A 72,089-nucleotide genomic window follows, 5' to 3' on the forward strand; every position below is an offset into this window, starting at 1 on the left:
AGGGTCCAATAATGTCAAGTGCTACCTTTTCGAAGGGTTCTAACGGTGTATCCGTAATAAGCATTGGAGCCCTTTTTACTCCCCCTGTTTTGTTCCTTTGGCATTTGTCGCATTTTGCGATGTATTCCTGTAAATCTTTTTTCATGTTGGGCCAGGTATGTCGGAGTTTAATTCTTTTTAATGTTCTGTGTATACCTTCATGACCTCCAAAGGGTGTGTCATGGTATTCGTACAGTATGCGAGCTATTTTTTCAGCGGAATATGTCTCCTCTTTTTCCAATATTTCTGACTCGCTTTCTTCCTCTGATTCGCTTTCTTCTGGCCTTGACGAGTCAGCTGTGTCGGCGTCAACGTTCGGCGTCTCCTGTTCTGGGTCCACGTTCGGTGTCGCTAGTGATGTAACAGTTTCAGCTGTCGTCTTCTCTTTGCGGGTTTTTTGTTTCTTCTGTAACAACTTAGGATCTGCTATTGGAGATTTTGCCTTATCATTTGTTAGCGGATCTGAGGGTACCGTTTTCGCTGTGGCCCTTGTGACAACATGTATTCTACTAAGAGCATCTGCGTTGGTGTTTTGTTTTCCTGGCTTGTACTTTATTTCGTAATCGTATTCTTCAAGTTTCAGTCTCCATCTCATAAGTCTTGATCCTGGATCTTGAATATTGAATAACCATGTCAAAGGTTGATGGTCTGTAACTATAGTGAATTTTGTTCCATATAAGTATGGTCTGAAATTTTGAACTGCCCAGACTATGGCTGCTAGTTCTTTTTCGGTTGTACTATAGTTTATTTCTGTTTTGTTTAATGTTCTACTGGCATATGCCACTGGCAGATCTTCTCCCAGAATTCCTTGTGACAACACGGCTCCTACTGCTAGTTCAGATGCGTCCGTAGTTAAAATGAAAGGTTGTTTAAAATCTAGGTATTGCAATATTGGTGCGCTTACGAGTTTCCTTTTCAGTGTGTTGAAAGCGGTTTCTTCCGCCGTAGTCCAATGAAAATTTTTTCCTTTTTTTAAGAGTTCTGTTAGCGGTTTGGCTAGGTCAGCAAATTGGTCTATAAAACGTCTATAATAGCCTGCTAATCCTAGGAATGATTGAATGTCTTTTACATTTTTGGGTCGTGGATATTTTTCCAAAGCTGTTGTTTTGCTCGGATCAGGGTAGATTCCTTTATCCGATATTATATGTCCCAGATAACATGTTTCTTTTCGTAGAAAACGACATTTTTCTGGTTGTAATTTTAACGTATTTTCCCTTAATCTGGTAAACACTTCTTGTAGCCTCTTATTATGTTCTGTTAAAGTTGGTGCATGGATTACTATATCATCCAGATACACGTAACATTTGATTCCATGCAGTCCTGACAACACTGAGTTCATCATACGCTGGAATGTTGCGGGTGCATTTTTCAAACCGAATGGCATACGATTATATTCGTAGTGTCCCATTGGCGTAGAGAATGCTGTTTTCTCCTTGTCCTTCTCTGCCATTTCTATCTGATGGAAGCCTGATGCCAAATCTAATGTTGTGAAATATTTAGAATATCCTAATTGATCCAGTATTTCTGTTATATTTGGTAAAGGAAATGCATCTCCTACCGTTACTTCGTTTAATTTACGGAAGTCTACGACTATGCGCATCTTCACATTTCCCTGGGCATCAGGTTTCTTAGGAACCACCAGGAGTGGTGCATTCCATTGACTTTTACTCGTACGTACTATACCTTCTTCTTCCATCTGATTTATCTGTTTATTTATTTCGTTCTTATGTTTTTCTGGCAGACGATAAGGTTTCTTGAAAATTGGGGTGGTCCCTTCTTTTAGGGTGAGTGTGTGTTTTACTGCTTTTGTAGTCAAAAGACGATCTTCTTCTATTTGAAATATATCGCTGAAGCTTTTACAAATCATGTATAATTTCCGTTTTTCTTCTTCATTGAGATGGGCTACATCTATGAGATTGATCAGTTTATCAATTCTATCTTCATTGTAATTGTTTATGTGATAAATTGCTGGAGGTTGAGAGTGCTCGATGTTTTCTTCGGGTGGGTCGGGAATTTTTTCTAGTTCCACTATTGGGGTATCTATCTCCTGCTCGTCTTCTGTAACATTAATTATGCTGACGCAGCAGGTAGACTCAGACGGCCTGGTGACACAGTTTCCCATGTATACGCCTGGTCTAATCTCTTGAGCTGTCGCTAGCCCCTCACTCGTGCTATGTGTTATCGCCGCCACTAAAGTTTCGGTTCTCGGTTTCAGGGTCACTGTCCGGGGAACTGAGTAGTGCATTTAGCAGCTGTGTCCTAGCATTGTAATTGAATGATCTCGGTTTACCGTGTAAACATTTTTCTCCCAGAAATCTACACCTAAGATTCCGTCTGCAATTAATGGGAATGAACTAGGTATTACCTGGAATGGATGCAAAATTACGTGTTTCCCTATTTTCACATGTAGTTCCACTGTTCCTGCAGTAGTGAATGGGTAGTTTCCTAATCCAGTAACGGTGTTTTCCTTTTGGTTGATCATAGTTTTTCCTTGGAGAACTCCTGCCTTTATGATAGAAATATCAGCTCCTGTGTCAAAAAGTAACATAGCTGTTCGGTTTTTGAATTCATCAGCTTGAACTTCAATTAAATTTCTATGTGACGAGTTCTGTAATACGTTTAGTCTCGTAGTGTCGAGTCGTACTCGTTCCTCTGCTTGCGACTCTGCGGCACTTGTTTGCTGAGTGGATTCCCTTTGTTTTTTCCTTTTTAAGGTTCGGCACTCTTGGACTGTGTGTCCAGGTTTTTTGCAATAATTGCATACATCAGATATTTTATTTATTGATACTCTCTTATCTTGAGGTTTTTTAGCGTTAGATAATCGTGCGTAGCAATTTTTTGCGAGGTGTCCCTTTCTATCGCACCTTTCGCAATGTAGGTTATCATTTTTCTTATTATTACCTGTATGAGAGCCTTGTTGAACTCCTCTCTTATTATGATTAGGTTCATGATAGGATGGGTAGGTGCTATCTTCTTCTATAGTTATAGAGATAGCTTCTTGTAGAGTGAGGCATTTAGAAGCCTTCACTATCGTTGCAATACGCGAATTTAAACCGTGATTAAATTGAATCAATGCTTGTTTTCTCAGCAATCCTTCTATTGCGGCATTACTGTCTGCTGAGTTTCCTGGGTCTAAGCTTAATTGTAATAGCTCGGTTAGCAATCCTTCTATTCGGTTAGCGTATGCTTTTACTGGCTCGTCCTTCCTTTGTCGGCTAGTATATAGGTCGTTTTGTACGACTGCTACTGATCGTTTAGGCCTGAATATTGCTTCTAATTCTACGACTAAATCGTCGATGGTATCAATGGCCCTATGATTAAGTTCATGGAACGCTCTGCCTTTTAAACTTGAGAATCTAATGAATTGTAATAGGTCGCTTCGATCTTTAGGGGCTATACCATCGTGAATAAGGTACGCTGTACTTATAAATGGGTCTAATCCATCTGGATTCCCTGAGAAAGTGGGTAACATTTTCATAGCGGTTTCGAACGAGAATCGGGGTTTAGGTTCGTCTTCGTTATGAGTTAATTCTTCCCGTTCATGATTTGAACCATGGTTTAATGGTTTAGAGAAGGTCCTCCGTGAAGGTTTCCTTATTGTGGAACTTCCGCAAGGTCGCGGTTCGTTTTCTGTTGCATAATATATCGCATCCTGCCGGAAACGTAGTTGTCTAAGTTCTTCTCTTAGCCTAGCATTCTCTTCTTCGAGAGGATTAGTCTCTCGTCGTAAGGTTTCAGTTAGTCTGTTTATTTCAGTCGTTACTGGCGACTGAGACACCCTTGGGACAGGTGTTACGGGTAGTCTGGTATCCAGAGTTCTATCTGTATTTTGTTCAGGAACCAAGTTTGGGTCATGAAAAACAACACGATCGCGATTTGCCAAAATGGAGCTTCCGCGCCTACGAATAGTAACGTTGCGTCTAAGAGCACTGCGGTCTACGCTCCCAACTAATGGATTTCGGTTTGTGTTTGTATTTGATGTGCTAGGAAATGCAACGGTATCGGTCACTTCTGGGCTTTCCGAATCGAATAGTGCACATTCGGTATTTTCCTGCACTTCATGCAAGAAGGAAGTTACTTCGTCACTGATAGAGACTTGATTAAATAAGCGCCTAGAAGTTGCTGTAAGATTTGGAACCGATTGAGTCCGGTCAAGGTTTCCGTCGTCTTGACTCATGAGAAAATTTTTCCTCTAAAATTTAATTTCGCTCGCGGGGCTCGCGTTTACAATGATTCGCAAAGTAAATAGTTTTGCTACTGATTTTTTACAAGTTGGAACCGTACTCACCAAAGATCCATTCTTCTTCAGTTGAGTCCTGATGTCGTAGGTCCTCTTGTAGATTCCTTGAGTAAGCTGGTCGGTGATGTTGAATCCTCTAGGATAGGCAGTGATCTTCCGAATGAACGAGGTCGAAATGTTGAGACTGCGATAATGATCGATGAGTCCCTTGAGGACTGGAGTACTGAGGGGTTGATTTGAAGTGAGAATTCCTCCAGTTGTTGCCGTCGTAGTAGTTGATGAGCGTAAGGAAATCTCCTTTCTTTTTCCTGCTGCTTCACCAGTCGATAGATCTTTCAGCCTATCCCACCGCTGCCACCACTTTTGTTATGGGTTCACACCGTGACAAAGTAATTCAAGTACTTTTGGTACAACTAAATTTATTCAGTCCTTGTAGAGTTGTTTTACAATGTTGAGTTATAAAAATAAATTATAGTTATACAGGTTTTTAGAGGTTTTAAATAAAAAGATTATCTAATTGAAGTTAGATTGAAATTAGAGTAACTTGGGAGCTAATGCTCGGTTAAAGTCAGATGACTTGTTCTAGTTACTGCTGGGCCTGGACTGATCGGTCAGGAACCGAGCAGTCAAGTCGTTGCCTCAAAATGCATCGATTCTCATGACCATATATGGTATGGTTTTAGGGAATCGATCGTGCGTCAGTGGTTACTAAGTCAACCGTGCGTCAATAAGACGATTGTTCTAATAGCTGACTAAGATTTTTAGCCACGCGCGCTCTGAGGCCCTGGCAACAGAGAAGTACTGTTGCCTAAGAAAGAGGTTCAGGTTGCATACGAATGACGCCACACGGCTCTTGGTTAGAATGCAACCGGAGCCTTTTTGAATTAAACTAACTTTTATGAATTAAATGTTTTAGTTCTAGTTATTGGCTAGTTAATAGAGAAAAGTAGTATAAGTAGTTATATGTATATAACAAATAAATTAAAGAAATGCAGATTTTACGGAAATAAGCGAAATATAACGATGAAATTAAAGTTAAAATATTTATTATATATCTAATAGGCATTTCCTTAATTTATTATTGATTTAAATAAGTCAATGCTCATAAATAAATATGCTGAAAAAATCATGTATAAAGGCATTGGGCTGCAGATGTAAATGACATCGAATATTGGTAGATTTTCGGCAAAGCAAAACGGAAAGATTTTGCCTCGACTCTTCTGCTAGACGCTAACAGCGAGAAAGACAGAGAGGTCCGAGAAAATATCACCACTCTCTCTTTAATCCGAGGATAGCCGAGAGCGAGCGAAGCCGGTCGACACATGTACGGACGCTTCTACTTGTGTTCGTGACCATCGAGCAGCGAGGATGGCTCACGCAAACGAGCCTGCATCTGTGGTTGTAAGTGGAGGGGGAAATTCTGCAGACCGACGGTCCGCTTTCTGGCAACAATGCATATCTGTTTTACCCTATTCTAAGCTTAACGCTCGTGCTTTGTGGTCTCTTTCGATAGATGGCGTTAGGGGTTAGATGGACCTGAGACGCGTTTGCCATCACCAGTGCCGCCTACCGGTAGGGATTGCCTCGGGACCTCGCATTAGCAATCTCCCGTTTCATCTCTGGTGGCGGTAATTGTACAATGACCGGCAGAAATGGCGTCCCTTGATGCGTTTAGGAACCGCGTTTTAGGATCCTTCACTGTATACTCTATTCTGCTAGGTGGAGATAGGGGAATGGAACGCTATAACTATAGTAGTTCGTCTATCTCGCTCTAAATGCGTGAGTGCGAGAGAGAGAGAGCTTTATACGGCATAGCAGGGCAAGCCAGGCGTCCCAATGCTTATTTCTATCTGTGCCATTGCCTATGGCTATCTCTCTCGCTCGGTAAGAATCATGCGTCCGTCCTTATTTAGGTCAGTTCTACGCCAATGAATACTCTCTAAAGAAGATTTTCTCAAGCGACACCATTGAAGATTGCGATTACAGCGGAGATTTTGAAATAATGTGGACCTGTCACTGTCAAACGTCAATATGAAAATTTATTGTCACTTACACCGTTTAGTGCATTTAACATTATAAGTCTGGATTATTATATATTCTGTAATTCATATATATATATATATATATATATGTTAATTTACTTTTAATTTTTTAAACAAATAAGTTATTGTCATTATAGAAGAAACTCATTTAAATATAAGAATAAACTAGTTTCCATTTATGTAACTTTTCTTGTGAATATAACATAATTTTAATTAATAAAATTCACTCATTTATTAATCAGACTAAGAAGAGTTATTTCTTTCAAATTTTGACATATATAAAATAATATCCTAAACTTTCACAACAAATTATTGTTATGGAAATATTTTTATAATCGTTACACATTGATAATAATATATCTGAATATCCTGCAATTTAAAATGTCATTTACATTGAAGAAATCTTGATCAATGGTCATGAAGAGTTGTGGCTCAGTGGCTAGGTCGCTTGCCTCGAAGATTAAATCAAGCCTTTTTGTCGGTGGTTCAAATCCCGCGGGAGAACTTTTTTTTTCGTTTTACAAGCATTACTATTTTTTTGTAATTTTTTGGAAACATTGCTACATCTTCCAAAGAATCCAAAGAATAACAAAAAAAAGATAGTAATGCTTGTAAAACGAAAAAAAGTGATCTCCCGCGGGATTTGAACCACTGACAAAAGGGCTTGATCTAATCTTCGAGGCAAGCGACCTAGCCACTGAGCCATGAACTCTTCATGACCATTGATCAAGATTTTTTCAATATAAATGTTATTTTAAATTGAAGGATATTCAGATATATTATTATCAATGTGTAACGATTATAAAAATATTTCCATAATAATAATTTGTTGTGTGAGTTTAGGATATTATTTTATTTATGTCAAAATTTGAAAGAAATAACTCTTCTTAGTCTGATTAATAAATGAGTGAATTTTATTAATTAAAATTATGTTATATTTACAAGAAAAGTTACATAAGTGGAAACCAGTATATTCTTATATTTAAATGAGGTTCCTCTATAATGACAATAACTTATTGGTTTAAAAAATTAAAAGTTAAATAACATATAAATATATATGTGAATTACAGAATATCATATAATAATCCAGACTTATAATGTTAATTGCTCCAAACGGTGTAGTGACAATAATTTTTCATACTGACGTTTGACAGTGACAGGTGCACATTATTTTAAAATCCCTGCTGTAATCGCAGTCTTCAACAGGGCCGTGCCTGACGGGCGTTCATTGCGTGCACCGCACGCAGGCGGCCGAAATTAAGAGGCGGCCAAATCGTTACAAGTTGTTTACTGGGCAAAAATACAATCGGTTTGTTTTCATTAAGATACGAAGTAAAAACAGTTTCTCTAATCTAATCTATCTAAAAAGAGTTTCTCAGAAATAAGAAATGTATAAAAACTGATTAGGTCGTTGTAGTATTTATATACCTAGTCATGCAGCGAATCCGAATTTTTTCGAACATTGCACGAGCGACGAGCCGAAATAGTTTTTTCAATTGACCGGCGTCGCGTAAGCGGTCTTATTCGTCTTATTAGTCGTATTAGTCTATAGACTAGCGAGGATAAATCGTTATTTGTGTCCTGTGTGTGATCCGATATTATTAAAGTCTTTAATATAACGAATAAAAATAAATTGCTTAATTCCTGAAAACTTTTAGTTGTGTGTTCGTGTGGTGAAATTTAATAAAAAGTTTATTTACTCGACAAAGACTGAAAAAGGTAATACACAAAAAATGTAAAATTTGGGTAGACTTTCACTTTTTGGGCCCGGGAAATTTTGGCGGGTCTTTTTGGAGGGAAAAGGCCTTTTGATATGAAATTCTTAAATAAATATTAAAAAATATTTAATAATATTAAAAAAAATTAAAAAAAAAATTAAATAATAATTAAAATAAATAATAAAATAGTGCAATTTAATATTAAATTACTTAAAATCTTCCTTAATTTATACTAAAAAATGAATATCTTTCTCATTTTGAATGCATTTATATAATAATTAAAAGTTGTTTGTTTGCATACGAGATTCTCTGTTTAAATCGCTCACAACCCGCCGATGGAAAATCAAGCATTTGAACTTGTGTAGCCGAAAGCAACTCTTTAAATTAAGCTTATGATTCCTTTTTATAATAGCAATGTTATTGTTATTAAATGGAAGAAATTTACCTGACATTGAACTAGAAAACAGTTATATGTGGTTGAATTTTTCTCTCCGTTTTCATTTTCAAAATAAATCTTGACATATTTATGTTTAAAAATATGTTTTACTTAAAAAGCTTATAAATGATTTTCTTATCGTGTCATCCTATGCGCATTAAAATATACATTAATTATAGATTTTAAGTAATTTAATATTAAATTGCGCTATTTTATTATTTATTTTAATTATTATTTAATTTTTTTTTTTAATTTTTTTTAATATTATTAAATATTTTTTAATATTTATTTAAGAATTTCATATCAAAAGGCCTTTTCCCTCCAAAAAGACCCGCCAAAATTTCCCGGGCCCAAAATTGAAAGTCTACCCTAAAATTTAATATCACTGCTCATTTACATTTTTAAAGGCCTACGAATGTCTGAAAGGAAAACGAAAAGATTGTCTGGAGCGCAATATAAAAGAAAGCGAGAGGAAAAGCAAAATGAAGCTAAAAAAATGTTTGGCTCATTAACAAAGTTTTTAGTAAAATCGCCAGAACCGGAAAGTAGTTGTAGTAGCCAATTAAATCCAATTGATGATTTGTTTTGCGATAAAAATGAAAATGAATTATCTGTCGAAAATGAAAAGGCTAATGACAATACTAGTAGTACCGACGAAATGGAAACAGAAGATAATAAGGATATCGATCTATACAATACCGATACCGCTGAAATTGATAAAGCATATTTTGCTATGTGTATGGATTTAAATGATCCAGCTTGCTGGCCTTTAACAATTACCACTAAAATATTGGATATATTAATCGAAAAAGGACCCATACAAAATAAACAATCTACATATCCAATTAATGAATTGGGAAGATCATTTTCATCAACTTATTTCTATAGAAAAATGCCAAATGGTGAAAAATTTAATCGTGAATGGTTAATCTATTCTCCAAAAACGGATTCCATATTTTGCTTCTGTTGTAAATTATTTGGCAAACAAGAAATAAAATTAGTTAATGAAGGCTTCAATGATTGGCAACACACATCTGATAATTTATCTCGTCATGAAAAAACATCGCTGCATATCGGAAATTGCACCAATTGGAAAAATTTGGAATTAAATTTAAAAAACAAAGCTACAATTGATAAAAATTTGCAACGGTATTATGACGCAGAGAAAAAACGATGGTATCAAATTGTCGTACGCATGATATCTGTGGTACAATTTCTGGCAGTACAGGGTTTAGCATTTAGAGGTAGCTCGAGCAGATTGTATGAAAACAATAATGGAAATTTTCTAAAAGCAATTGAAATGATAGGAAAATTTGATGATGTTATGGCAGATCACATAAATCGCATTCAACAATCAGTTGCTTTAAAGAACCATATGCCACATTATGCGGGAAATCGCTTCCAAAATGAAATAATTAGTATCCTTGCAGCGCAAATTCAAAAATATATTTTGTCAGCAATAAAAGACGCCAAATATTTTTCAGTAATTTTGGATTGTACGCCGGACATGGGACATGTCGAGCAAATTACAATAATTTTGAGATATGTGCATATTCAAAATGACGAAGTAGAAGTGAGAGAAAATTTCGTTGGTTTTTCTCCAGCTCAAAAAAGTACTGGAGAAGCTTTTTACGACTTTTTAATTGAAAAATTAAGCTCTCTTAAATTAAATGTTAACGATATGAGAGGCCAGGGGTATGATAATGGATCAAATATGGCTGGAAAACATATTGGATTGCAGAAACGAATTTTGGACAATTATCCACGAGCTTTGTTTATGCCATGCAACGCGCATACATTAAATTTGGTCGTCAATGATGCAGCGAAAGTTTCTTTTTCAACTGTGGATTTTTTTAGTAATGTGTCAGCAATATACAATTACTTTTCCGGATCACCTTTTCGATGGCAAATTTTAAAAAAACATGTAAAATCGTTAACAGTAAAACAAGTTAGCGTAACCCGGTGGGAATCAAGGATTAAGGCGATTAGACCACTGCGTCATGAATTAGGTGAAATTTATGACAGCCTAATAGAACTAGCGGAAGAATGTTCAACACCAATAGGTCAACATGAAGCTAAATGTTTGGCAATGAAAATTAAATCGTACAAATTTATTTGTTCCACAGTAATATGGTACGAAATCTTAGAAAAAGTAAATATTATTAGTAAAATGATGCAGACCGTTTCTTGGAATCTTACTTCATGTGCTGAATCTATTAATAATATTTTAATTTTTTTCCAAAGTATTAGAAATGATGAAAATTTCGAAAAGTATTTGAAAATTGCTGATGAATTATGTGAATCACTTGAAATACAACCGGAATTTCCTGTTGAAATTAATCTACGTCGACGCCATAAGCGAAAACAATTTGACTATGAAGGAGATGAGGATATTCAGTTAACTGCTAAAGAAAATTTCAAAATTAATTTTTTCTATGTAATATTCGATACAGCCATTTCATCTGTTACTACCCGATTTGAAACATTATCCAATTTCGAACAGTCTTTCGGATTTTTATATAAATTTGTTGAAAAAGGAGAGGACGACATAAAAAAAAGTTGCTTCGACTTTCATAATAAATTCAAGGATGGCGAATCGTGTGACATAAACGGAGCAGAATTATAGGAAGAGTTAATTTCATTGAAAATAATTATAAAAGATAGGAAACAACCCGAAGAACTCCTAAAGTATTTGTACAAACACAATTTACAAAATTCATTTCCAAATGTATCTACAAGCTTAAAACTATTATTGACCATGCCTGTATCAGTTGCGTCTGGAGAACGTAGTTTTTCTAAATTGAAAATCATAAAAAATTACCTACGTACTTCCATGACGCAAGAACGTATGAGCAATCTTTCAATTATGGCGATTGAAAGTGAAATTACTGAATCTTTAAATATTCACGAAGCAATTGACGATTTTGTCAGTAAAAAATCCCGTAGGATTAACTTTTAATATGTACTTTATTTAATAATTGCTTCGTGAAGATTCAGCAATTTCACTTTCAATCGCGATAATTGAAAGATTGAAAGATTTCCCTAATTAACCGGTAACCTAACCGAAATAATTTTATGAAATCGGTTAATTAACCAAAAACCTTTACTATTTTCAATATCAATAAATAATACGTAAGATTTGATTTTTTAAAATCAAATAATTTTAAATTGTCACTGAGCGACACCTAGGATTTTAAATTATCGTATTCCTATGTTCTTTATGTTTGATAATTTTGTCTGTGATTATAATACCAATACCATAATTACTTTTTTTCATGTTATTATTAAAGTAAGTAAATTAATTCTATTTTGTATACCTCCCAAGTTGCAAGTCAGCCCAGATCTGCCATTGGCCACTGAGCTTTGTTATCCTAATATGTTAGTATAGATTTAAGGGTTATTCCTTGTTCTTTATGTTTGATCATTTTGTCTGTGATTATAAAACCAATACCATAATTTTTTTCATGTTATTATTTTTGTTTAAATTTTAAATAAAAAAATGTTTATTTTGTGCATTTTTTTTTTCTTAAATTTCATCCAAACATATAAATCTCATAAAACCGGTTTTTAGCCGGTTTTTCTTTTCAGAAACCGGTTTTGGGAACAAAACCAATATTTTTTTTCGTTCTCGATTTCGGTTAACCAAAAACTGATTTTTTCCCCGGTTTGCTGCCCTGTGTATAATAATAAACATTAAAAATTAAAGTAGTTTTTTTTAATGTTATCCTGGGGGCGGCCATACAGACTGGCACGCAGGCGGCCATATACCCAGGCACGGCCCTGGTCTTCAATGGTGTCGCCTGAGAAAATCTTCTTTAGAGAGTATCCATTGGCGTAGAACTGACCTAAACAAGGACGGACGAATGATTCTTACCGAGCGAGAGAGATAGCCATAGGCAATGGCACAGATAGAAATAAGCCTTGGGACGCCTGGCTTGCCCTGCTATGCCGTATAAAGCTCTCTCTCTCTCGCACTCACACATTTAGAGCGAGATAGACGAACTACTATAGTTATCGCGTTCAATTCCCCTCTCTCCGCCTAGCAGAATAGAATATACAGTGAAGGATCCTAAAACGCAGTTCCTAAACGCATCAAGGGACGCCATTTCTGCTGGTCATTGTACCCTGAGGACGTTTAGGTTCAGTTACTCGGGTCATGGATCCAGATTAACTCACGCAGTCGGGTAACTTGTTAAAAAATATCACCAGATTAATCCGAATCTAGTTCCGAGCTTCACGCCAAGAACAATCGGGTTGATTTAATGAGATTTAAATGGAGTTGTGTCAGACCGCAATGACAATTATTTTTGTTTAATAATAGGCCGTTCGTTTTAGCAGAAAGTAATTCTTTTTAATTTATATAATATGGATGTTTCAAATATACTGAGCATATTAATAGAATGCGACGAGGACGAGTTTGATTTGACACAAATAACATTTAGAGAGGAGCATGTTAGAATTAATAGATATTATGAAAATGTTTTATGCCGTTACTCTATATCAGGTAAATAACTCCTATGTTTATGCATAGTTCCTTAATGGACTCATTAACAGCTATAGATGTCTTTAATATTAACATTTACTTATAATTATTTTTAAATTAGATAGTTTTTACCAAAAAATATAGGCCTACTCTTGTTTCCTATGTTTTTTATACTTTATATCATTTGTACAATTCCAACTTATTATTAAAGGGATGAAAACAGAAATATGAAAAAGTATATAAAGTGTATATTGTCAACGAGGACAAAGAACTGTTGATTTTTAATTACCTAAGATTTTTTCATTTTTTTTTTTAATAATAGTGTATAATATATACTATTTTTTTCAGATTTCAAATCACATTTCCGCCTTTCAAAACTTACATTCGAAATGCTAGTACAAAGAATTGGCCCGTGTCTGTTGCGAACTATTGATGTCCTAAAGTAGACCCATCGAAACAATTAGCTGTGACACTTGGTGTATTAGGAAACCAAGAGGTGTATAGGTACACACGATATGCATAAACATTTATATAATATATAGGGTGATTCTCTAACGGCGGGACATAGGAGATTGGTGTTAGTTGATTATAGCACTCGGAATGATGAAATCCAAAAACCCTGATTGGTCAATATCGTATAGTGCCAACTTAAAATAGGCCATTACCAATAGTTTGATACAAAAAATGAGACCTATCCGCCATTTTGGTGTAAAAGTGTTTACACACTTTTCGTAAATAGAAGCAGAAGGAAATGAATGAGCTGTCAAAAGTAGTGATGATTCGGATTAATTTGCGATAAGTGTAACTTTGGCAAATAAAAGTGATGATTATAATAAAAAGAGGAGATAGGGAAGAACTTGGTTTTCATAAAATTTGATATTTAATGTATTAACCATGACTGACTCAATCAGTTCAGTCAAAGCCTTACATTACAGCGTTTCCATCTTCTTTAATAATCAAGTGTATTTTTGTAACAACAAACTCAAAGTTCTTGTTATACCAGTGCACACAATGACCTATCAGATGTTATCCATTTCCATCAAAGAAAAACATATTTAAGTTCTCATTGAGTCAGTCGTGGTTAATACATTAAATAACAAATTTTATGAAAACCAAGTTCTTCCCTATCTCCTCTTTTTATTACAATCATCACTTTTATTTGCCAAAGTTACACTTATCACAAATTAATCTGAATCACTACTTTTGACAGCTTATTCATTTCCTTCTGCTTCTATTTACGAAAAGTGTGTAAACACTTTCACACCAAAATGGCGGAAGGGTCTCATTTTTTGTATCAAACTATTGGTAATGGCCTATTTTAAGTTGGCACTATACGATATTGACCAATCAGAGTTCTTGGATTTCATCATTGCGGGTGCTATAATCAACTAACACCAATCTCCTGTCCCGCCGTTAGAGAATCACCCTGTATGTATTATGAGTTTATTGTTTCGTTTTCATTATTTTATTATTATTGAAATTGTTAAGGCCGGTTGTTCCACCTTTTGGCAAACGTTTGGATAAATTTATCCGTTTGGTAAAGCTTGAAATTGAATAGAATTTACTACAGTTTGTAAATTTTACCAAGCAGATAAATTTTACCAATAGGTGGAAAAACCGGCCCTTAAAATTTTTATGAGCATGTAATGCTCAATGCAGTATAGCATCGATGATATATATATATATATATATATATATTGTAACGTGGTAGAATACACGTTACAGAAATGCATAGGTCTTTTAGTTTCTCCCGTCCCCCTTAGCGCCTTCTGCGATCCCCCCGGTATGAATGTGTATGTGTGTGTGTAGCCTGATGAACCTTCCGTGGAGCGACGATGTAGTTTTCCGATGTAGGAATATTGTAAGTGTCGACCACGGAAGGAGAGTAGATGTTTTTAGGAAATGGTATGATTGGGAATTGGGCGAATGTTTGTAGGATTAGGTGTAAATAGTATTATAGAAATTAAGAATATTTTATTTCAGGCTAAAACTAGTATTCATAAGTCTCCTCTGCTCCAACAGGAGCTTGAAATCTGTTGTTCTCCTATCCTCTACTCTCCTATGCCCGAATGCCTATATTGCCCTCTCACTCTCACCTTCCCGCTGAGCGCGACTGTTTAAGCGACGCTACTACCGTCCCCTCACCGCAAGTCCCCGCCGAGCGCTCCACCCATTCCTTTCCTCTACCGCGCCTCGCCGCTAGCGCGCCGAGCCGCGATCTCCCTTGCCCGCGCTATCCCCGCGGCACGGCTACCGCTTCCCCGACCGCCCGATTCCCCAACCACTACTCGCCGACCCCGCGCCGCAGAGCCCCGCCCGGACATCACCAAGCTACGAAGCAGACGACACGGATAGCCGAGACGCTACGAAACCCAGGGAACAGTGCGAATGCGGATCCCAGTCAATTTGATAGGTGATAATTGACTGATAGATCGAGAGCATGCGCTGTTGCCCTGAAGAATAATGAAATCCTAGGAATTAGGAAAAGGACCCGGGACCCAGGACGAACGAGGAAACTGAGGACCGGGCCACTTCTGTTCTACAGTTAGAACTGCCCGCCGTGCCGAGCTTTCTCGCACACATTGTGTAAGAGAAACAGCAGGGTTGTCGCCATACTTTAAAAGGAGCTTCGTCTTTTAAATACGGGCCCCTTCTTCGGAGTATTAAGTGGTCCCGACGTGGGATTTGTGGGGTTCGGAAATCGTGGTCGAAGTGGTCGCTGCCGTGTTTTTCCCCCCCCCGAGTTTTCCCTGTCCCAGTTCTCCCTCACGTTCTTCCACGTCTACCCCCGCTCACCCTTTCCCCCTTTGTAGTCCGCCCCCGAGTAAATCCCTCCCCGTATTAAAAGTGAGAACCCGACAAATAGTGTACGCGCTTATAATAAGTGTGCGTGAGCATCGCGGGAGGCCCCCCTCCTTGAGTTTAGTGGAATAAAGACAGATTCCAGGACAAAATTTTAGTGTTTTTTTTTTGTTATTTGCAACCTCCAGGTTACAATATATATATATATATATATATGATTATATTAATTTGCACATGGATTAATGTTGTGTTTAAATTTATACGTAATGGATAAAAATAAAGAGTTTATAAATTGCATACATTTAAGATAATTAATATTTACTAAACTTACATAATCTTTTGTCTCAGATCCGTTGGTGACAGATTTAATCTCTGTAAACCTACCGTCTGGAAATGTGTTTTTAATACATCATATGTATTACAAAATCATGTTAATGACTATATAAAATGGCCGCAGTATCGAGAATTAATGCAAAATCAAAATAATTTTCAAGAAGTAAGTAATTTTCCTGGTATAATAGGTGTTATAGATGGATGTCATATTCGGATAAGTGCCCCTATCAACTACCCCAACAGTTACATTAATCGAAAAGGCTATCATTCGATAATATTACAAGGAATTTGTGACTATAAAAGAAAGTTTATTGATGTTTTTATTGGGTATTGCGGCAGCGTACATGACGCTAGAGTTTGGCAATACAGCCATATAAAAGAACTTATCGATAATGATAATGAGAGGTACTGTCCAAAAAACAGACATCTAATAGGAGATTCGGCATACCCATTAACAAAAGTTCTTCTCACACCTTATAAAGATAACGGACATCTTACAGTTGTTCAAATCAATTACAACAGGAAGCTATCTTCTACCAGAATGGTAATTGAACGAACATTTGGTCTGTTAAAGTGTAGATGGAGGAAACTGAATTATATTTATATGTTCAATGTAGAAATGATTCCGCTTATCATATTAGCGTCTTGTATACTACATAATATTTGTTTGGAGCACGAACTTGAACCTTTTGAACTAGATGTTAATGAGAATGAATATAATGGAGATGAAAATGAAAATGTATTTCAAAGTGCAGAAGAAAAACGAGAAATTATTGCCAATTTAATATACTAAATGTTTAGTTAACAAAAAATAACCGCATAATTATATTCAATAAGTTTATGTTTATTTTATAAAAATATATTTGTAATCTTTTGACATTGTAATTACTTACTGAAAATATATTGTTAACTATTTATTAAATAAACCTTACTTGGGTATTCGACACCCATTATTAAAATGTTTCATAACATAAATTCTTTTTCACATTGTATGTTCTCTAACAATTAAATTTCTAACTTATACATATATAGGGGGTCTCTATAAATCATACATTAAATACATAAGCATATTAAACAAGATAGGACGTTGACCATTAACAAAAATTGTAAACTACTAATGCATGAATCTTATGTATATTTATTTAACATGACGACGACAAAACGTAGTAAAAAAATTCTTTAAAAGGTACCAAATATATACCAAAGCTTCCATTATATGTAGACCAAATGAGCAACAACCATTTCTCGCTATAGATATATATTTGCTTAATATTAAATTGATAAGTGAATTTCAATTCTAGCGATTCTCCCTTTAGATCGTTGTTCAATAAAAAACTTCAAATTTTTAATGAAAATAACCCGCTTGACGAGACAAAACCGGCTAATCAATACTGTAATGTGAAATTAATAAAATACATGATGGTACACCTATTTCCATATTTCCCCTTATGGTCTGCCGTGATTTGCAACACACTTAATATTACCAGAGATTCGAACGCTCCCATCGAAAGCTGGTTCAAAATAATCAAAAAAGACATGTTTTTGGGCAAAAAAAATTTCGCTACCGAGATTTGTACAAAAAGAAGGTGAATTGCTAAATGCCAGATTAAATGAACAAAGTTTAAGCTACATAGAACGAGAAAATCAAAGAAAGATATTTTAGATAATAAAAATAATATGGACTTAGCAGAAGAGACATGGAGTAGAACAGGCAGGTGGAAAAATAGGAGAAATAAATATTTAACCACAAACAAAATTATCAATGAGACGGAAAAAGGGTTAAAAATTATTTCTTCCTTACTTTCGTCCGAAGAAGAGGATGACCCTTTGAAGATGGAAACTGAGTCTAAGAATACAACCCCTTTCAAGAATGTTCCAGTATATTCATCAATTTAAAGCGAGAACAAAAATTTGATATCATCAAGACAAATGTACCCTATTGGGTTTTCGAATATTTTAAAAAATATCTGTAACATAATTGTAGATCACAACAGCTTTCAAAGACTGTTCCCTAATACATACATTGACGACGCTGTAATAAATGCTTTTGCCATAGTATGCCAGGATCTAATGAATGTTGGAAGGGACATGGTAATAATTTTTGAAACGTTTTTGGTTTCAAAAATTATAGGAGGCCACATCTCAGAAGGATATAATAGGTGGATTTATAGTAAAAATCTCCATGAGATATCTTTGTGTTTAGCATTTATATTTCATGAAAAAAAAAGTCATTGGTCCCTGTTACTAGTCAATTTTAAAGACAAAATTTTCGTCCACTTAGACTCCTTACATTCGTTGCCTCCAAATTATTTAATAAATAATATGAATGTTTTCATAAAAAAAATTTTTTAACCAATTAATGTATACATCGACCTTTAAGAGTGGACATTTTACAATCCCACCGATATCCCCATACAACATAGAAAAAATGGAGAAATGAGTGTAAATTGTGGAGCTCATTTATGTTTCTGGTTGTACATAATGTGTTCTGGTGCCAACATTTCTTTCGTAGATGACGATATGGACCAGTTTTGGAAAGGCATAGCCAATTTACTCTTTGCAACTGAAAATTTACCCACACGAGAAAGTCGATGGAAAAAAGCTGCAGAAGTATTGGATTTAGAGGGAAAAGTTGTAAACAAATTATCGGAAAAAATTGTAGGAATTAAGAAACCTCCGTGTAATTATAAAAGTACACTAGACTATTGTTCTGCGCTAAAAAACCGAATTTGCAAGGGTGAAGCAGCGCTTCCTTGAAAAATGACCTTGTAAAATTCTCTATTCAGCTGTACAATAAATGTAAAAGTAAAATTGGATAAAATTGAAGTCGATTATAAATAAAATTGACAATTTTATTGAAGCCCAACTGTCTTATGAATATTTGTTTTCACGTTTCAAGATAGCCGATAAGTTCTGTAGACAATTTAAAAATGCAAGCTTTCTATATGAAGGTCCTTTACTTATTTTAATGAGATGTATCACGGGAAAACCACGTTTTGTAAGCAGAGGCAAACATTTTCAAATGTCAGGAAACTTCATGATTTTTTCAACAACACAACCGTTTATAATATAAAATTTTGAACAGAACGGCATTTTTTCATCATAAATCAGTACCCTCTTAATGCGTTATAAAGGAAATAACCGATTATATCTCATGAATACGACGTTTTCTAATATTGGGCAAAAATGCTATAATATCAAGAAATTTTATCCACTTTTTCAACTAAACAGTCATTTAGATAAAAAAATTCAAATGAAAATGGTGCTACTTTCTTGAGGGATCGCGTCCTCTTTATATTATATTATTAACATAGGAAGTAGAGAAACACAAGAAAACATACGTTTTCAACTTTCGGCTAAGATTTTCAGGTAGCAGGAAATTTTTTTAATTTTTTCCAGTCATACAGTCTTATAGCTGCTGAAATTCTGAAGAGAATGGTGCTAGTTTCGTGAAGGATCGCGTCCTCCTTAATGTGTTTCTTTTTTTACCTATGAAGATAGGACTCTGAATCAGAAAATCACGTTTTCAAGCAGTCGGCTGTTTTTTGCCTAGCAGGATATTTTTAAAATTTTTTAGAACTATACAGCCTTGTAGCCTATTAAATTCTGAAGAGGCCGATATAAATTTCATTAAGGATCGCGATTACCTTAATGTTCTTTCTTTAGAATAGGCAGTAAAGATACATGTGGGTACATAGCTTCCACAATGGATTGATGAAATATTGGTTGAATTATAATCTAGGTTCGGCAGCTTTCTCTGTTATAAAAAAAAAAATAAAAAGTAGCAATACCTACTAAAATTTGTAATGGTCTACTTTTAATTTAATGAGCTATAAGCCTGAATAGTTTAACAAATTTAGAAAAACTTTCAGCGGGTTGAAAAACTCAGCCGACAGTTTGAAAACGTGTTTGTGTGATTCACGAATTCTATCTTCATTGTTAAAATATGACAATAAGGAGAGCGCAATCCCTTACGAAAGTGCCACCATTCTCTTCAGAATTTGATAAAATAAAAGACAGTATGGTTGAAAAAAATTTTTTAAATTTCTAGCTACCTGAAAATCTTGGCCGAAAGTTCAAAATCATGTGTTTTCTGGTGTTTCTCTACTTTCTAAGTTAATAAAATATAATAAGGAAGGCGCGATCCCTAATGCAATTTGTACTGGCTTATTTAGAATTTAATAGGCTACAAGGCTGTATACTTGTAAAAATTTAAAAAAATTTCCTGCTAGGCAAAAAACAGCCGACTGCTTGAATACGTGATTTTCTGATTCAGAGTCCTATCTTCATAGGTAAAAAAAGAAAGACATTAAAAAGGGCGCGATCCTTCGCGAAATTTGCAACATTCTCTTCAGAATTTCATAAGCTTAAAGACTGTATGACTGAAAAAAATTAAAAAATATTCCTCCTTTCAGAAAAAAAAATAGCCGTGAAATGCTCATTGATGACAATTTTCCTTGACAGCAAAAATCAATGAACAAAGTCGATTTTGTCAATAAATATCATATGGGTATTGTCTTTTTTCATTAATTTAAGCTTCTGCTTCATTTATATCTCGAAATATTACGTTTTTTGGCAATATTAAGCATGAGCAGTGGTTCTCAACTCGTGCCCGTAACTGTCGACTGAAACTGTCGGCTATCTTCAGCGTCATATATCATCTGAATCATAGGAAATTTCAAGAATGCAAAAAACATTTTATAAAAACACATACTTAGTCTCTTTTCACAAAATGTTTGAAGATTACCTGAGTCTAAATAATGTGATATGTACATTGATGTTTCTGCATCTTTACAGATCAGCAGAGCAGAGGATACACTCAACTGGTAGTAACTTAATAGATGAGGGTAAATGCTTTTGTGGTATATACATCGCAATCGTTAAATCTGATGATTTGTCATCCCAGCCATTATGTGCTTGCTAAGAAGTACCTAATCTGCTTGCCACTAAATTTTTTTTGCATGTATTCTTGAAATTGACTTTGCGCACCAACCAAATTTAACCAAAGTATCTGTAACAAATGATATTATTCACAAAGCATCGCGTTCCAAATGTATTTTATACATAAACATAAATTTTTACTTATCTCAAACAGATTTGAACATAACCATCGAGCTGGCCTGTCAAATTTGTGTTTATACATAAATATTGTAATACATAATCGCACAAGTCAGCCGTAATCCGCAAGCAGGACTTGCAGCGTGGCTACTTCGCAAGGCTGCCAACTCAAAATGACCATTTCCAGCAATTTCCAGGTTTTTTCTTTTTTTGTTTGGAATGCTGCTTTCCACTTACAACGGTCCTTACAATAGAGTTGCCAAGTGTAGTGCTTTCGGTACTACCGTAGTACCCAAAAGCGACGTATCCTATAGCGTCGTACTATTTTGGGTACTACGCTATAGCCGCTGCTGATACTACTGGTCGGTGGAAATACGTAAGAGGGTAGAGACTGTAGAGGGGCCGCAATATAGATATTTTTAATTACTATATGAAAAATGGCAGCATATAATATGTCAAAAAACATAATCCATGGTCCGTGAGCCAAGACAAATGTTAGTATTAATGTATCCTACAGTTCGGTTTAATAATCTTGCACCAGGCGAGGGGAAGCAGAAATCAGGGGGGCAAGGGGATATCTAGGGAGATTGCCCGTAGCTGTCAAATGGCGCGATTAACCCTCAATTTTGGGTCGTAAACAAAAATAATATTTTCGGAAAACGATTGCGGAAAAGAAGGAAGGATTTAAAATATAACAGAGAAGACAAAATATATCAGATGAGTATAAATTAATAACAAAAAATGAAAATTATTGTGAATTTATAAGGATATATACTTTGTGCTTATTTAATCTCTGTTACAGGCTAAATCCTATTCTTTATGAGTTTAAGTCGCAGGAAAGAAATACTTAAAGACCAATGAATGAAAAAGGACTGATTTATAAAGCATTTCTGTGTGGCCCAGTCATTTCTATAATTGTGACCTAATGTTGTAATAGTGAATGTGTAAGCGATTACTGTGTATAAAAAGAAATTTTATTACAAAATAATAATAATGTATGATAATGTTTTGATTCCTATTATTATAAATTAAAGCTAGTTCAAATAAAATTTATTATTTTAATTTCTTCCTTTACCATTCACAAATTCTATACGTACATTATAATTCCATATTCTTGTAGAATCTATCTTTAAGCTACCCTAACAAAATTGTAAATATTTTAAATCTGTAGGTCATAACTATTTGCTTCAATGATTTTTATTATTCAACGTGAGACAAATTGCGTAGAGGTTCTGCAAATTTCTTATGAGTCTGTCACATCCTTCGATATATTACCTCGTATGATATTTATATGCCTCCTATGCACTATTTTCTTCTAGTCTATAACCTATAACAATAATTTTATAATCATTTTTAAATACACGCAGATAAGATGATTATGCTATTTGTAATTAATTTCATAAATATATATTGGAATGATTGTTAAACCATTGTCTTATTAAATTTGGAAAATGGGCATTTGAATGATGCTATTTAAATTAGGCCTCTCTTCTGTGAGATATGTTCTCATAATACTTAGATAGGTAAATTTCCTTAAAAGTTATGTGTATAATACTGAGTTCATCTTATTTTTTAGCTTCAAGTAGTTTTCCAGCAACGTGTTTGAATATACATTATGAATATAGAATACTCTTATTTCCTTACTCTTATTAGAATGTTGTCAGGATTGATAGAAAGATATGTCAATCATCTGAAAATGATAGGATATACACATTGCGACTGGATAAATTAAGGTTATATAACAGATAAGTTTCATGAACAAATAGGAATAATAAAATAAGTATTGCATATTGGGAATGGATATCCAAATATGTAGCTGGAAAATATAATTTGAAGATGAAAACAAGATGAACTCTGCAGTATACATAAACGTATTGGTCGACAATAACCTCTCAAATGGTAGTAAAAGATATCATGTGGATGAGGTGCCAAACATATTCAAGTACAATCAGTCCAGTGTCCATTTTCCAAATTTAATACACCAATAGCTTACCAATCATCCTAATTATTATAGAAACAATTAGACAGCAGAATAAACATATCTGAGCATACTTGAAAATATCTAGAGAATTATTGGTATATGTGTTGAAAACTAGAAGAAGGAACAATCAAGGCAAATAAATGTCATACAAGGTAATATGTCAAAGGATGTGTCAGACTCATAAGAAATTTGCAGAACCTCTACGCAATTTGTCTCACGTTGAATAATAAAAATCATTGAAGCAAATAGTTATGACCTACAGATTTAAAATAGCTGCAATTTAGTTAGGGTAGCTTAAAGATAGATTCTACAAGAATATGTAATTACAATGAACGTATAGAATTTGTGTATCGTAAAGGAAGAAATTAAAATAATAAATTTTATTTTAACTAGCTTTAGTTTATAATAATAGAAATCAAAACATTATCATACATTATTATTTTTTTGTAATAAAATTTCTTTGTATACACAGTAATCGCTTACACATTCACTATTACAACATTATGTCACAATTATAGAAATGACTGGGCCACACAGAAATGCTTTATAAATCAGTCCTTTTTCATTCATTGGTCTTTAAGTATTTCTTTCCTGCGACTTAAACTCATAAAGAATAGGATTTAGCCTGTAACAGAAATAAAATAACCGCAAAGTATATTTCCTTATAAATTCACAATAATTTTCATTTTTTGTTATTAATTTATACTCATCTGATATATTTTGTCTTCTCTGTTATGTATTAAATCCTTCCTTCTTTTCCGCAATCGTTTTCCGAAAATATTATTTTTGTTTACGATCCAAAATTGAGGGTTAATCGAGCCATTTGACAGCTACGGACAAACTCCCTAGATATCCCCTCGCCCCCCTGATTTCTGCTTCCCCTCGCCTGGTGCAAGATTATTGAACCGAACTGTACCATAAGTTATAAAGTATTGTAAAGAAATAAAGAGTAAGTGACAGTTTTAATCTTACTGACAGCTGATGTACTGATGGTATAAGTGAATAAATAAATTGACGGGATTTGTAAAATGTATATAAAAATAATTTTTAAAAGTATATAAAGGACTTAACATTTTAGATAAGTATAACAATAAATTTTATAATATAAAATGTAAAATATATATATATTGTGGTATTTTATTTCAGATTAAATTATAGTAATGTGTTTACTATGTCACTACTGAGGATGGAGCTATGTGGATTGAACATTAAAACAAAAGAAATAGATTCACCATAATGTTGTTACTGTGTCATTGCTGAGGATCAAACTGTGTTAATTAATATGAATGTTAAAATGAACAAGTCAACAGATTGGGTAAATACAATAATAAATAAAGGAGCCGACAGATTACATATATAATATAACATGTAAGATATTTTATAGTACTTTGTGGGATTTTATTTAAAATTATTAAATGAAAAATATTTTTTTTTCTTTTTACAATTGTATCTATATTAATTACTATATGTTGCAATATATTAAAATTAAGCCTCTGCTTTTATTAGCAAACTAATAGCTCCACACGGCAGTGATGCCAGAATCAAGCTTTTAGCAACAAAAATGAAGATTAGCGCTAGCCAGCAGCAGTATAGAAAATTTGGAGGAAAGCGGTACAAACACAGCTATACCAGTGCTGGAATTCTGTAACTTCCCAGCGACGATTGTCGGTATCGCTAACTACCGATAGTTGTCGCTTGCAGTAACGAAAAGAGCGATTCTGTAACTTCTGTCTATATGGATTCAGTAACTAGTTACCGACAACTTTCGGTAATTGAATCGAGTTACCGAGAGATATCGCTAAGAGCGATTCTGTAACACAAAGTTTTCGATAATTGTCGTTAAAAATGTCGGTCGCTACTGAATTCTATTGTTAACTTAACGACGACCGTGATAGGCGTCGGTAGAAGTTTACCGAGAAAGTAAATATAATAAATGTCACAAATATTTCTTAAATTAAAATTTAGAAATTACAAAAAAGTACTTACAATAAATTTTCTTTATAAATTAAAGCTTACAGTAAAAATCGTAGGAAATAAAATTTAATATTTTTCCAATTTTTATATTTAAAAATAACTATATATACAGGGTCTTTTCCTAACAGCGGAGCATAGAAGATTCGTGTTAGCACTCGGAATGATCGAATCTGAGAGCGCTGATTGGTCAATATTACGTAGTACCAACAGATAATAGGCCGTTACCAATAGTTGGATACGAAAAATGAGATTCATCCGCCATTTTGGTGTGGAGAAATGTTTACATGCTGATCGTAGCAGAAAGAGGTGTAAAATGGAAAAATGTCAAATGTTGTCGTTACAAAAGTAAAAATTGAATGCTTTGAATGAAAATGAAGATTATTCGTACTGTCCATTCATTATTTTCAATTTTTACTTTAGTAACCTTACCATTTGACATTTCTCCATTTTACACCTCTTTCTGCAAGGATTAGCATGTAAACATTCTCCACACCAATATGGCGGATGAATCTCATTTTTTGTATCCAACTATTGGTAACGGCCTATTATCTGTTGGTACTACGTAATATTGACCAATCAGCGCTCTGAGATTCGATCATTCCGAGTGCTATAGTCAACTAACACGAATCTCCTATGCTCCGCTGTTAGGAAAAGACCTTGTATATGCGGAGGTTTTCTCTAAAATATAGAATTAATTGTGTTATTTAACTATAGCATACAGGCACTAACTGTACATTGCCTGACTCAAAAAAATGTTAAAACATTAATTTTTAATACTTATTTTAATTAAAATATACTTACGTTTTAATACTTCTTTTACAGAAAATATGATAATTTTGCTATAGTAAGAATTGCTATAGTCAAAATTGATATAGTCAAGTAACAAAAATTCCTATTTCGGTTGGTATTAAATACACCAACATTACCAACTTCCCTAGAACCTTAACGAATTTTATCGTTACCTTACAAACATGAGTTGCACCGACTATTGTCGTAAAGCTAAAGTTACAGAATCGCTCATTCGTGAGCACAAGCGATAACTGTAGGTAGTTAGCGATACCGACAGCTGTCGCTAAGGGAACGACATACTTGAGGCCAAATACACTCACAATAAAACAGTTGTTGTGATATATATTATTTATTATGAGCATTGTGAGTTTTTGGTGGAATGCGTCCAAGGAAAAGCAAAGGTTTATTAAAGTTATTCTTCGGATAAATTTTATATTAGTACCGTAAGTACCATTGAACCTCTAGCGACATCTATCTCGGTTGTTGTTAAGTTATAACGTTATTATTAGTTTTCCTTTCAATAAAATCTCAGTGAAGTATCAATTCTCAGCTAAATGATTCGGTTTAGTACAATTTATATTAACTTCAATTGTTCGTAACTCCGTCGCTTAACTAAGATTGAACTGAGAGTTTTCTTAAAAAGGAAAGGTACGTTTATTCGGTAGGATTCGGTAGGTTACCGACAGTACCGATATTACAAGCGACAATCATCGCTGACTCTGAGTTACAGAATCGCACTTAGCGATTTCTGTCGGTAACTGGACTTAATGATACCGAAAGTTGTCGCTAACAGTTACAGAATCCCACTACTGGTCAGCATAGGTGTGATTTGAACTTCAGGCAACTTTGGCTTTAGAAGAAGAGCGACTACCGCTAACCATGACATTTTCACGTGTCATCAGTGTAAAGTGATGCTACGTTTACCCAAACACTCAAAGCAAATAAAGATGCTTTTCCTAAATTATATAGTTTTTAATTTTTTATCAAATGCTCATATGTAGCCATTAATTACCGGGAAGGTCTACACCAACATTACAGAGCGGTTCCACCTCAAATCTTAGTTTTCAAATAACAGCGTTGTTTATGAACCGATTTTCAAATTTGCGGTAGTTTTGTATCCGATAAAATAGCAGCTTTGGGATAAAATAAAGAAATATTGAAAAATAACAAAAAAAAATATATATATTGTAACCGGGGTCACAAATAATCCAAAAAAAACTCAATTATTGTCTGTGGAAACCACTTTATTCCACGAACTCTCAAGGAGGGGGGCCTCTCGCGATGCTCACGCACACTTATCATACGCGTATACAGTGTTTTTTCGGGTTCTCACTCGGGGTATGCGGGGAGGGAACTATTCGGGGGCGGATGAAAAAGAAAGGGGGAAAAGGGGTGAGCAGGGGTATACGGGGGACAGACTTTGGGGGGAACACGGCAGCGACCACTCCGACCACGATCTCTTAACTCCACAAATCCCACGTCGGGACCACTCAATAATTCGAAGAAGGGGCCCGTATTTAAAAGACGAAGCTCCTTTCAAAATACGGCGACGACCCTTCTGTTTCTCTTACACAGTAATTGCGAGAGAGCTCGGCGCGGCGAACGGTCCTAATGCTAGAACAGAAGTGGCCCGGTCCTTGGTTCTTCGTTCGTCCTGGGCCCCGGGTCCTTTTCCTAATTCCTAGGATTTCATTATTCTTCAGGGCAACAGCGCATGCTCTCGATCTATCCGTCAATTATCACCTATCAAATTGACTGGGATCCGCATTCGCACTGTTCCCTGGGTTTCGTAGCGTCTCGGCTATCCGTGTCGTCTGCTTCGTAGCTTGGTGAGGTCCGGGCGGGGCTCTGCGGTGCGGGGTCGGCGAGTAGTGGTCGGGGAGTCGGGCGGTCGGGGAAGCGGTAGCCGTGGCGCGGGGATGGCGCGGGCACGGGAGATCGCAGCTCGGCACGCTAGCGGCGCGGCGCGGTAGAGGAAAGGAATGGGTGGGGCGCTCAGCGGGGACTTGCGGTGAGGGGACGGTAGGAGCGTCGCGTAAACAGTCGCGCTCAGCGGGAAGGTTAGAGTGAGAGGGAATCATAAGCGTTTGGGCATGGGAGCGTAGAGGATAGGAGAACAACAGTTTTCAAGCTCATGTTGGAGCAGAGGAGACTTATGAATATTAGTTTTAGCCTGAAATAAAATATTCTTAATTTCTATCATCCTATTTACACCTAATCCTACAAACATTCGCCCAATTCCCAATCATACCATTTCCTAAAAACATCTACTCTCCTTCCGTGGTCGACACTTACAATATTCCTACATCGGAAAACTACATCGTCGCTCCACGGAAGGTTCATCAGGCTACACACACACGTACACATTCATACCGGGGGGGGGGGATCGCAGGAGGCGCTAAGGGGGACAGGAGAAACTAAAAAAACCTGTGCATTTCTGTAACGTGTATTCTACCACGTTACAACTCCTCCCCACTTAGCTCGGACCTCGGGGGGGGGCAATCGGCTTGACACTTATCTAAGTTATACTTAACTATTCTTATTCTAGTGAGGCATCGACGAGAGGGATCCCCTTAGACAATTTTCTTAATTTTCTATAAAGACCCCTACTATAGGGTGCGAACGGGGGGGGACAATGTACAGGGGGCAATATACTTAGAACTACTATATACAAGGTGATTTTCTGGAGGCCGTAGCCTCTGATTCTATACAATCTTATTTTTATGGCGTCTTACGCCTTTACTTGTTCTTGGACTCTAGCGCCGCTGCGCTAGGCCCAGGCTGCCGAGACCGAGTAGCCAATTACATAAATTTTTTAAGTGTCCTATTTGACAGAAGGGAGACTCAGGGGGGTCGTCCACCGATCCAATACTTAAAGATAGTATCCTGTGATACTAAAGAATAAAATGAATACCGGGGCCACGACCTAGGGGACGGGAGGGCGAATCCATGCGCGGCGCGGGAACCGACGAGTGCTAGTTCGCGAAAGAGACAAAACCGATTGCTGCAACCCAGACGCTGGTCGCGCAACTCCAACCACCGCACGCTCACTCACAACAAGAAAATGAAGAAAGAATTAAATGTTTGGATCTTACCTGGACGGCGTGGCCGGCGATGAGCTTCTGGATGGAGGAGTGGGAGGCATGCATGGAACCGGGGGGCGTTGCCCCAACCGGGATATCACTCCTATTAATTAATTGGCTTGTCCAAAGCCGCAACAGCTCGAATAGGGGAAAAAAAAGGGGGGTGGACATTCGCGAACTAGATTCTATATACGGATGGGACAGGCGCTAATTTCCGGAAGTTATTGCGACGGACGGTACGAGAATTCTAGCCTCCGGAGGAGGTTACTAAGCCGCGGCTCGATGCTTCTTTTCCCGGGCGGCCTTCGAGGCCGATCATACACGATACCTCCCGCTATAGGTGCCTTATTGTCCTCATCCTCATCTGGAATTTACTACTGATCCTGGTTCTAACGCCGGTGGCGTAATCTGGGCCGATTGGCGGGGTCGGCGGGGGGGGGGCCTGGGTTTGGGGCAGACGGGGTAGACGTGGCAGGGAGGGCGAGGACGTTACGGGGCTATCGGGGCAACTAGGGGCAGCGGGGAATAACGGGGAGTGCAGGGGGACAGACACAGATAGGACAGACAACACTTAAGGTGGGGGTTGGCTAGCGGGGACAACAATGAGGGCAGGTGTGGGTGGACACCCCCTCCCAGCCACACCGGCGGCAGAAGAGGATGCGGTTGGGGAGCGGGCACTCTTGGAAGGTATGCCCGCTTCCCCCGCAAGCCCAACACCCCGGCTGATGTGGCCGGCGGGAAGGGGTGCGTCCAGCCACCACGCTGCTATAGGACGGGGAGGGACGGGGGGCGGGAGCGGGAAGGGAATGGACGGCTTGAAGGGACAGGAGGGGAGTCATGGGACCACGGGGAGGGCTTGGTTGGGACAGTGGGGAAGGAACGGGGATGTTAAGGGACATGAGGGGAGGGATCAGGGAAGGGACAGGGACAAGGCGGCGAGGGGAAGCTCGGAGAGGCATGGGAGGACGGACGGGGGCGGTAGTCGGAAGGAATAGGGGACGGGGAGACATGGAGGCAGCGGGCGGGCGGAGGAGAGAACCCGTGGGGACGGGGGGAGAAAGGGGGGTCGAGGGACGGAACGGGAGAATGGGCGGACGGGAAGACGGGGGGCCAGCATGACGGGGAAGAGAGGATGGGATATGACGGGGTGACGGGGGCAATTCGGGGAACAGGGCACGGCGGGAGGGACGGTGGGAACTGGTGGAGGGTGTAGGGGGAGGGGGATCCAGGGAGGCGACGGGGGCAATCGGGGCGACAGGAGCGACGAGGTCGGCGGCCCCCAATTCTAGATGTCGGGGTCGGCGCGGAGGGGCCAGCGCCCCCAGGGATTTTTCAATCTCCCGGACTGCGGTCCGGGCCTCCCTCCATTCCTCCGCGGTGGGGCGCCGGTAACTCCGCGGCTTAGCCGCCTCCCGCATCGACTGGTGGAGCTTCCGGCGAAGCTCCTCCGTGATCGGCGGGAGGGGCTGGAGACCGCCGGCCTCGACACAGGAGTCCGCGGGGGGGCTGAAAATATCGGGGGTGGGCTCGAAGGGGGCGTAGGGGCTAAAGGGGGTCGGGGGCGATGCGGTCGGGGACTTGGGTGGGCTCCCGGGCGGAGCTCGACCCTCCCGGCCCAGCATCCTCCTGGGTCCAGCTCGTTGGTGCGGTAACATCCTGAAACGGGGCAAAAGACAAATTAGTATTAGTTTCCTCCGGGGGGGGGGGGGGGGTGATAGACGGGGCAGGTCGTTCGTGGCTGGGGGCATCGTGGCAGGGCGATCAGGGGTGCGTTCAGTACGGGTTCATCGGGGTTTACCGGGCGGCGGGGCGGTTACGGTAGTTCTAGTGGTACGAGCGACAATACTAGAAAAGAGAATAATTGCTGCTGCCAGTTGGATGATCATCGACGTTTCGGACCAGCCTGGGTGAGTCGGAGTCGGGGGTTTCTTAAGGATGGCTGGGAAGGGACTCGGGGTCGTAAATGAATCGGTGATCGGGGAGGAATAGGAGGTAGCGGGGGAGAAGATCGGGGCGGTATAGGCGGGGGACTTCGCGGCGGTATGGGGGGAGGACGTTGAGGCGGTTCGGGCACCGGCGAGGGCTCCCTACTGGAGCGCAGTCCTGCCGGTCTCGTTCTTTTCCTGCGCTGAATCTTCGGTCCGGTGGTTGGTACTGGGGGAGAGACGGAGGTGGGCGATTCGGTCGGGGGGGGGGGGTGAGTCGGGGGAAGCTGCGTGGTAAGGCTTCAAATCCTTGACATGGACTCGCGGGACTAGAGTACCATCTTCACCCTTAAGTTGGTACACGGCGGGGGATAGGACTGTCTCCACGGTATAGGGACCGATAAATTTAGGGGCGAGTTTGGAGGTGAAACCCTGGGTGCCGGACGAGAGTACATAGTACTTCCGCAATACTTGGTCGCCCACCTGGAATGTGACGTCCCGTCGTCCTTCGTTGTATCGGGCAGCTTGGCGTAGAGTGGCCTCACCGAGGTTTTTCTTGACCAAGTCCCGCAAGTGTCCTAAATTACGCACTCTGTCGGCCCAGGTTACCGTGTCTCGGGGCTCGTACGTGGTCGGGGAGGGCTCTTTCATTAGGGTCTTAATCGGGAGGGGGTGGCGGCCGAAATTGAGGAAAGCGGGGGAGAATTGGGTGGAGCTCTGGGTGGACGTGTTTAACGCGAACTGGAGGGCTTCTAATTTTTTGTCCCATTCCCTGTGATCTCCGTCGACGTACATCGCGAGCATGGTTTTAAGGGTACGGTTAACGCGCTCGACGGGGTTGGATTGGGCATGGTAGGGGGGGGTGGTTATCTGGGTTATTCCGTACGCTTCCGTTAGGGCCTTGATGTCCTTGTTCACGAATTCCGTGCCGTTATCGGTAAGGAAAAATGTCGGACAACCCCAGCGATGAACGATAAGAGAGGAGAGGGCCGAGGCAATGGATTTCCCGTCCGCCTTCCGCAGAGCTTTCAATTCGACGTACTTTGTGAAATTGTCCTGAAAGACCAACAGATATTTGTTTTGATTCTTACTCTGCGGAAGGGGCCCCATTATATCGGCAGCCACCAACGTCCATGGTTCCTCCACTACTCGTTCCCGCATCAATCCCGGAGGGCCTTGGGTGGAATGTTTGTGGGTTTGGCAAGGGCGGCAGGTCCGAATATACTTCACGACTGAGTGGTATATTCCGGGCCAGTAAAAACTTTGCGCAAGGCGGGCATAGGTCTTCTCTATTCCTAGGTGGCCTGACTGGGGAGGATCGTGTGCATCGCTGAGGGCTCGGGGGCGGCTTTCGGGGGGCAAAACTAATTTCCACGCATTCGTGTCTTCTAAGGCGGGTTCGATTAGGGGGTTAGGCCGATGATAATATAGTTTGTCTTCATGGACTCGCCAATCGGGGTATTTCCAAGGGGCTTCGCGGACGTTTGTCAATCGGGTGAGGTACCAATTGTTTTGGGAGGATCCGATAGTGGCAAGGGCAGTGGTCAGGGAGGGGTACATACGGGACAGGGCATCGGGGACGACGTTAGCTGAGCCTTTGCGGTGTTCAATGGTCATGTCAAAGGATTGCAAAGCCAGCGCCCAGCGGGCGAGCCTTCCGGTGGGATCGCGCAGCCTCTGCAACCACCGCAGACTACTGTGATCAGTTATTACGCGGAAAGCCGTACCCTCGATGTATGGACGGAACTTTTTTACGGCCCACAAGACCGCCAAACACTCTTTTTCCGTGGTCGAATAGTTCCTTTCTGCGGGGGTTAGCACTCGGCTCGCGAACACCACCGGAAGCTCCGCTCCCTGGCTTACTTGGGTTAGAACCGCACCGATCGCAGAGTTGCTGGCATCGGTCTGGAGGATGAAGGGTTGGGAAAAGTCGGGGCGAAGGAGAACGGGGGTGGAGGACAGGGCGGACTTCAGGGACTCAAAGGCAGTCTGTTGGTCATTCTCCCACTGCCAAGGGGCATCCTTCTTCAATAATTGGGTCAGGGGGACCTTGAATTCGGAGAATTTGTCGATAAATCGGGCGTACCAGCCCACCATTCCTAGGAAGCGTTGCAATTCTTTGACCGTTCTCGGGGCAGGGTACTTAAGAATCGGGGCAGTCTTTTCCGGGTCCACTCTCAAGCCGTCTTTGTCGATTATATATCCCAGGTAGCATACTTGCTGGCAGCACAATTCGCTCTTCTCTGGGTTTACTGTGAGATTTGCGGCCTTCAATGCCTTCAACACGGCTTCCACGTATTTTGCGTGGTCTTCAAAATTCTCATTTACGACGATGATGTCGTCTAAATACGCAAAAACGTGGGTAGACCATTCCGGGCGTATTAATCGGTCCATCAGGCGTTGAAAAGTGGCGGGGGCGTTGGTGAGACCGAAGGGCATGCGGGTGAATTGGAATAGGCCAGCTCCGGGGACGGTAAAAGCGGTAATTTCGCGGGAATCGGGGTCAACGGGGACTTGAAAGTAGGCCTGGCTCAGGTCGAATTTGGTGATATACCGGGCGGTGCGTAGTCCATCTAAAATGGCATCTATGTTGGGGAGGGGGTAAGCGTCCTTTTTCGTCACTCGGTTTACGTCTCGGTAATCGATGCAGAAGCGGAATTTTCCATTGTTCTTCTTAATAATCACGGGACAGCTACTCCATGCGCTACTGGACGGTTCTATTATTCCAGCGGCCAGCATGTCCTGGATTTCCGAGTGAGCGACTTTGAGCATAGCGGGGGAGAGACGACGGGGACGTTGTTTGATGGGAGGATGGCCTTGGACGTCAATTCGGTGGGATGTAAGGGGAGTAGGGGGGAGGGCTTGGTCGGGGGTGGGCATGAAGGTTCGGCACAGGGATTGCAAGGTCTCTTTTTCGGACGGGGTAGGGTCTATCAGGGCTAGGCTGGCGAGGGTGAGGTTCACTAGGGGTTCGGTGGGACCAGAGGGACGGAGGGGTCGGAGAGGGGAATTCGGGGTTCTCCAAGTCAGCTCGGCGAAGTCCATGGTGATTTGCAAAGCTTCTAGGAAATCCACTCCCAGGATGCAGTCATATCCCAAGGCCTTGCACACTCGAATTACGAGAACCTCGTCCTGGTCGTCCAGCTGGAAGCGGACTCGGGCTTCTCCCTGGGCCGGTTCCACGGCTCCGTTAGCCACTTGGATGTAGGCGGTGATTGGTCGTAGATGGTTCTTCAAAATTTCGCCTAGTCGACGTCCAAAGTAAGAACGGGCCGCTCCACTGTCCAAGAGAGCCGGGAAAGTGTGTTGGCCAATCCGGAGCGTTAAAAAATATCGGGGATCCTGTTCTAAGGGGGTCGCGGGGGAGAGTTCGGGGAGGGAATCGACGGCGTTTCGGGGACTCTTGGAGGGGATGGTTACATCGCCGAGTCCTAGCGATTTCCCTTCTGTTCGTTTCCCTGAAGCTTGCGCGTTTTGCAGTTGGGGCAGATCTTCGTGTACGTGCCCATCTGTCCACAGCTATAACAAAATTTCCCACGAGGGTGTGGGCACATCAGGAACCGATGTCCCGGCTGGTGGCAGTTCCAACATGTGTCTGGAGGGGGGCGGGTTTTCTCCATGTCCGGGTCTCCGGTGGCGGGACTTCCAGGGAGGGGTAGATTTGGGTCTAGCGGGGCGGTCGGGAGCGGGGGAGGGGTTATTTTACTCAGGGACTTTACGGTTCTTTCAGGTTTGGTTTTGGAGGGTTTAGCAGTAGGGGCAATCGGCAGGGAGGGGTGACGGGTAGGGGGAGGGCTGGGAGGAAAAGTGATTTTGGGTTCATGTCCTTGAACTATGGTTAGTTCGGCTTGGACTGGAGCAGCGGGATTGCGGTGGTTGGTGACATAGTTATATGCTTCGGAAGGGAAAAGGGAGACGGACGGGTGGGGAGGGGCAGGATGTTTGGAGCGGTCTGCCAGTCGTCGTGTATCAACTCGATGACACTCGATCAGCAGGTCTTGAAAACTCCTTAGTCCTTCCCGGGCGATCTTCTGGCGGTACACGGGCAGCAGGTTGTGGTAGGTCATGTCTAATTGGTGTTCCAAATCCATCGGGGGGTCCATTCTTTCCAAGATCTTCCGTATCTTTATCACGAATTCCAGGGGTCGTTCCTGAGGGCCTTGCGTCCTGGCTTCTGCTTCTCGCCGAATAGCGTGGGCGGGGTGAGAAATGGCAAAGGTCCTGGAAAACGCGTCGAGAAAATCGCGGTATCGAGTCCATGAGGGGCTTTCGAGTCGGTACCAGCTCAGGGCGGTACCGGCAAGGGCAGCGGGAAGGGCACGAAGGACGGCATCTTCCGTCAATCTTCTTCCTCTAATCAATTCGTTCAGCTCGGCTAAGAATTCCCGTGAATCCTCGTCGAACTGTCCCGTAAAAATGGGCATATACTTGGTTAGACTGTCCCACGCACGCATCTCCGGGGTGAGGGTTTCGGAAAATAGGGAGACTTCCGATTGGAAAGGGTCCAGGTTTCGAAGGGTAGTGTTTGATAGGGGTTGGTTGGGTCGGGCAGGGGTAGAAAGAGGTGGGGGGAGACGAGGGGCTCTAGACTCTGCGTTGAAACCTACTGGGTATGAAGCTTGGCGTGCCATTGGCGGCGCCGCTTCATGCTGTTTCGGTCCGGGCAATCTAGAGTGGTGAGGGGGGTGAGGGGTGGTCGGACGGGACGGGGCCATAGTGTAAGTACTATGCAAAATCGAGGCTGAATTCCAAAGAAATTGAGGATCGCGGGGGAGGGGGTGGAAGGAGGGGGGGGTTGAGGGGTAGAGCGGTAGGATGTAGAGGGTGGATGCGTTGACAGGGTTGTGGGCAGTCTGCGGGGGGCTGGCACACGATCCTGGTTGCGAGAAACCTTTAAACGGGGCGGCTTGGGCGGTAGGGGAGGAGGGTGGTCATCGGCGGAGGCTAAGGGTACATTTTCATATCGGGGCGCGGAAGTACCTGTAAACGAAAGGGGGTGGAAAGGGTTCGACCGATGTGGCGGCGCAGTCCCTGCCGAATCCTGAAAACCCGAAGAATTTTCGGCAATGGTCGTCGCGACCGGAGAGGAGAAACTAACCACGGGCCGACGGGGTTGGCGGGTAGAGCGGTGAGGGGTGGGCGGAATTTCTTCCAAGGACAAATCTATTAATTGGGGTTCGCGGGGTTGGGTCGACTCGGGGGGTACCGTAGAAGCGGGGGGGGGTGGGGGTTGGTTCGGTTCGGGGGTGACGGGGGTAGCAGGGTTAGCAGGGGTAACAGGGGTAGCAGCAGGGTCCAGTATCTGGTCACTCGGGGGTAGGTCATAGTCAGCTGAAAACGTCAAAGTCGAAGGGGGTAAACTAAGGCGGTCCGGCGCGAGCATCGAATCCCAATAATAAGAATCCCCGCTAATTTCACTATCGAAGGACTCGGTTTGATTCCCCGCGGCCCTTACGTCCATGTCCATCTCCCAGGGGATGGACATGTCACCGAAAAAATACCGCCGACGAAACCTGAAAAGTCGATCGCGAAGAACAGGGGGGGAACCGGTTAGCTCGAGCCCGTAAGAACGTAAAATTAAAAGCACGACCTGTAAAGGGAGGACACGGACCACGTCGCGATAATTATTTAAGAGGGAATCGGAAGGAGAGGGAATACTGAAGCTCATCACCTACCTTATTTCGCCGACCAGGTACTCCCAGCTGTCCAAGTCCGGGGGGGGGGCGTCGGGTCTGGCGGTGGTGGCGGTGAGCGGCAGAGGCGAGAGATGGCGGCAGCGGCGGGTCGGTACGGCAGGGCAGGGCACGGCGACAATTTTCAAATTCCAAGTTTTCAAATTCACTAAGTCACTTCTCAAAACAAACAAATCCAAGAATAGAGCACTCGTCCGGTCACCCGCGGCACGACGGAGTGCGGGAGCTCGAGGTCGAAGCAACGGTCGCCCTGGGGGGGGGGGGGGGGGAAGAGAGAGGGAAAGGAAAACCACTAAAGAGCGAGAAACCGGAAAAACCCGTACACTCGCGGGCAATTGAACACTCCACTCGCGGCGGGGCCCCACGTTGGGCGCCAATTTGTAACCGGGGTCACAAATAATCCAAAAAAAACTCAATTATTGTCTGTGGAAACCACTTTATTCCACGAACTCTCAAGGAGGGGGGCCTCCCGCGATGCTCACGCACACTTATCATACGCGTATACAGTGTTTTTTCGGGTTCTCACTCGGGGTATGCGGGGAGGGAACTATTCGGGGGCGGATGAAAAAGAAAGGGGGAAAAGGGGTGAGCAGGGGTATACGGGGGACAGACTTTGGGGGGAACACGGCAGCGACCACTCCGACCACGATCTCTTAACTCCACAAATCCCACGTCGGGACCACTCAATAATTCGAAGAAGGGGCCCGTATTTAAAAGACGAAGCTCCTTTCAAAATACGGCGACGACCCTTCTGTTTCTCTTACACAGTAATTGCGAGAGAGCTCGGCGCGGCGAACGGTCCTAATGCTAGAACAGAAGTGGCCCGGTCCTTGGTTCTTCGTTCGTCCTGGGCCCCGGGTCCTTTTCCTAATTCCTAGGATTTCATTATTCTTCAGGGCAACAGCGCATGCTCTCGATCTATCCGTCAATTATCACCTATCAAATTGACTGGGATCCGCATTCGCACTGTTCCCTGGGTTTCGTAGCGTCTCGGCTATCCGTGTCGTCTGCTTCGTAGCTTGGTGAGGTCCGGGCGGGGCTCTGCGGTGCGGGGTCGGCGAGTAGTGGTCGGGGAGTCGGGCGGTCGGGGAAGCGGTAGCCGTGGCGCGGGGATGGCGCGGGCACGGGAGATCGCAGCTCGGCACGCTAGCGGCGCGGCGCGGTAGAGGAAAGGAATGGGTGGGGCGCTCAGCGGGGACTTGCGGTGAGGGGACGGTAGGAGCGTCGCGTAAACAGTCGCGCTCAGCGGGAAGGTTAGAGTGAGAGGGAATCATAAGCGTTTGGGCATGGGAGCGTAGAGGATAGGAGAACAACAGTTTTCAAGCTCATGTTGGAGCAGAGGAGACTTATGAATATTAGTTTTAGCCTGAAATAAAATATTCTTAATTTCTATCATCCTATTTACACCTAATCCTACAAACATTCGCCCAATTCCCAATCATACCATTTCCTAAAAACATCTACTCTCCTTCCGTGGTCGACACTTACAATATTCCTACATCGGAAAACTACATCGTCGCTCCACGGAAGGTTCATCAGGCTACACACACACGTACACATTCATACCGGGGGGGGGGATCGCAGGAGGCGCTAAGGGGGACAGGAGAAACTAAAAAAACCTGTGCATTTCTGTAACGTGTATTCTACCACGTTACAATATGAAGACTAATTAATAGATATTAAAATTTACTTAAACAATAATTTAAAGATTTCGCTATTTTATCCCAAAGGCGTTAGTTTGCTGATTCCAAAATCCCTGCAAAATCGAGAATCGGTTCAGAAATAACGCTGTAGTTTGAAAACTAGTAATTTAGATTCAAATTTGTCCAAAGACACGTAATGTCGGTAAAACAGAACACTTTTTCCAATATTACTTTTACCCAAAAGAGGGCACTGTAAATTCACAATTTTGTAAAGAAAAGCATTCCAAACAAAATACGGCTTCCTAGAATTATTATTACATACACTATTTAAGAATGCTGAAACTGATGCTTCACAAGGAGAACGATGCCTCGTTCATTACACATTGAGCTAAAAACACAACAAAGACGTTCGGACTAATAATTTAGATGCAAAAAGTGGATGAATCTATCAGAGCGACGTTTGGAAAAGGATAAACGTACTGATTTCTGCTTCCTATTTTTCTAGCAAAAAAACTCAAATACATTCAACGATATAAGAAAATATAATTATAAAGATCAAAGTATAGATGCTGTTATATAGATATTAACCTATAACATTTTTTGCGAGTTTTCAATGCTCAACTGAAGACAGAAAGAGTACACCGCATGTCATATTAAGTCTGCCCTTCTGCAGTCAACGCTCTTTTCGATTAAAACATTTTTTGCAGCAAAACTATTAGTCCGATCGAGATCACCTTTATTTTAGCTGAAAGTATGGTTATCTGGGAACCTCTCATATTTTTTCCATATTTTTCTCATAAAAAATGAGCCGGTACTATCGAAATTAGAGCAACGTTTTTTGCCCCACCCCGCTTTCCTTTCCTACAAGCGTATACGAACAGCATGAAGCTGAGCTTCTTGGCTATTGCGCGGTATGAGGTAAGGGGAATGCTCCGTTCGCTACCGGCGTAACGGTTGGAGACGCGAGGGGAATGCAAGTTTTGGATTAGAACATTTTTTGCAGCCAAACTATTGATCGGATCGAAAAAACCTTTTTTTTATCCCATAGTCCGTCTAAAGAGGAACATGTCTAATTTTTTGCAGATTTTTTCCTTTAAAAATAAGCCCGTAGCACGAAAATTCGTTTTCCGAAACTTGCATTCCCCTCGCGTCTCCATCCGTCTCGCCCATTAGCGAACAGAGCATTTCCCCTACCTCATACCGCGCAATAGCCTAGAAGCTCAGCTTCACGCTGTCCGAATATGCTTGTAGGAGAGGAAAGCGGGGTGGGGCAAAACAATGTTGCTCTAATTTCGATAGTACCGGCTCATTTTTGATGAGAAAAATATGGAAAAAATATGAGAGGTTCCCAGATAACCATACTTTCAGCTAAAATAAAGGTAATCTCGATCGGACTAATAGTTTTGATACAAAAAATGTTTTAATCGAAAAGAGCGTTGACTGCAGAAGGGCAGACGTAATATGGCATGCGGTGTACTCTTTCTGTCTTCAGTTGAGCATTAAAAACTCGCAAAAAATGTTATAGGTTAATATCTATACGACAGCATCTATACTTTGATCTTTATAATTATATTTTCTTATATCGTTGAATGTATTTGAGTTTTTTTGCTAGAAAAATAGGAAGCAGAAATCAGTACGTTTATCCTTTTCCAAACGTCGCTCTGATAGATTCATCCACTTTTTGCATCTAAATTATTAGTCCGAACGTCTTTGTTGTGGTTTTAGCTCAATGTGTAATGAACGAGGCATCGCTCTCCTTGTGAAGCATCAGTTTCAGCATTCTTAAATAGTGTATGTAATAATAATTCTAGGAAGCCGTATTTTGTTTGGAATGCTTTTCTTTACAAAATTGTGAATTTACAGTGCCCTCTTTTGGGTAAAAATAATATTCGAAAAAGTGTTCTGTTTTACCGACATTACGTGTCTTTGGATAAATTTGAATCTAAATGACTAGTTTTCAAACTATAGCGTTATTTGTGAATCGGTTTTCGATTTTGCGGGCATTTTGGAATCAGCAAACTAACGACTTTGGGATAACACAGCGAAATCTTTAAATTATTGTTTAATTAAATTTTAATATCTATTAATTAGTCTTCATATATATTTTTTTTTGTTATTTTTCAATATTTCTTTATTTTATTCCAAAGCTGCTATTTTACCGGATACAAAACTACCGCAAATTTGAAAATCGGTCCATAAACAACGCTGTTATTTGAAAACTAAGATTTGAGGTGGAACCGCTGTTTAACGTCGGTGTAGACCTTCCCGTTAAGGAGGGAAACTCATGTGAAAAAATTTTTTTTTGCGTTTTTTTATGGCTTAAAAATTTTATTTAATATGTAAAGAATGTATTCCCAAAGTCTGAGCCTCTAAAAAATATTATAAAGGTCTTTTTAGAGACATCAAAGCTATGCGCTTGAAAAGCGCTCAGCTCAAGAATACGTTTAAGCTAGGTTAACGAATGCGCATGCTTCATCTGTTGAATGTTTTGTTAACATAAGTTATATATATTAGTAACGTAAATAATCAGTTATAATCATAGTCTTCTGTCAATCCAAACAAAAGTTCAGTGTAAACTGTCTGTTCTCTTTGAGCTGTTATTACTTGTTCTTCTATTATTATCTGCTAATATGATTCGTAAAATTAGCAAGGATAACCATAATTATCGGCCAAACTATCCTCGTTGTTGGAAATTTCAAGTCAATCAGTTTTTAAAAATATCAAATGAAAAAGCCGAGGAAGTACCAAGCTACGAAACTAGCGACGAAGCTAGCGTTTCAGCTAAAAAGTTGAAAACAACGTCGAATAAGGTTACTATAAATCCAAGTATTTGTTATCGAATCATTGAATTTATAAGTGTTTTTTTTGCTATGGCTGATCTCGTTATATGTCAAGTATGCAAAAAAAAGTTTCATTTGAGGAATCAAACCAGAGAGGACTTGGTTTTAAAATTGCAATGATATGTAGTTGTGGAACTATACTGATTCCATCGGGCCCGTTTCTACGCAATACATTTGAAATAAATAGACGCTTTGTTCTTGCAGTGCGCTTACTTGGTGTGGCTCGAGAAGGGATAAACATTTTCTGCGGAATAATGGATTTAGGCAATGGACTTAATAGGCAAGCTTATGCTTTTATAATAGAGCACATACACGAATCTGCGACAAAAATATTTTATGAAAGCTGTAATAACGCAGTAGAAGGTGAAAAAAAAGAAAACGAAAAGCGCGAAAAACCTTTGTTAAATATAACGGTTAGTGGCGATGGATCTTGGAAAAAGCGTGGATTCCCTTCTATATACGGTGTAACAATACTTATAGCTTATTATTCCGGCAAAGTGATAGATCTTGTAGTTAAAAATAGCTACTGTCAAGCATGTACCTATTTTCAGCATCACCCTGAGGATCCTGGGTATGTAGACCATGAGCAAAATTGTTCAATAAATCATAAGGGGTCTTCCGGTAAAATGGAAGTAGATTCCGTACACGAAATGTTTTTTCGTTCTACGGAACTATTTGGAGTGTGTTATACTAACTATATTGGAGACGGCGACTCAAAGACATTAAAAGCTTTACTAGATGCTCAGCCCTACGATGATATAGCAGTATCGAAAAGCGAGTGTATCGGCCATGTTGAGAAAAGAATGGGTAGCCGCCTAAGAAATATAAAGAAAACTACAAAACTAGGTGGCAAAGGGAAGCTTACTACCTACTACGGTCTAGCCATTCGCAGAAACGCAAATTCAAAAGAAGACATGAAAAAAGAAATCATGGCCACGTACTACACTCTGGGAAATCGAATCGTTCCAAAATGTAAACACTATTTAAAGGTGTCTTAGTTAGCTAGTGGACAAGACTTTTCTACATTGCGCAGCCTACCTGGCCTAGCAACGAGTCCCAAGCAATAAACAGAGGGCAATAAAACGAACGAAAATGACTAACCCTTATATACCTGTACTCGAATGATCAATCAAAAATTCTAATTTTAATATTATTAATTAAACATTTTTAAAACTGTTATCAACAACATTGCTTTTATTTTTAAGATGAGAATGAGCCCAAACACGAGGCTAATCGGACGATTATTTCTGTATTAAATTTATCTTGCAGTTCTTAAATTATTTAATTTTAATAAAACTTTTCTTTTGAATAATTTAGATAGGAATTTAAAGTATTTACACATATCTTTAATTACATATATATTTAAATGAAATAAATATTTATTCATCATTTAATAATATTTTTATACATAATATATTTTTCGCCCTTTCTTAAAGGTTGCAAAAATTCCTATTTTCTTAGACATCGTATTAACTCTCATAACTGTTAATCGATCCTTTCTGCTATATTGCTTTATATATAAATTTAAATTTATCAAATTACAGATATACAAAATAAAATATAGTTTCATTAGAATTTAATAAAATATGAACTACAGGATACACATAATACAGAAATAATCGTCCTATTAGCCTCGTGTTTCGGCTCATTCTCATCTTAAAAATAAAAGCAATGTATTGATAACAGTTTTAAGAATGTTTAATTAATAATATTAAAATTAGAATTTTCGATTGATCATTCGAGTACAGGTATATAAGGGTTAGTCATTTTCGGTCGGTTTATTGCCCTCTGTTTATTGCTTGGGACTCGGTGCTAGGCCTGGTAGGCTGCACAATGTGGAAAAGTCTTGTCCACCAGCTAACTAATGCACCTTTTAATTGTTTACATTTTGGAACGATTCGATTTCCCAGAGTGTACCATTGTATTTCGACGGATGAAAAACCGCAGCATCAGTTGTGTCCTACTGGCACCGATTCATGGTGTGCATTTAATTCTGCACAAGCAAAAAAAACAAACTTTAATCATCCAGCACCTCTACATCAAGATGTGCAAGAACATATTTTACCTATTTACAAGGATTTATCCCGGGATGATTTGTTGGAGCGTTGCTTGGGCGGATTTACCCAAAATGCAAACGAGTCATTCAATGCAACTGTGTGGCGTTTGGCTCCGAAACATTTAAACTGTGGTAGAAAGATAATCGAAATTGCTGCGTTCTTGGCTGCAGGTTCGTTTAACGATGGATACAGTTTTATACTTAGAGTTATGAACGACCATTCAATACAAGTTGGTTTAGAATGCAGCAAATTTGTTGAAAGTTACGATAAAAACCGAGTTTAAAGACAAGACCGACGTTCAAAAAGATTATAAAAAGAGGCTAGGGTTACTTCTAAAGAAGAGAAAACAGCACAATTGGATGAGTTTTTAGAAGAAGAAGGTTTATTTTATGGTCCTGGAATAGCAGACTATGCTTTGATACAGATAAAACTCATAAAAATTTCCCGTAAGTAGAACTTTTCATTTCGACAACTTTAAACGCGTTTTTCTGAAAACGTAAAATTTTCCGCGCTGTAGAATGTAACTCAAAAACTAATTGACCGATCTAGTTCAAATTTGACACAGATATTTGTCAATTGATTAGCACCAGCATGAACCTAAAAATTTGTTAAAAAATAATTATAAACAAATATTTTAACCCATTATTTAAACAAAAAAAGAGCTTTATTTTTACCAAACGTCTTAAAATATTTATTTTTTTGTATTTCTTGCTAATTTAAGGTTCATGCTAAGCAAGAGAGTATACATTAACGAATATTTTTTTTTTAAGTTTCGTCAATTACAAGGACGTGGACGTTCCACGGCGCAAATCGAAGGAGCCAAGTTTGACCAGCTATTGCGAAGCCATTTTTTTAAACGAAGTTAATCCTTTTTTTGCAATGTCAATATAATCATAAGCTTTACTAGAAATTAATAACTGGAATCATTCATTTGCAATAACCTCTTAAAATATTAACGTTTTACATGAGTCTCCCCCCTTAATTAGATTTGGTAATAAATACAAAAAATGCGTTTTATTATAACAAATGAGTTGAGGTAAAATAAACTCAATGATTTTATATTAATCTGTTAACAAATGCATTTTTTTATTTATTATTGAGTCCAATAAGTTAATGGTTATTAAAAAAAAATTCCTTGTAATGAAAAAAAACATGAAAAAATTTTAAACTTCACCGAGACTCGAACCCGAGCCCACCGCATGACAAACGGAAACCTTACCGCCTGCGCTACAGCGCTCGCTTGCTATACCAAGAGCAAAACAGCCTTTTAAAGAATGAATACAATTCTTTCATTAATTTGTAATAAACGATCAAGAATTAGCTGTAATAATAAATACATTTATCTACACAGCATTATTGCACTAAATTTATTAGATTTTTAATGTGAAGCATACATTTTGCATGCAGATACTATAGTTTAAGAGTAACCATTTAGTACTCTAAATACATTAAGCTGATCATATATATGCTCCATTGTCATAAATTAATTAAGTAATATTATAATGTATGTTACGCGTGTAATGGAATAATTTATGATAGTTGAGCATATGAATAGCTTAATGTATTTAGAGTACCGAATGGTTATCCTTAAATTATCATATCTTCATGCAAAATGTATGCTCCAAATTAAAAACATTATAAATTTAGTGCAATAATGCTGTGTAGATAAATGTATTTATTATTGCAGCTAATTCTTTATCGTTTATGACGAGTTAATGAAAGAATTATAGTCAGAAAAAGGCTATTTTGGTCTTGGTACATCTAGTGAGCGCTGTAGCGCAGGTGGTAAGGTTGCCGTTTGTCATGCGGTGGGCTCGGGTTCGAGTCTTCGTGAAGTTTAAAATTTTTTCATGTTTTTTTTCATTACAAGCAATTTTTTTTTAATAACCATTAACGGGATCCCTCAAGCCCTCTGTAGCCAACATTACGGAACGAAAACGAGGGAGAATTGTCCAGAGCTATTTTTCAACCGATTTCAATGTTTTTGGGCTTGTTGGAATCGTTAGGCCTCGCACTTTGTCATAAATAAAGCCACATTTTCCAAAAGACGTAAAGAAAATAAAATTGTTTAAAAATTCGAATTAATAATATTTAAACGCAAAACAACTCGAAAAATCGGGCTTCTTTATGACGAGGTGCCAGACCTAACGATTCCAACAAGCCTAAAAACATTGAAATCGGTTGAGAAATAGAGGCGTACCATTGTCCCGCGTTTTTGAGGTGGACGAAAACCAAAAATTTTTAGGAAGAAAGCTAGCCTTCCACCCCTTTCGCGTCTCACGCTAACGTGTTCCCCCACTCTAGCGTCGAAACTTACTGCGAAGCTTTCCTCATATTTACGCTATTCCCCTATCTGTAGCTATACACATATAAATACCGCTAAAATAATGTTGAGAACATGTCATTTCGCCGATATAATGAAATTGCTAAAACGCAATTATCATTTTGAAAAAAAATTGTAGAAAAGGAGATTTCGTAATGCTTGAAATATAAGGCATACGGCGAAACGCGGGACAATAGTACAGTCGTATTTTTCAAAAGAATTTGATGAGACTAGTAATAATTAAAGCCATTCTTCATGTAGATTGTCATAAAGAGCTCGCATTTTCGAGAAAGCTTATAGTTTTTCAGCTATGAACGATTGAAGTTGCACGGCGCACAAATACATATTTCTTCTCTCGCGTAGATCAGCTGTTGCGCACGTCCATCTTCAATCGTTCATAACTGGAAAAATATAGGCTTTATCGAAAATGCGAGCTCTTTAGGACAATCTACATGAAGAACGGCTTTAGTTATAACTAGTCTCATCAAATTCTATTGAGAAATGTGCCTGTACCATTGTCCCGCGTTTTGCCATAATTTCAGGTCTTCGAGCGTCACTGACTCGTTCATTCTGCTATTTATTTCGGAACAAATAAAAGTACGATTGCACATTGAAAAATTACATTAGAAGCTCTCGATAATGTACATGCTGCTATGAATATTTCTTAATCTTATGAAGCTTGTCGTAGAAGGTGCAATGCAATAAATTTAGAAGGGCAATTTCGCGATTGAAAATAAGACCCACGTACATACATGGTAAACGCTATGTGTGTTTGTTTACAGTACACTCCACGAGTCACTAACACAGTCGCACCCGTATATATGTAGGCCTACTATGCTGGTTTACATACGCTAGACGAGGCAACAAGCTGTAGAGGGGAGAGGGGAAGCCAACTTTATTTACTCCGAGTACGCATCTTGTTACAGTTTGCATTATAATGACCAAAAGAAGCGTTGCAAAATTATGAAAATATTATAAAAGCGTCTCCCCTCTTCACGCTCTATTCAATGATGTCACCCAAGTTGTTGATGCATTTTTTTACTTTGCTCGAAAGAAATAGCAGAATGAACGAGTCAGTGACGCTTGAAGACCTGAAATTACGGCAAAACGCGGGACAATGGTACAGGCGTATTTCTCAATAGAATTTGATGAGACTAGTCATAACTAAAGTCATTCTTCATGTAGATTGTCCTAAAGAGCTCGCATTTTCGATCAAGCCTATAGTTTTCCAGTTATGAACGATTGAAGATGGACGTGCGCAACAGCTGATCTACGCGAGAGAAGAAATATGTATTTGTGCGTCATGCAAATTCAAACGTTCATAGCTGAAAAACTATAAGTTTTATCGAAAATGCGAGCTCTTTAGGACAATCTACATTAAGAATGGCTTTAATTATTACTAGTCTCATCAAATTCTTTTGAAAAATACGACTGTACCATTGTCCCGCGTTTCGCCGTATGCCCTATATTTCAAGCATTACGAAATCTCCTTTTCTACAATTTTATTTCAAAATGATAATTGCATTTTTAGCAATTTCATTATATCGGCGAAATGAAATGTTCTCGACATTATTTTAGCGGTATTTATATGTGTATAGCTACAGATAGGGGAATAGCGTAAATATGAGGAAAGCTTCGCAGTAAGTTTCGATGCTGGAGTGGGGGAACACGTTAGCGTGAGCCGCGAGAGGGGCGGAAGGCTAGCTTTCTTCCTAAAAATTTTTGGTATTCGTCCACCTCAGAAACGCGGGACAATGGTACGGCTCTATTTCTCAACCGATTTCAATGTTTTTGGGCTTATTGGAATCGTTATTTCTGGCACCTCGTCATAAAGAAGCCCGATTTTTCGATTTGTTTTGCGATTAAATATTATTAATGCGAATTTTTAAACAATTTGATTTTTTTTCATTTTTTGGGAAATAAGGCTTTTTTATGACAAGGTGTGAGTCCTAACGGTTCCAACAAGCCCAAAATCATTAAAATTGGTCGAAAAATAACGCTGGACAATTCTCCCTCGTTTTTCGTTCCGTAATGTTGGCTACAGAGGGCTTGAGGGATCCCGTTAACTTATTGGACTCAATAATAAATAAATAAATGCATTTATTAATAGCATAATATGAAAACATTCAGTTTATATTACCTCAACTCATTTGTTATAATAAAACGCATTTTTTGTATTTATTATCAACTCTAATTAATTAATGGCTACATTTGACCATTTTATAAAAATTAAAAATCAATTTAGGAAAAGGATTTTGATTTTATTTATTCACTTTTATCATAAGTACCTCAGCTGTCAGATAGATCAAAGCTGTTACTTACTCCTTATTTCTTTATTACTCTTTATTTTCCAGTATATTAACATTTGTCTTCGTTCATGCCGTTCACGGTGACAGGCTGTGAATATAATATATATATAATTTTTTATATCTTACGTTCTGCATTTAAGGGCCGGTACCACTTCGCAAATGAGGCAAACCTCAGGACCAACATGACCGATAAAACTCTTAATGCTGAAAATAATATTGGCATCAGTGAGAAAGTGACGTCATTTTGTAGAGTCAGTAAATTGTGAACTGGTAGTCAGGATTTTGACAGGTTGCAAAATAAAAAATCAATAATGAAATAGTTTCGGGTAATGCGTGATTATTAAGATATAAAAAAGTATAAATATGTGTAAAAAAAAACATTTTTTTCAGAAAAAATGTAGGTCAAAGACGATTTGTATACTAATTTTAGAAAATAAATACAAGTAAAGATCATTTTCCTGGTTATTCAATTTTCAATTTATTCACATATTGGGCATATTAGTTATAAATAACTTTGTTATTTTAAATTAACCAAAATTAATTTACTCAGTAACATATATTACACTTATTTATTAATCGCCTTCTTTTGCGCTTCAAATCGAGTGGTTCAATCTAAACTATTTAATTAAACAATAATCCACTTTAATTTTCAACGTTTACAATCTATAAACGGAAAAAATATCTTTATTATAATTATCTTAAAATTTTATAATCTTAATAAATAATAGTTATTTGTAATAAAATTTCAAAATAAAGTTATTTAATTATTAGATTCGATAAATTGTGGAAATATGTACCTATAATCTTTAATTTTTTTTAGCTTTTCCTTTGATAATTCTAGCTTCGTCTCCAAAAGCTTAATTTTTTATTTATAATAACTGATTTTTGTCTCCTCTGTCTCAATTTTTTCAGGGTAAGCATATTATAATTGTTTGCAGCAGTGCTTTGCACTGTGCTGCCTTCGCCTGATGTCTCTTGACCACTTATGACTATTTGTATTGAAGTATTTATAGGCTTTTTTAAGAGTCGGGGACCTGCTCTTTTCCCCCAATCTGTGTAACGTAGGGGTCAGCCACCTCGCCGAACCAAAGTAGATCGCACGCGTCCGTGTGCAATACCGGTAGTATTGCACATTGCTGACACTCGGAAGTAGTGTGGCTAGGAGGATTCTGGGACCGGGTGGCGAGGGGGTCGGGGTCCCGCGGGTGTAGGGGTAGTAGAGGAAGTGCCCCCTCTCCTCGTGCGGTTGTGCGCATTGTGTGTGTGTGTGTCACCCACGTTAAACTCCTTTGGTGTGGGGTACACATGTGACCTCCCCCCCCTCTTACGTTAAGCAGTGGACGCCTTAGAGAGAGAGAGAGAGCTTATATTATCTTACTAGGTATAGAGTGTTTCATAATGCTAATGTAGGGTTTTTTATTCTTTGAATACGGAGAGGAGAGCAATTATCACTTCAGTTGTGATTCTAACAGTGGTAGTGGAACTTTTGGACATGGATGAGGAAAATTATACATATGTATTTTAATAAAGAAAAGTAACGTATAAAGATGTTTTTTTTTATTTAAAAAACATTGTAATTTAAAAAAAAAGTTATAATTAAATATAAAAATTAAATATTAAAAAAATTGCGAATATATTCTTCGCTTCTGATAGGGGGCCACCCTTCCTCATCATCAGGGTCTTCGTGTTGGAGGTTAGGTGACCCCCAAACAGCTTCCTGCATCCAACGGATGCCAAAAAAATCAAAATCTTCTTGGAAATTGAAATCCTTCACCATATCTTTTTCCCATTCAGCATTCCTATCTATAATGCCCTCCCACAAATATTTTGTGTGCTCCTTCTCGATAATTTTATCCCGTAAAACTGCATGCGGATGATTAAAAGAATAAATATATATTATTTTATTTGTAATTACAAAAAAAATATTATTTAATTGGTTGTAACTTACGGTCTCTGATTTTATCGAACAGCTTTTTATCTGGATTTATCCGTTTTAGGTACCACAGAAAATCATTCATTTGAGCGTATATTTGATCGTACATTTTTGTTGTTTTAAATAATATTCTTCTGATATCTGCCCAAGTGCACAAACTAGAATGAGCGTACCCATCCACAGATCCACTATAGGAATTTCATGTAAGAGGGGAGACGTCACTTGCGTGTGTGTGTGTGTGTGTCACCCACGTTAAACTCCTTTGGTGTGGGGTACACATGTGACCTCCCCCCCCCCCCCCTCTTACGTTAAGCAGTGGACGCCTCAGAGAGAGAAAGAGAGAGAGAAACCGCCAGGCGCGAGCCAGGAGAAGTTGCTGGTTACTTTAAACGATAAGACGCGTTACTTAATACATTATCGCGCTCTTCAACAATGTATGCGTAATGGACTCGTACTGGAAAGAGAAAGAACATTCGTAGAGAGCGATGCAGTGATCGCTCCCCCTTATTTATGTTACAGTATCTTTGACGATCGTCATATTCATTTGTATATCCATCGTCGGAGATACTTACCATCCGCTCTGTAATAAGAGCGGAGCCTCTGGAGACTTCCGTTTCCGGTGTGTGGATGAGTAAATGGAGTGAGTGAGTGAGAGGTTGAGAAAGAGAAAAAGAAAGGTTAGTGCGAAAAGCGGAGAATAGGGAGTAGAAGGGAAAGAAGAGGAGAAGAAGGGCGAGCAGAAGGGATATAAGGGAAAGGGAGGGAAGGGAAAACAGAGTGAAAACGGGAGAAGGAAAGGGAGGCGAGATTTTAGAGGTTAGGAAGGAAGGCGCGAAAGTGACGGTGTGAGACAGGAAGGATAAGGAGGAAAGGAGAGAGTAGGGACACCTGTTGGGAAGAAAAGGAAGGAGTGGGAGGTCGGTAAAGTAGAAAGGAGTAGGAAAGCAGGGAAATGGAAGGAAAGGGAGATAAATCGGGGAAGGATGAAGGGAGGAGAGAGGAAAGAAGAGAGGAGGAGGGGAAGGAGAGAGAGGGGGGGAGAATTAACATAGGGAGACTGATAAAGAACAGAGGGGAAGGAGAGAGGAGGAGGACGGAGAGTATGGGAAGTATGGAGGAGTATTTGAGTGGGAAGAGAAAGGACAGGGAGGAAGAGGAGGAGAGAGGAAAGGGGGACAGATGGGCCTTTAAGAAGAGTGCCAGGGTGGCAAGATCGCCGGAGAAGGGAGAAGAAGGGGGAATAGAGAAGGTAATGAAGGCGATAGAAAGCATGAGTAGGAAGATAGACGGGATAGAGGAAGGAAAGAAGGAGATATTAAGGAAAATAGAGGAAGTGAGAGATGAAATGGAGAAGGATAGGAGAGAGTGGAGGGGGGAGATAGAGGGGTTGAAGGGGAGAATGGAGGCGCTGGAGAGAAAAGAGAAGGAGAGGGAGCAGCAGGAGAGAGGGGAAGGGAAGGAGGGCAAAGGAAAGGGGGAGAGCGTGATGGAGGAGAGGATAAAGAGATTGGAAAGGGAGAAAGAAAGAGAGGAGAGAGAGAGGAAAAGGAATAACATAGTAGTGTGGGGGATGGAAAACGAAGAGGGGGGTGAAGAGAGAGTAAGGGAGGAAGTAAGAAAGATATTGGAGGTGATAGGGGTGAAGGAAGGAGTGAAGGAGGTGAGGGTGTTGAGAGGAATGAAGGGAGAAGGGAGAAAAGGGGTAGAGGTGAGGTTGGAGAGCAGGGAAATAAAAAGGAGGGTGATGGAGGGGAAAAGTAGATTGAGAGGGAGGAAGGAAAGAATAGAGGACGATTTGACGTGGGAGGAAAGGAGGATAATGGGAAGGATGAAAGAGATAGCCGAGGGGAGGAGAAGGAAAGGAGAAAGGGTAAGGGTGGGGTATATGAAATTATGGGTGAATGATGAGGAGTGGAGATGGAACGAGTGGAAAGGTGGATTATGGAACAAGGAAGGAAAGGGATGGGAGGAGGAAGGAGTAAGAGGAAATTTTGGGATAAGAGAAGGGAGAAGGGATGGGAAAGTATAGAGAAAAGGGGGGATGAAAGGAGAGAGATGGAGAAGAAGGAGGATGGGAGGAAAAAGGAAAGGAAGGGAAAGGGGGAAGAGGGGGATAGGAAAGAGTGGAGTAGAAGAGAAAGAGGAAGAGGAAAGGACGGAAAGGAGAAGGGAGGAGGAATAGAAATCGCGTTTTGGAATGTAGCAGGGGTGACAAATAAAGATGAGGACTTTTGGCAGAGGATAGGGAGGTGGGATGTGGTGTGTTTGGTGGAAACATGGTTAGAAGAAAAAGGATGGAATGCGCTGAGGAAGAAGTTACCAAAAGGATTTGAATGGTGGGTGCAGTGGGCGAGAAGGCAGGAAAAAAAGGGGAGGGCAAAAGGAGGGATAGTGATGGGAGTGAAGGAAGGAATCAAGGGAAAGAGGAAAGGAGAGGAGAGGGAGGAGGAGGGGATCATGGAGATAGAGGTGAAGATAGGGAAAGAGGAGTGGAGGATAATAGGGGTGTACGTTGGGAAGGGGATGAGGAACATAGAGGATGGGCTGAGGAGGGTGGTGGAAAGGGAGCAGGGGAAGAAGTGTATGATAGGGGGGGACTGGAATGCAAGAATTGGAGAGACGAGGGAGGAGGAAGGGGAGGAGGGAAGAACGGAAACGGGGAGAAGGTCGAAGGATAAGGTAGTGAATGCAGAGGGGAGGAGAATGATGGAACTGATGGGAGAGATGGGGCTAGAGGTTTTTAATGGGGCAGTGAACGGGGACAAGGAAGGAGAATACACGTACGTAGGGCATATGGGAAGGTCGGTAATTGATTTTGTGGTAGGAGACAGGGAGACAAGGGAGGAGATAAGAGAGATGGAGGTGGAGGTGAGGGTAGAGTCGGACCATTTGCCAATAGTGGTAAAGTTGAGCAAGGAGAGGAGGAAGGGTGGGAAGAGGGAGAAGTGGGGGGGAGTGAGGAGAGGATGGGACAAGGAGCAGTTGGAGAGATATAAAAAGAGAGTGGAGGAGGTAGGATGGGAGGAGGTGGAAGATGTAAAGGAAAGATGGGAAAGGCTGCAAGAGAGAGTAAAGAAAGTGGTGGAGGAAGTGAAGAAGGAAAGGACAGAAGGGGAGGGAAGGAAGAGGGGATGGTGGGATGAGGAATGCAGAGAGGGGAAGGGGGAGCTGAGGAAGAAGTTGAGGGGGTGGTTAAGAGGATCAGGAGGGAAGGAGGAATATATAAAAGAGAAAAGAAAGTACAGAGAGAAGTGTGGAGAAAAGAAAGAGAAGTGGAGGGAGGAATGTTATAAAGAGATGGACATGGCGAGAACAGAGGCAGATGTGTGGGAGATTATAAGGAGGAGTAGAAGGAGAGGAATTAACAGAGTGGAGGAGATAGAAATGAGGGTATGGGATGAATTTTTTAGGGAACTGTTAGGGGGGAGAAGAGGGGAAAGGGAGGAGAGAAGTGAGAGGAAGAAGGGGAGAGAGGGAGGAATAGAAGAGAAAGAGGTAGAGAAACAGATAGAGAGGCTAAAGGGAGGGAAGGCGGCAGGGGAAAACGAGTTAGGAAATGAAGTATGGAAATGGGGAGGGAAAGGGGTGAGAAAAGAAGCGTGGAGAGTATGTGATGAGGTATGAAGGGGAGGGGGATGGCCGAAGGGGTGGGAAGTGGGAATAATAGTGCCGATAAAAAAGAAGGGGGAGGGGAAGGAGGTAGGGGATTACAGAGGGGTGACGTTAATGGACACATTGGCGAAGGTGTATGTAGGGGTACTAGGAGAAAGATTGGAAAAGGAGATAGAAGAAAAGAAAATGGTTGGAGAAGGGCAGACAGGTTTCAGGAGAGGGAGGGGGGTGATGGAGAACATATACACGATGAACTACCTGGTGAATAGGGAACTGGAAGGGGGGAGGGGAGGGATGGTTGGGTGCTTCATAGACATCAAGGCGGCGTTCGATAGGGTGGACAGGGAGATATTGTGGGAGGTACTGGAAAGAAAGGGGGTAAGCGAAGATCTGAGAGAGGCGATAAAAGAGGCATACGGAGAAACAGCATGTAGGGTAAGGAGAGGAAAGGAGTTGGGAGAAAAATTTTGGACGGGAAGGGGACTAAAGCAGGGATGCCCGATGAGCGCGAAGCTGTTCATAGTATATATAGCAGAGTTAGAAGAAAGACTAGAGGAGAGGGGGAAAGGAGGGATACAGTTGGGAGCAGGGAGGATATACTCGTTGGCGTATGCGGACGACATAGTGGTGGTAGCAAAGGACATGGGGGGAATGAAGATGATGATGAGGGTGGTGGAGGAGTTTTTGGACGGGAGAGGATTGGAGCTAAACGTGCAGAAAACGAAGATAGTGAGGTTTGGGAAGAGAGTAGCTGGAGAAATAAGATGTAGATGGAAAGAAGGGTGGATAGAAGAGGTGAAAGAAGTAATATACCTGGGATATAAACTGAGAAGGAACGGAAGACAGGACGGGCAAGTGGGAGATAGGGTGAAAAAAGCAGGGGCAGTGATGAAGGAGGTATGGGGATTAGGAAAGAGAATATGCAGGAACAACGTGGAAAAGAGGTTATGGATGTTTGAGAGGATGGTGTGGCCGGTGATGGGGTACGGAGCGGAGATATGGGGGTGGGCAGAGAGAGGAAGGATGGAGGCGATGGGGGAAAGATTTACAAAGTGGGTGCTGGGGGTGGAATGGGTCACACCGGGATACGTAGTAAGGGAGGAGGTAAAGATGGGAAAAGTGAGAGGAAGGGCGGGAAAGAGGGCATGGGATTTCGAGGAAAGGTTGAGGGAAGGGAAAGGAAACAAGTGGGCAAGGGAATGTTTGAAAGAAATAGAAGGAAGGGAAAGGAGAAGGGAAAGGGGGTCGAGATGGGAGGAGGAGAGGAGAAGTTTTATAGAAGGATACGGGGAGAAAAGGTGTAGGGAGGGATGGGAGGACAAGGAAGAGAGAGAAAGAATATGGGAGGAAGTGGAGAAAAAAAGGAATGAGAGAGAGGGTGAGGAGAGAAGGAGTAGGATAGAATTGTCAAGATATAATAAGTGGTATAAGGTAGTGATGGAGGAGGAAATTCCGGGGTACTTAAAAGGGGGTAGGAAGGAAGGGGAATGGAAAAGGATAGCCAGGTACAGATTGGGGAACGAAATGAAGGAGGGACAGTATTGGAGGGAAGAGGAAGAGAGGAGATGTAGGGTGTGTGGATGGGAGAGGGAGAGCTGGGAACATGTTTTGGAAAGGTGCGTAGGAGGGGGAGGAGAGGTGGAGGAAGGAGTGGAGGAGAGGGTGAAAGGGATTTTGGACGGAGGGGGGAAAGGAATAGAATGGATGAGGGAGTTGGATGAAAAGAGGAGTGTGTGGATAAGCCGGAAGCGGGAGTCAGCGGAAGGATGTGTGGAAATGAAAGGAATGGATGAATGAATGGTGTGTCTCTCTCTCTATAAGCGGCGAAGGATGGATGAGAATAGAATAAGATAGGATAAGTAGATGTAAGGAAATATTGTAAGATGATGTAAGAAAAGGGCGAACCCCGAAAGGGCGCCAAGGAAAAAAAAAAAAAAAAAAAAAAAAAAAAAAAAGAGCGGAGCCTCTGTGACCTTACCTACAGAAAACATTCAGAACAGTTTTCAAGCTGTAGATCCCCCTGGAATATCTCAGTCGAAGCATCGTCCGATGTCGGTTGAATGGAAATCTTCAAGGGTTTTATGTTATGATTTGTATATTTTGTTTTTTTTTTTATTTGCAATACTTATATTACGGGGTACAGTGGATTGGTGGAGAGGTAATTGAAGAAACACCAATGTAAGGGAAAAAGCCTTCGGCATAAAAAACCCTCTTTATTAAAATACAAATTTACTTATAAAAATATATAAATGAACCAGGAATTGTGCGTCCTGTCGAATCCCAGCCACTTAGCAACAGTATACTTTAATGGAGTAGACTGCATATTTCAGGTTATTCCAGATGACTTCCCAATAAAAACAGCAACAGCATCTATAATTAAAAAAAATTATTTATATATTTATATTTATTATATTTTTTTATTAGTCTTTGACTTTTATTAACTCTTACCTATTTGGTGGTGACTGCCTGTCACACACAGCTCACATAGGCTGCATATTACGTAAACGTAATAGTAATTGTTGCCTACGCGAGACTGCAGGTTGCTCCGCTGCAGGTTGCACCGCTGCGGGCAGCATTTGCAGGGCTACGGGCAGCGAATGTGGTCGCCGCAGTGGCTGCTGCTGATCAGGTATCGTGCGATATCCTCTTCGCACTGCTTGCTGCTGCTGCTGTTGCTGCTCTTCAATCTGCACAAATGGTCTCACTACTGCCACTGGCACAGAGGACTTCTCCACGTCCGACATAGTAAACTTTTTTTGTGGTAGCACAATTTTACGTCCGGAGCTCATGGTGTTTTACTGAAGACTAAAGTGAAGAATGCTCTCCTCTCTCTACTCCAGATGAAGTTTACATATCTTTATCAATACATATTAACTTTCTCTCTCTCCACTTCGGATGAAGTTTACATCTCATTATCAATGCGGAGAGAAGTTTATATCCATTTCTCAATACATATTAGGTTTCTTTCCGTTAACTCCAGATGAATTAGTAAAAGGTATATTTACAATAATATTTTTCAATTTATTTGATAAAAGAAATAGTAAAGGTTAATTTACAATGATATTTTTTCAATTTGTTGGATAAAATAATTTAATAGTAAAAGAAAAAGAAATGTGGTGGTTCCTCTTCTTCTCTTTTAGTCTGCTTTGACGCAATATCTTCTTCCTCCTCCTCCTCCTTCTCCACTACTTTTTTCTCCTCTTCCTTCTTCGTTTGCTTTGACTCAATATCTTTCTCCTCCTCTATTTTTTTCTCCTCTTCTTCCTTCTTCATCTCCTTTGACTCAATATCTTCTCTAGTCTCTTTCTCTTCGTCATTCTTCACTTTATTTTAAAAATACAAACAGGTAATAATTATGAAAAGGTAAAAAAAGATAAAATAAATACTTACATTCTTCCTCCTCCACTTGTTTCTCCTCTTCCTTCTTCGTCTGCTTTGATTCAATATCTTTTTCCTCCTCCTCCTCTTCCTTCTTCGTCTCCTTTGACTCAATATCTTTTTCCTCAGCCTGTTTCTCTTCGTGTTTCTTCACTTTATTTAAAAAAAACAAACAATAATTATGAAAAAATGTAAAAAATAAATACTTACAGTTTTTATGCAAATAAAGATGCAGTTTCCGTTCATACTCTTCGAAGTAACGATTGAAAAAATCATTAATTCGATTGACGTATTCCTCTGTCAATTCTCTGGGAAGAGTGGGTGAAAGAGGAACAATATCCTCTTGAATCATGATTAATTTACACTTTTCGCAGCTCATTTTTTTTTCTTTCCTGTGTGCAGCACCGACGACGGTATAAGATTGAATGAAGATTTGAGGATTTGTGTTCTCCTCTTTATTTCTCTAAATAGTTTTTAAAGAATCACATATTTGCTTTTATCCACTTGGCAAAAACTGACACCTCTTCGTACGGACAGTGGATACGTTCATTGTCCAAGTTCGTCTCTCGAACGTGTAAATTACACGGTGTTTTTTCAAAATCATATAATTTAATTAAATCCTTAAATTTTGGACAACCATACACTTCTAAATTGATATTTTCCACATTCATCCTATTCAATATATTTTTTTCAATATTCCCTCCCTTGTATGCTACTACGGGATTCTCGCAGGTTAAGCAGTCCCTGTGATAAAATCTTCAACATCCTCCTGCTCGTATTTCTCGAATCCCGTATCACTGTATTTTATACCATGCACCATATTGAGCAAATACCACACGGTTTTTTTGTCTTTCTCACTAAGGTTGTTAATAGTGTTACGCAAACGAAAAGATGCGTAAGAAATTTGGTTACTTTTTAAATCAATTATAGCTATATCTTTATATTTAAGTTCTTTTTTATAAACTAAGAAACCTTCTATATCCATTATGTGAGTTATTCTATGCATTGTTGAGCTCGCGCTATTCTCGACGAAGAAACAAAACAAAACTAAAATGAAGTTCCGAAGCAATTCCCTTAGAGAGGAAGAATTTTTATCTTTTCTTTAAAATATAAAGTTACATTTGATAAGGAGTCCATTCTTTCCTAATCAAAGAAAGATATACCCTCTGCATAATCTCCGTAAGATATTTTTTTTTCCTATTGTAGTATACTGTGATTAAAATATAGGTAACAATCACAATGGGGGAAAAAAAACATTGAATTTTAATACGTTTAGCATATTTGTTCCCCTGATGGAGGAGGAATAGAAATTTTTTAAATGCGATAAAAAAAAAGATCGTTCAGTATTGCATCAAGCGACTGACGACGATAATGGCACCGACATTCGTTGATTTTCAAGGTTTTGTATTGACCGACAAAAGTTTTATAGTTAAAGACTGTGCGGTGTTGCGTGATAATGAAGTGTATCACAATGTATTTTCACCACCATTCCAAGAAGCTTGGTTGAGCGATCTCGAGAGAGAACAGAATGAGTAAGTATTTTTTTTTTAAACGATAAAAAATATAATGTTTTTTTTCTTTTTAAAGTTGGCTTTATTTTAATCGACATGGATTCAATTGGACCGACGGTCATTCACCTTATTACAAGTATAAAGATGTAATAAGAAAGTATGTAACGTCATACAAGGAAGGTTGGATTTTCGTGAAAGGACGGGAGAAATATGAGTGGTTGAAAAAAATTTGCAACTTAGAAAATATATACAATGTGAAGGAGTGTGAGTGGGGTAAATTTAGTCTTAGATGGAGTAAAAATTTCGAACCACCGTTACCCAAGTGTATGAATCATTATGGTATACAGGGTTTTATCCTAACAAAGAAGCATAGAAGATTCGTGTTAGTTGACTATAGAGCCGTGGAGCATGGAATCTGAGAGCCCTCATTGGTCAATTCCGTGTAGTGCCAACATAAAATAGGTCGTTGCCAATAGATTTTGTCTCTAATGCTTCTCGTAAGTGGAAATAGCAGAAATGTCAAAAAAAGTGAGGATACTAAAGGTAAAAGTAAATATTAATGAAGGGATAATAATAAAGGGTATGTGACAGTAAAAATAAATATGATGTAAAGTCAACTTTAATGTTCAATGTATTAAATAATATTGATTAAGTGTTTTTTAATGTTCAGTTATCTGTTGTAGTGAAATTAAGAGGCTTCGCTTTAGATATGAATGGAGCGAGGAACCTGAAGAAGATGATTAAAGTAAAGTTTCAAGCGATGGAACTAAGAATTTTGAAGAATATGATATTGTTACGAGACCTCAATTCCTGAACAATTTTTCATTGGTGGTAGCAAACAGTAAGTTGAACCACATAATCTATTTTGTTATATTTTGTAAGTCATAATATAATAAAATGATTGCAGGCAGACTGTAGATTATAATTCCAAGTTTTGCTAATTGCGGCAAAGGTTTTTTGATAAATGTGCAGAAGGAAGAGTGATTTCGATTGCAACTACAACGATGCATTACAATAGTTGCAGGGATGTATTCAATTTCTATTATCACAATTAATAGTATTTATTATATAGTTTGTTGAACCATTAAAGAGAGGCATATTGTATTTAAAGCTACGTAGACTAATTAAGATTATAATTTTGTACATTTACTAAAACACATATTCTTTTACAGAGCCATAGCTGGAAGGTACATGAGCTTTTCATCAAAATTCTATGGATTCAGATAAGCCGCTGCATCCATACAATCTTGATAAAAAGCTCATGTACCTTCCAGCTATGGCTCTGTAAAAGAATATGTGTTTTAGTAAATGTACAAAATTATAATCTTAATTAGTTTACGTAGCTTTAAATACAATATGCCGCTCTTTAATGGTTGAAACAAACTACATAATAAATACTATTAATTGTGATAATAGAAATTGTATACATCCCTGCAACTATTGTAATGCATCGTTGTAACTGCAATTGAAATCACTCTTCCTTCTGCACATTTATCAAAAAACCTTTGCCGTAATTAGCAAAACTTGGAATTATAATCTACAGTCTACCTGCAATCATTTTATTATATTATGACTTACAAAATATAACAAATTAGATTATGTGGTTCAACTTACTGTTTGCTACCACCAATGAAAAATTGTTCAGGAATTGAGGTCTCGTAACAATATCATATTCTTCAAAATTCTTAGTTCTATCGCTTGAAACTTTACTTTAATCATCTTCTTCAGGTTCCTCGCTCCATTCATATCTAAAGCGAAGCCTCTTAATTTCACTACAACAGATAACTGAACATTAAAAAACACTTAATCAATATTATTTAATACATTGAACATTAAAGTTGACTTTACATCATATTTATTTTTACTGTCACATACCCTTTATTATTATCCCTTCATTAATATTTACTTTTACCTTTAGTAACCTCACTTTTTTTTGACATTTCTGCTATTTCCACTTACGAGAAGCATTAGAGAAAAAATCTGTTGGCAACGACCTATTTTATGTTGGCACTACACGGAATTGACCAATGAGGGCTCTCGGATTCCATGCTCCACGGCTCTATAGTCAACTAAGACGAATCTCCTATGCTTCTCTGTTAGGATAAAACCCTGTATGTTCACTGCAAAATGTCTACTATTTGAAATCTGTATATGATCAAAGAAATAAATGAATTCTGAAAAGAAAAAAATTGATAACAATGTATATCAATGTCAGTATGCATCTCGGACGAAACAATGGGATGTGTAGATACCCCTACTTCCATTCTCTATTCGATATATATATAAGCGTTACTCTTCGCGAGAGACGCATTCATAATTATTTATTTATTGTTGTCTACCGTATGACAGAGTCATAAAATTTTCTTTAAAAAACACAAAATGTCTAATGAATTGCGAAGAAAATTTTTTACAATTAATAGCGCGAACGAATACGATGCATGGGTACGAGAATGTCGCGAGCATATTCGACGACTAGCAACGCTGATCGAGCTTTGCCCGTTGAAACGCGTCCAAAGGATTTCGCCGAAATCGCGTGTATAAAGTGTCTATTGCTACGAGCGCAGAGAGAATTGAATTATATTAAATCAGGTGCTAGTTGTAGTAATGACGTACAAGGACTTATCTGGGAGGAGCTTGATTCGGCATTTCGAAGTCGAATATGCAGCGGTATGGTAGTTAATAGTAATTATATAGAGCCGAAGGATTTTTTAGTAGACGCGGAAGTATTAATGCGTGTGCGTACAGATAAGGTATTTGTTAGTGCAAATAGTGTTAAGGTTAATTGTGTATTTAACGGACAATTCGTCTCCAAGGACAATAGTGATGAAAAAAACATTAGTACGACCAACGCAATATTGTATAAAACTGATAATTTTAGTGATTGGTATAGGAAAAATATTTTAGACGTTATTATGAAAAAATTAAGTGAATTTCAAGAGAGAGATAGTGGATGGGCTTTACAAAAAATCCATTATTTACTGGTTAACATTAATCGTTTTAACCCGTTGCACGCGGGTTGTAGAATTAATCTGCCATCTGCTATCACAAATAGGAAAGCTCTGATAAATTTAGAAACCAGCGATAATGCATATTTCGCGTGGTACGTGACGGCTGCACTCTACCCGGCAAAATCTACGGCTCATCCAAATCGTACGTCCTCTTATCCACATTTTCGGACGGTTTTAGACGTCGGTAGCATAACCTTTCCGACTACGCTAAAACAGATCCCGAAACTCGAGACGGATAATGACGTGTCGGTCAACATCTTTACCTTGGAGAATGATATCGATGCAAAAATCGTACCTCTTCAGGTGACGAAGAAGAAGAGATCGAGGCATGCCAATCTTCTTCTCGTCAACGATGAACAGGGAGCTGCAGATTTCATGTGCATAAGGAATCTGTCGAGATTGGTGCGAAGTCAATTCACCAAGAGCAAAATTGCACATTATATATGCGATCGCCATGTATTAATAATAATAATACAAATATAACTGCATATGATACAAATATAACTGCATATGATTTATTTTTAGATGTCTCTACTACTTTTGTACAGTGGAGAAGCTGGAGTCGCATGAGCAGGATTGCGCGCGGCTCAACGATAATCTCCGATTGATTCTACCGAGAGAGTCCGAGGATCGCTGGGTTTCCTTCAAGAACATCAAAAATGGGGAGCGAGTGCCATTCGTCGTATACGCGGATCTCGAGTGCATATTATCAAAAGTTGAACAATCGAACAGTAGTAGTAGTAGTAGTATTTATCAGAAACATGAACCTATAAGTGTAGGCTATTATTTGAAAAGTGCTCGCGATGCGTCACTCTCGAGATACGATGTTCATCGGGGTGTCGACTGCATCGAATGGTTCGTACGCGAGCTCGAGGTCATTGCGCGTATCGCGAGCGAGAAACTGGGCACTATCGTACCCATGCGTGACCTTAGTCTTACTGAACGATCGCGTCACTATAATGACCCCAATTGTCATATATGCAAAAAGCCGTTTCTTCCGAATCAACTACGAATTCGCGATCACGATCATCTGACCGGCAGATACAGAGGACCGGCTCACAATAATTGTAATTTAAATTTCAAAGATTCGCATGTAATTCCAGTCATTTTCCACAATTTTTCCGGCTATGATTCACATTTCATTTTTGAGACGATCGCTAATTTGTACGAGGGATCGGTATATCTGCTGCCTGTGCATAAGGAAAAATACATTTCATTCACCAAATATATGCGAAATTATAATATACGGCTGAAATTTATCGATTCCTTCAAATTCATGGCCTCCAGTTTGGACAAATTGAGCTCGTACTTGGCGGAATCTCAGCTGACAAATTTGAGGTCACAATTTTCGGACTTGAGCGTCGAGCAGTTGAATTTGCTTACGAGGAAAGGTATTTTTCCTTACGACTATATAGATAGCGCGGCTAGATTGGAAGAGACGGCTTTACCACCGCGCCAGTCGTTTCGCAACAGACTGACCGACAGCGATATCAGCGAGGAAGCATACAATCATGCCGTAGAGGTATGGACCAAATTCCAGATGCGCACACTTGGGGAGTACAGTGATCTGTACTTGAAGACCGATGTCCTATTGTTGACACACGTTTTCGAAAGTTTTCGCGATAGTTGCATGCTAAATTATAACTTGGATCCAGCCCATTATTATACGCTACCGGGCTTCACCTGGGACGCGATGTTGAAGCATACGGGAATCAGGCTGGAGCTTTTCACGGACGTGGTTATGTTGCTGTTCGTGGAGCGCGGTATACGCGGTGGTTTGAGTGGTACATACTAGATTGTCCGAAAACTTTTGTAGAAGTGAGTCGACTACCTATATGACTAGTGAATATGGCCGAAATCTAGTAATATATTGCTATAATGTCGTAAGGCATTTATTGTAGTATTCATTTAGATATCAAGATGAGAAAAAGATAATTGAATAATCTTCAAGATAACGTCAATTTAAAGAAGCAGAAGAAAAAACTGCAAAATAAATGTAATTAAGAAAAACTATGGATCTTAGATAAGTAAAAACGTTTGAATAATTTAAAGTATTTATATATTGAATTTACTAGTGTTACTTTGTGGAAATATATTTTGTACAAATGTGATTTAGGTGTTTGTGGCTTTCGCAAAGGATTAAAGAAATGCAGCATAAATGTTTATCAGAATAATAATGAGAGACGAGACAAAAATGACTGATAAGTGTAATTAAAATATTCATGCGTACTTTATTGACATATATGTCATCTGGTATAACTTTTACTGCTACGATGTTCATATTAATTATGATTTTATGATGAGAAACGCATGGGTCAAAGAAGGCAATACTTCTTACAAGGTAAATGTAAACAATTTGCAAATGTATTATACTTTCAATTTCAAATATAAAACTGTGTCTTAACTGTTTAGTTGATTAATTATTTAGATATTACTTTTATCGCTGGAATGATATCTTGCTCATATCTACGATGAGCAGAAATAAGAAGATATGAAGGACTTTCGACTAATCCCATCCATGTAAATTGCTTCCTTTGGCACAGAGTTTATGGTTAGTAATCGCAAGGTATATGTAATTTTTATTACAGTGTTTATTAATTCAAAGTTACTTTTAATTTGCTTAGCTTAATGAGTTTATATATTAAATATGGTCTGCTTTGGTTTTTCAGATATTACTGAGCGACTGAAGTGGAACTTTTATCAAATAACCTATTCAAGGATTATAATAAATATATAGAGTATGGATATATATATAATTATTAATAATCATACGCTGCAAGATTTGTACAGATGACAAGTGTCTTTATAACAGTGATTTTGCAATACTTAATTAGAACAAGTTCAAGCAAAGTTAAATTATACAAGTTAATATTGAAATTTTATCATTTTCACTATTATTAAATATATTTAATAGATATACAATATGCAGGGCGTACCACTTAAATGCCCCAGAGCATAGATACAAAAAGCGTGTATTGCGTTAATTATAAGAGATATTCAATTTTTTCATATGACCCTTTTGGAAGCAAATAACAAAAGGTTTTGAAAAAGTCCTGTGCAAACATTGAATATCTCTTATAGTTGAAGAGGTACGCGTCTTTTTGTATCTATGTTCTGGAGCATTTTAAGTGGTACGCCCTGCATATTGTATATCTATTAAATATATTTAATAATAGTGAAAATGATAAAATTTCAATATTAACTTGTATAATTTAACTTTGCTTGAACTTGTTCTAATTAAGTATTGCAAAATCACTGTTATAAAGACACTTGTCATCTGTACAAATCTTGCAGCGTATGATTATTAATAATTATATATATATCCATACTCTATATATTTATTATAATCCTTGAATAGGTTATTTGATAAAAGTTCCACTTCAGTCGCTCAGTAATATCTGAAAAACCAAAGCAGACCATATTTAATATATAAACTCATTAAGCTAAGCAAATTAAAAGTAACTTTGAATTAATAAACACTGTAATAAAAATTACATATACCTTGCGATTACTAACCATAAACTCTGTGCCAAAGGAAGCAATTTACATGGATGGGATTAGTCGAAAGTCCTTCATATCTTCTTATTTCTGCTCATCGTAGATATGAGCAAGATATCATTCCAGCGATAAAAGTAATATCTAAATAATTAATCAACTAAACAGTTAAGACACAGTTTTATATTTGAAATTGAAAGTATAATACATTTGCAAATTGTTTACATTTACCTTGTAAGAAGTATTGCCTTCTTTGACCCATGCGTTTCTCATCATAAAATCATAATTAATATGAACATCGTAGCAGTAAAAGTTATACCAGATGACATATATGTCAATAAAGTACGCATGAATATTTTAATTACACTTATCAGTCATTTTTGTCTCGTCTCTCATTATTATTCTGATAAACATTTATGCTGCATTTCTTTAATCCTTTGCGAAAGCCACAAACACCTAAATCATATTTGTACAAAATATATTTCCACAAAGTAACACTAGTAAATTCAATATATAAATACTTTAAATTATTCAAACGTTTTTACTTATCTAAGATCCATAGTTTTTCTTAATTACATTTATTTTGCAATTTTTTCTTCTGCTTCTTTAAATTGACGTTATCTTGAAGATTATTCAATTATCTTTTTCTCATCTTGATATCTAAATGAATACTACAATAAATGCCTTACGACATTATAGCAATATATTACTAGATTTCGGCCATATTCACTAGTCATATAGGTAGTCGACTCACTTCTACAAAAGTTTTCGGACAATCTAGTATGTACCGGTTTGAGTCAGTGCTCCCATCGTTACGAGAGGGCCAACAATCGGTACATGCGGGACTACGATCCGGCGGAACCGTCTAAATATCTCATGTATTACGACGTAAACAATCTTTATGGGTGGGCAATGTGTCAGCTGCTACCCACCCATGGATCCCAATGGATGGAGGACGCTGCCAATCTCGATGTCTCCGCTATACCCATGGATCATCCCGAGGGTTATATTTTGGAGGTCGATTTGGAGTATCCGCGCGAGCTTCACGACAAACACGCGGACCTACCGTTCTGCATGGTGCGCGAGAAGCCGCCGGGCGCGAGCCAGGAGAAGCTGCTGGCCACTTTAAACGATAAGACCCGTTATGTAATTCATTATCGCGCTCTGCAACAATGTATGCGTAATGGACTGGTACTGAAGCGTATACATCGCGGTTTAAAGTTTCAGCAGTCCACCTGGCTACGCGATTACATCGAGCTGAACACGCGTTTGCGCACCGCGTCCACTAACGAATTTGAGAGGAATCTCTTCAAGTTGATGAACAACGCGGTTTTCGGTAAAACAATGGAGAACGTGAGGAATAGAGTTGACGTGAGGCTCGCAACCAAGTGGGAGAGAAGATACGGGGCGGAAAGCCTGATTTCCAAACCGAATTTTCACAGTCTCGCGATTTTCAACGAGAATTTGGTCGCGATTCAATTGTCGAAATTGTCCGCGAAATTTGATTAACCCATTTACGTGGGAATGAGTATTTTAGATATTTCAAAAATTTGCTTGTATGAATTTCACTATGACTATATGCTTCCTACATTCGGCGGTAAATGTAGAGCGATGTATACCGACACGGACAGTCTGATATACAGTGTCGAGTGCGACGACATTTACTCGTACATGAAACGCGATCTCGAGCGATTCGACACCAGCGATTATCCTGACGACAATCGGTATGACTTGCCACGCGTCAACAAAAAGATACCTGGGCTGATGAAGGACGAGAACAATGGTCGTATCATGACCGAGTTCGTAGGACTGAGGGCAAAAATGTATACTTTCAAGGTGCAGGACTGTGCGAGAATTACCAAAAAAGCCAAAGGTGTCAAAGGTTACGTTATCGATAGAAATATAACATTTGACGACTACAAGGATTGTTTGGACAATTTCACCGTACAGTCTCGCAGTCAAAACTTAATTCGATCGAAGCTGCACCAAGTTTTCTCGATCAGTCAGAGAAAGGTCGCCCTCAGTCCGTATGACGACAAGCGTTTCGTTACACCCGGCATCGCGACGACTCTACCCTGGAGACATTATAGTCTAAAAGAATAATTTATTCGCTTTATTATTGTTTTTATTTTAAGAATACATATATTTTTTTAATGACACATCTTAATAAAAGTTCTTATAAAACATTGTTCTTATTTATCCAGGAATTGTGCGTCCTGTCGAATCCCAGCCACTTAACGAACACTTTACCGCCCTTTCTGCGCAATACTCTCTCCACCAGATACACATCGGGATTGATGGTTTTCGACAGCTCGTATTCGTAAAATCCACCCAACAGTTCCGTGCCCCTGGATTCCTTGAGGAGATACGTAACGGGATTGGTCCTCTGCACTTTCGCCACCTCGAATATTTCGGTCGTCCAATTTGGCGTGTAGCCTTTGGCGAACATCTGCTTGTATTTACTGATTCGTACGAAATCGCCGACTTTGAACTTGGCACGACCTGCGACCTTGATGTGGCTGTATACTGTCTTGAGTAGCTTATCTGCATGCTCGGGTTTCACATCCACGGGACGCATTCCCGTGGTACGATGCTTTCGCGCATTGTACGCATCCACCAACTCTTGCAGTATAGCGCGCCACTTGTAATTGCCTTTCAGCGTAAATCGTTTCCACATTTCCGTCTTCAACGTACGATTCCAGCGCTCGACTATCGACGCTTTAATCACGCTGTAAGTCGAGTAGTGATTTATTCCGCGTTTCCTCATCAACGCCTGAAAGTCACCGTTGTAAAACTCCTTGCCGTTGTCGGTCTGTAAATTTTTCGGACATCTGCCGGACTTTAGGATTCTCGTCATTGCCGTCGTCACTTCTCTGCCGCTCTTGGTCTTTAATGCCACCGACCAAGCGTATTTCGAGAGGGTATCGATTACAGTGAGAATGTACTGGTGACCCGCATCGACGTAATTGCGCATATCAACAAGATCGGCCTGCCAGAGATCGTCGAAGCCACGCACGATGACTCTTCTGCGTGGAAAATTTATCCTCGCCGGTGCATGGAGCTCCTCCACCAACTGTATCTTTTCTTTGCTCATTTTTTTTTTCAAAAATGGACAGATTCTTAGAATTTATAATTACTGCTAATTGTTTCACGTATCAGATCTTCCTTACTCACTTTATCATCCAATTTTTCACAAATTGTTTGCAAAATTTGGTTCATCTTTTTCTCAAATTGTTCATTAAATTTATTCAAAGTCATTGTCAAATATTGTTTAAATTCAAGCAGTAAATATTCTAAATTTGGTTCGTGAAAGTGTTTCCTACTCTCACCATCCAGTCCAATTCCAAATTTATTTATCGACATTTCAAAATAAATGCACTACTGTCACTTTTTTTTTATTTTTTCAAAATTCAGTCTCTTGTTCCTCGTTATTATTATTCCTCTTTTTGATGGCTCGTAATGCTAAGAGTATACAGTCTACGATGTATGTTAAACAAATGCAAATTTCACAACAGCAGGAATCAGACATTTAATTTTTTTTTTACCTCGTGCTACCGAAAGACCTTGATATTACACTGAGGTAAGAATGTAACGTGCAACTTTCTTTATACGATAAGATCCACGTCGCGCAACTCCTCGATTATCGACTGTATCTCGTTGTGATGACTCGTATTACCGGCAGCCACCGATGCGATCAAAAGTCTCAAACGTTCCATCAATTCATTCGGATCGTTCCAATGTACGTAGTTGATTGGTCCCTCGGTGACACGCATAAGACCTTTACCCCCTTTTTTTTGAATGATATTGACGCTTTACTGACGCCTGATGTTGACGCGTCAGACGTTGACGATTTCCTTGCGCCTGATGTTGATGGTAACCGATCAGGCGGTAACATTGGTTTTCCCATTAGCAATGGTTTCATAATTTCTGTATATTTTACACCTTTATTACCCTTGGTTTGTTTTAAAGTATCATTTAACAGTTTATGCGCCTTAGTTTGATTGAGAATACTCTTGTATTGTTCCAAATCTTCGGGTTTTATAATAGCTCGATTGGGTTCTCTCGTGAAAACTAGTTCATAAGTACCTACTGTACCGGTGTATAGCGTCTTATCGAGAATAATATCTCCTTCATGACTAATATCAAATTTACATCTACCAAGCGTCAGTTGTTCATTTTTATAACGAGGTCCAAAAGCACGATCAATCAAGTTTTCCCCATCGGTCAGAAGTAATTTAATATACTTGCCAGGGATCGGATGTATTCGATTATGTTGAAAGGCATATTGTAACAAGCGTGGTTCCTCGTTTCCATCAATATTTAATTTTTCTAGCAAACTTTTTTTCGAATCGGGCGACGTTTGATCGGTTATAGAAGACTCGTCGTCGGTCATGAAATCCAATGGATTCGTAATAGTTTCATCACTACTATTAAGATTCTTCGCTCTTTTAGCAACTCGATGCGGTGTCGATGTGAAGTAGGCTCCCCTCCTCAATTTTTTCGTGGTATTTGAAAAAAGAATTATTATTATTTATGTTATCACTATCCTCCGTTTGCGAAACGAGTTTCTTCAATGGATCGACTATGGGCTTGAATGTCTCGTTCAAACTGCTCTCCATTATCGCCTTCTCCGATTTCAAGGCACGATGCTTATCGCGAATGACCTCGCTCGTCTTGGCGATCCTCTTCAGAAGCGATTTTTCATCCATCGCGATGCTGTATACAACAGCTTTCCCCGAATTGAACCGACACGGTTTTTAACCGACCTGTTACTGACGCGGTTTCTTAACAGATCCGACCGGCCTGTTCGTCGGCACTCGACTATCTGACGCTGTTTTTTAACCTGACACTCTCAAGGCCGTGATCGTGGCGTACTCGTTGAAACCTTACCGGCCTGATTATCGACATTCACAAGGCCGTTCACTCGATCGTGGCGTACTCGTTGAAACCTTTGCGATATCGACCGTTATTCAGAGAGCTATCCTTGTCTATTACTAAGAAACCGTAATCGCGACTCCAACAGGTCGAACACAATGTGAGAAATTTCTCATACGACATGTCACTGTTGACGTGATCGTTAAAAATATGCTTCAGATTAGTTCCATCCTGCTTAAATATTATTAGCAAGTTTGCGTTATCTCGTATCAGATGCTTTGGTATTTTCGCATAAGTCTGACAGAGGTAGAAGCAATCGATGTTGGAATGTCTACCCATGCAAAAGTAGTCCCTTATATTGTCCTGCTTGTCGTTGGCTACATCGTCGAATATGAAAATGGAATTCGGCTTTGCATCCGCGACGTTCACAATCTCGCAATTGTTTGAAAATTGAAAGTAACCAATTTCCTCCGTGTCCTGCCGAAGCTGCCCCAGATATCGATACTTCGGTTGCTGCAGCGATTTCGAGTAGACGTACAGGTTCTCGAATCTCACACCGTGCGGACTCTCTATGAGGCTTATCAGCACGTTGGTCTTACCGCAATTCGACGGACCGCAAACTATGCAGCGTATCGTACATGGTAATAGCGATCCGTGACGTTTTTTTATTTGCGAGGTAGCATCGTGAGCATCCAAATTTGTTACGCGAATAGTCGGCACGTGCTTCACGAAATGCATCCTCGCTATTAACTTTCTGACATAGCTGTATCGTTCAATTATATTTCGCGAATTACGGAACTATTCGGTCAGTTGCCATTATGATGGCGTTCATGCTAGTCGTCGTCGATTCCCTGCAGAACTTGACGAATCATCAGCTCGAACACATACCGAAGATCGTATTGCTCGAGTACTTTCCAGATAGTATCGCGAGTATGTGGGAAAGATTACCTCGGCACATTCGCGCGGACTCGGATGTGCAGCAATATCAATATTGCTTGCAACACTACAATCTACCTAATACCACTCACCACGACGGACCACCGAGACGGATGAAAGACTGTTACGTTTGTCAGCAAGAAGAGAGAGAGAAATAATAAAGCAGTTGCTCTAAATGTCTGGATCGTTCTTCAATAAAGTCTTAAAAAAATTGCCATTTGAGCTGCACGTCCCCGGTTACAATTATTGCGGGCCCGGCACTCGACTACGCGAAAGATTGGTGCGCGGCGATCGTGGTATAAATCCGCTGGACGAGGCCTGCCTCGATCACGACTTAGCATATTGGCACAACGAGGATCTACCGGAGCGTCACCAGGCCGATAAAGTGCTAGCGAGGAGAGCGCGTGAACGTATTACCGCAAGAGACGCGACCTTGCGTGAACGCGCGGTTGCCACAGCCGTATGGGCATCGATGAATGCTAAGCGTAAACTTGGCTTGGGATTACATAATAATAATAATATTGTAGGGATGAAGAAAGCAGTAGCGGCTTAAAAAAAGAACAAGAAAAAAATTGGTACTACGAGGAAGAGAAGAATTCGAGTGCCGAGGAAACGGGGTGGTATAATACCTATACTCCCACTGCTAGGTGCAGTCGGAGCACTGGCAGGTGGAGCATCGGGTATAGCGAGTGCTGTAAACCGTGCAAAAGCTGAGAGAGAACGATTGCAGGAAATGCAACGTCACAATCGCGCGATGGATGCGTCGGAAAAGCGCGAGAGAGGTCGAGGTCTTTATCTGAAGCCGTACAAGCGAGTCGTCGGAGAGGGGAACCGTGGAGGTATAAAAAAAACAACAAAAAAAAACGGTCGGAGAAGAGGAGCGGGAAGAAAATGAATGAGGGGAAATTTCGTCGCAATGTAGAAACTCTCCTTCCGGATTCTGGTGCTACTAGTAACATACAATTGGCACGCATCTGCCGACGCATACCACATTTCCGTGGAGTCTTTATGCGCACATCTCTGCCGCTCGACGGGCCGCGGTGCAACGAGTGCGCGATCGTGAATCTCGACGATCAATACGGCCCTGGTACCCACTGGGTAGCCTAGGTCAAGCGTAACGACATCGTTGTATATTTCGATTCCTTTGGAAATTTGAAACCGCCGAAAGAATGTGTGCGTTACTTTGGTCCTAACGTTACAATCTACTACAATCATGATCGATATCAATCGTACGATAAAAGCAATTGCGGTCAGTTGTGCGTGAAATTCCTGCGAGAACAGATACTTTGAAAAAAAAATGTCATAACCGTGACATTATCGGATTGTAAATCTGTATTAAATTCAGATTTCTTTCCCCCGATCAATCTGCAAGACGATCGGTACGAGATCGGTTTCGTGGACATGCAAACGTACAACTCGATAGCCAATGTGGACGAGACGAATAATAAGTTTTACAACGATAACGATAAGGTACTGACGATACCCAGAGGCTGTTACGAATTGAGTGCGATAAATGAGTATTTGCAGTATCAAATTTCTGCGAGACACGGAATTAAAGACGACATTAACAGCG

At 39.7% G+C, this 72,089-nt stretch overlaps 3 protein-coding genes, 1 long non-coding RNA gene and 1 pseudogene across 4 annotated transcripts; 4 read left to right on the top strand and 1 right to left on the bottom strand.

Moving 5' to 3' along the window:
• The first annotated feature begins 8,890 nt into the window (after window positions 1–8,890).
• On the top strand, window positions 8,891–11,101 carry LOC136782985 (zinc finger MYM-type protein 1-like). The gene has a single exon (XM_066742761.1). The coding sequence runs from the start codon at window positions 8,891–8,893 to the stop codon at window positions 11,099–11,101; it is 2,211 nt and encodes a 736-aa protein (XP_066598858.1).
• A 29,768-nt stretch (window positions 11,102–40,869) lies between these two features.
• LOC136782986 (uncharacterized) lies at window positions 40,870–43,449 on the top strand (annotated as a pseudogene).
• A 7,354-nt stretch (window positions 43,450–50,803) lies between these two features.
• On the top strand, window positions 50,804–51,730 carry LOC136782987 (golgin subfamily A member 6-like protein 22). The gene has a single exon (XM_066742762.1). The coding sequence runs from the start codon at window positions 50,804–50,806 to the stop codon at window positions 51,728–51,730; it is 927 nt and encodes a 308-aa protein (XP_066598859.1).
• A 26-nt stretch (window positions 51,731–51,756) lies between these two features.
• Window positions 51,757–53,325, top strand: LOC136782988 (golgin subfamily A member 6-like protein 22). Its single transcript, XM_066742763.1, has one exon. The coding sequence runs from the start codon at window positions 51,757–51,759 to the stop codon at window positions 53,323–53,325; it is 1,569 nt and encodes a 522-aa protein (XP_066598860.1).
• Window positions 53,326–64,272: 10,947 nt separating this feature from the next.
• Window positions 64,273–65,149, bottom strand: LOC136783033 (uncharacterized). The gene is made up of 3 exons (XR_010824212.1): window positions 64,937–65,149; window positions 64,727–64,849; window positions 64,273–64,608 (listed from the first exon to the last, which is right to left on the bottom strand). It is a non-coding gene; the product is annotated as an uncharacterized lncRNA (long non-coding RNA).
• Window positions 65,150–72,089: the final 6,940 nt, after the last annotated feature.

The sequence above is a fragment of the Prorops nasuta genome, unplaced genomic scaffold (genome assembly GCF_024137725.1).
Source record: "Prorops nasuta isolate Cenicafe-Biocafe unplaced genomic scaffold, Cenicafe_Pnas_1.2 PNAS00031, whole genome shotgun sequence".
Taxonomy (NCBI): Eukaryota; Metazoa; Arthropoda; class Insecta; order Hymenoptera; family Bethylidae; genus Prorops; species Prorops nasuta.

What these genes read in the sequence shown, in the direction of transcription:
- LOC136782987 (XM_066742762.1), top strand. Translation starts at nt 50,804, where the DNA reads ATGGGAAGTATGGAGGAGTATTTGAGTGGGAAGAGAAAGGACAGGGAG.
- LOC136782985 (XM_066742761.1), top strand. Translation starts at nt 8,891, where the DNA reads ATGTCTGAAAGGAAAACGAAAAGATTGTCTGGAGCGCAATATAAAAGA.
- LOC136782988 (XM_066742763.1), top strand. Translation starts at nt 51,757, where the DNA reads ATGGAGAAGAAGGAGGATGGGAGGAAAAAGGAAAGGAAGGGAAAGGGG.